Below are 72,089 nucleotides of genomic sequence, written 5' to 3' on the forward strand. Positions count from 1 at the left end.
GACTTGGTGATTTACTTCTTTTGGACGAGCTAGCCTCAGTCCCATAAGTCATCCTACGTTGCATTTCTTGGAATTCTTCTAAAAAAATTCTAGGAACCCTAGACAAATAATGCTCGTCTAGGAAACTACTATCACTACTCTCACTACTACTCTCGTAGCTGCCATTACTACCAGAGGACATGTCTTGATACTCGTCTATTGCTCTCTCTATACTACCACTAGACACAGACATATTTATAAAAATGTACAGAACTTCCTAAAGACAAAAACCTAAGGAAGAAGGGAAGGAAGTACCTAATGAAAGACTACAGACGAGGATGACTAGACGAAGCTCTTGGACAAGATGGCAGAAGGGAAAGTATCAGAAAAGTGAAAGGGTAGGAGAGAGAATGTACATATTTATAGGCCCTAGAGGTGGGTCAATGAACTGACATGGACCAATCAGGAGCTGACACGTGGCATATACATCGAAAAAGTGAATCGACGCAACAAGTCAACCAATAAGATTGTGACACATGGCATGATCTGAAGCGATAAAAATCTACCCACATAAGGACGACATGTGGCACACCAATTGACCATTAAAATATTAACACGTGTCAAACATAAGTGGTGAATCAAAGTTCTGCTACAGTGTTTAAGACGACCCTTGGACTAAGGGAGCAACTGATGGTGGACCAAAAATTTGACCATCTACTGTTCATCCAAGTCCAAAAGGGTAGTCCAAATCCGAGAAGGCCGTCCAAGAGTAAGAAGGTCGTCCAACATCAAAGCATCTGGACGACCTTCCAACACTTATAAATTCTCAGGATAAATTTATATCTAAAAGCTTATAATTTGGACCACGTTCCACTATTATGAAGTATGAGCAAAATCCTTATTCATTACTCTAACTTCCCACTAAATTTTTAACTTCTAATGGCAGTTGTAGAAGACAAGTTAAACCTTCTAACCTCTATAGCAGTTGTAGAAGATAAGACTGAACCTTCTAACTTCTATAGAAGTTGTAAAAATTAAGTTCGAACCTTCTAACTTTCATCCACGTTGGGGAAGTTACTAAGTAAGTAACTACTCCAAAGCTCACTATAAAATGACTCGTCCACATCAAGTGAAGGTAAGTTTCCATCACCCTTAAAGTTGAAATTCTTGAGTTCTAGAGAGAAAATCTAACTTAAACATCGAAGAGTTCTTGGCTGGCTCACTCCGATCACCTTTGATCTTGTGTTTATTTCTTTTCAAGCCTTTTAAGCAACCACTAGTCCATTGAAGCCCGGAACATTCAGCCTACTGATTTTCTGTGCATCATCAAAAATTATTTTTATAATTAATATGAGTTATATATGGGCGAAAGAATTAACAATGACAACAAATATATAAACTTAGCAAACTAAGATGACAAATGAACAAACGACACTGACAACCTCACTTCCTTCTCTTCTCAATCTTGTCACTTCCTTGTTCGTAACGTTGTCTCCCTTATCTATTGTTCCCCTCTTTTTCCCCTAACCCTTTGGAATTTTTTTCACAACCCAGTCTTTCTTTCCCCCACCTTCCTCTCTCGTCGATATGTCGTTGTCAGCTTTCTCTATCCCTTCTTCCGATCAGGACATACCCAATTATTTGTTACCTACCTATCTTCCAACCCATCATTTAATAGAAGCTCTATTTCCAAATTAAACCACCCAGACCACTACAACTTTCTACCCTATTTAATGGCCCTTGAATTGTCAGTTTGTCACTAAAAATTTCCAACTTGCCGGCCTTGTTATACACAACACAAATAAATTATACTTCTTATCATAGTCTTTGCATGGCGTGTTAATATATATATTAAAAAAAACTCTTGAAATAAGCAACAACTTAATTAAAAATCATATACTATATCTTAAAAGTTGGGTTCAGGAGTCCTGATTATGCCAAGTAGCTTCACCAAATTACAACAATATTTTGGATAAAAACAATTTCTTAGATAAAGACAACAAATTATTTATTCTTATCAAATTTTTTAGATAAAATAACAATAGGTGTTTTAAATAAACATGTAACATGCATCTAACTTTCAGTCAACAAGTGTTTTAACAAAACATGCAACATGCATTTTAGATAAAATAATAGTAAGTACTTTAACAAAGCATGCAACATACATCTAAGTTCCAATCAATAAGTGTTTTAACAAAACATGCAACATACATTTTAGATAAAATAACAATAAACGTTTTTATAAAACATACAACGTGTACTTAAGTTTCAATTGATAGAGACAACAATTTATTTGTTCTTATCAATTTTTTTAAATAAAGTAACAATAAATGTTTTAACAATTGCTCAAAAGAAAAAAAGTTTTAACAAAACATGCAGCAAGTATCTAAGTTGTAGTTTTTTATCCCAAAAAAAAGTTTTAGTCAATAGAGACAACTATTTATTTGTTCTTTTGTTTATACTATTTTCTAATAGTAAGTACTTTAACAAAGCATGCAACATACATCTAAGTTCCAGTCAATAAGTGTTTTAACAAAATATGCAACATACATTTTAGATAAAATAACAATAAATGTTTTAATAAAACATACAACGTGTACTTAAGTTTGAATTGATAGAGACAACAATTTATTTGTTCTTATCAATTTTTTAAAATAAAATAACAATAAATGTTTTAACAATTGCTAAAAAAAAAAAGTTTTAACAAAATATGCAACAAGTATCTAAGTTGTAGTTTTTTACCCCCAAAAAAAAGTTTTAGTTAATAGAGACAACTATTTATTTGTTCTTTTGTTTATACTATTTTCTAATATGTTTAAGTTGGCACGTGTGTTAAAAGTTTTTTTTTTATAGAAATAATTACAACATATTACTAACTTTATAGTTCGAATAATTTTTTCTTTAAATTTTTAAATACTTTGTACATGAGAAGATGTCAATTCAATTACAAGACTTTGTTAGGCGTGTGTTAAAAGTGAGAATACTTCAATTTTCTTTTTTTGGGTTGGCGTGTTTATCTACATGTCGAGGCCATAAAACTTTGAGCTTGAAACCGGGTCCAACGGGCCTTGAAACGACAATTCTGGACCCATTGTTTCCTTTTCGACAACAGTCTATCCCCCATGGCCCACAATCACAATCAGGTCTGAGTCACGCAGCCTTAAACATGCACAAACCCCTTCCCTTCAATAAGGGTCGGCAGCGCGCAAATGAGTACAAACCAAATATTTTACTAAGATTTGGGAAAAAGAAAGAAACAAACTTGAGGAAAACTGAGCCCATCAGAATTCCCATTCCAAATCCCACGTGAGACCAGTGGCTCTAGGCTCTAGGCTCTACCTACTGGTAATGTTAATAACTCTACTGATAGGAAATTCGTGGCCCAAACGTGTTTCACAAACACAGTTTTTCTCCATATGGAAAAAGTGAGCAGAGAAAGAAGAAAAGAATAGAAAAGGAAGTGAGAAACCAACAAAAGCGGGAAACTTCGAATCAGGAAAAAAAACTCCCACACCACACCACAAAGCCACAGCCGCCCACAGCAACATTGTATATAAGTACTTTCTTCTTCTTTTTTTCATTTTTAGGGTTCAAAACAAAAGTTTCTTCCAAACAGTGTGGTTCAGGTTCGCCATGGACGATGTTAGGGCAACCTCAGCTTGGGTCGCCACCCACTCCTCCCATGTCGTCGTCGACTCCGCAGGTTTTAGGCGCATGGCTAAAAAAATTTGGTTTTTGCTTTGTGTGTGTAAGTTCTGTAACAGTGATATTAACAATGCTGCATTTGGAGGCTAAGGAAATTTTGGTTATTTGTGCAGGGATTGAGAAAGTTGTGGACAGTATTGGGCCAATCCCGAAAGTGGAGTGGGATTTCGAAGGGATTCACTATTTTGATAATGGCCCTCTCACTGTTCAGTACCTGTTTGTTCTGGACGCTTTGAATTTCTGTTTTTGGCCTGGTATGTTTGATATTTTTTTTTCCTCGTCTTTCATGGTGATTTATTATTACAGCTTAATTTATGTTTTTATTTTTTGGGATAGGTTTATTTATGTTTGTTAATGGTACTATGAAAAGGTTGTTTATTTTTTGGTTAACTTTTTTATTATTATAAATCTATCCTGGGATTGATTTTTGAGTTGGGTCCCGTTTGGCAGTTTCCAATTTATTTCTTTTTTTCCATGGGAAAGAAAAGGCCAAGAAATTCTTGCAACGTGTTGCTTTTAATTGTTTACTTCCTTTGTTTTTGGCCCTTTTTTTTTTAATTACTACTTTTTCTCAAAGTGTTTTTGTTTTCCTTTAAAAATAAAATTTATAGATTTTGAAGTTTCATGAGACCTAAAACAAACTGGCCCTTGAGGTTTATTAGTAATCATGGTTTTCAAGCTTGATTTGCCTCCTTACTGTTGCAAATTGGCTTTTAATGACCATTTTGCAACAGCCTAACCCATTTATTTTATTGGCATATATTCTTTACCATTTTTATTATAAAAAAAATTTGGGGGACTTGGTCTTTTTTTTTCCAAACTACTATGAATAGTTAATTTGAAAAGTCTGGCTGCGGCATCTTTTTTGACTTCCCTATGTTTAGCCATCTTTGAATTGTTTTCTAAAGTTCAAAAGTTTTTGGCAACTGTCTTCCGTTTACCACATTTGTTGCAAAGGCCACCTTGACAAGATGTTAAAAATTCTTTTGAGTAAAATAATATCCCAATCCTCAATATTTGTTGGGCATTATTTTTTTTCGAAGGATATTGCAAGTTTCACAGAACTAAAGCACTGCTTTATGTTTGAGATGCTCAAAATTATGCAACATACATGGTTAGGAAGATGCTTACATATAGCTGGACTGACCTGCTTCTTGTTTTGCATTTAGTTTATTTGATTTTGTGAAAATTGGACACGTTAGTCTTCGTCCCTATTAATGGACTTCAACACTTGATGCGTGTCAATACTTGTTTGTTGGGCATAATGTAGACTCATATAAGTCAAGCAGAAATACCATGGTAATAGAGTAGAAATGCTATGTTAATAGATCATGGTGTATGCAGTGTAAGGAGCTGATTATTAATACCATTGAATGAATGAATTAATAACACTATTTGCAAGAGAATAGAAGTGATGAGAAATTAAAGAGCTAGACAGAAAGTGAGCCTGGGGTTGTTAATCAACAAGCTGGTATCCATAATTGATGATGTCCCCTGTCTTTGGATATATTCATTGGTGGTCAAATCTCTTAGGAAATGGTCTACTGATGCAACTTTTCTGAGCTAGAGCAGCTTGTAGTGGAAGCAGAGAACTTCTTCCTACCTTCTGATTGATTAACAAAATATAAAGCTAAAACAATGCAACCAGCAAAAGTAGCAAAAGTAACTTTTAACTATTCCATTCTTGTTTTGGTTAATTGATATCGGTAGCTTGCAACGTTCCAGTTAATGATTTTTTGTTTTCCTGCACTAGTCAGTTCATCCTAATGTCAAATTGGATCTCATGAACTCATCTTATATATTTCTGGTTATTGCTCATGCAAAGGTGTAGTTTACCATGCTAACATCTTTTGCCCTCTTGCTTATTGCTATAGACAAGGAGCTCAATTATGATCATTTGGCCTCGGGGCTAAAGGCTGCTCTACAAAATGACCAATCTGCATTTGATGCAGATCGCCTGCAAAAGTACACTGGTATTATTCTTGTTGAAACTTCTATCATTCTATGTCCGTGCTAACATGTACTGAATTACACATTCACAACACACAAACATACAAATATGTTGAGGGTGCCTTTTTCATTTAATTAATTGATATCTCAGTCATTAGAAGAAAGAACTGAAACAACTAGGATCAGGGACTTAAAAAGAAGAAAAAAGATTCACGCTGGCAATATTAGTCTAGCCTCAAAATAGTACACTTCACGTCATCAGAATTGACTGATATATCTTCAGTTAAAGAATATCAAATAAATATTGAAGATTGACCTGATTGTTGGTTGATGAAAATCTTATATAATATTGGAAGCTCAATCAAGAATTCAAATTAGAGTCTAATTGCATTTCAATTTTGAGCCAAGTGTCCTAATTGTACTTTAATTTGATGCCAAGTGTGTTTAGACTATGTTTCAGTCTTATGCCAAGTGTCATTCCGTCTCTAATTTTGTGTCAATTGTCTTTACATGTAAGTTCATGAATCTATACTTAAAAACATGTAAAGAATAAATTAGAATTTATTATACTTTTACGTAACACTTGATTCTTTAATACTTTTAATCTATGTAAAACTATTTTAAGTCCATCTAAAATTACTTCTAGCTCATTTTACTAAATCCATTTGAAACCATTTCTAATCCATTTATAACTAATCTGGATTTTCTTAGAAAAACTAATTATTATTTCAAATATAAAATTCAACGAAAATTTTATCATGTTCTAAAAATTGGTTGTTCATATTCAATTTATTTTCATAATAATTCAATTGTCATAGGTAAACCTATGAAGCACATATGCGTTTTCGGATTTGGGTGCGGGTGCGGGTGCAGGTATGGGTGCGGGACTCAGCAATTTTTGAAAAAGTATGGTATGGGTGCGGGGGGTGCGGCAATTAAAAAATTATTAAAAATATTTTTATTTATATTTTCTATATATTGTTAAGCATACCTTTTCACATTATATAAACATGTACCAAATTTAAAAGCAATATTAAATAATAACTAAAACATGATGTTCATAAATTTAAACCCAAGTCACAACTCACAACATTACAGGCAGCTTATATAAAAATTAAAAAATTAAAAAATTAAATCAAAATGAGTAATAGAGCATGTGAGAGTATAATGGAGGGTGAGAAACTGAGAATGAAAGCTTTGATACCTGAGTTGAGAGTTGGGTCAGTGAGCTTGAGAGTTGAAACTTGAAACCGAGTGATGGAGATGGTGGAGACAGAGAGCAGAGAGGCTGTGAGTGAGTGTGTGAGTGAGACTTTGAAATTGTCTTAGGCTCTTAGTATGGGTCTGTGAGAGAGAGGGGAGACAGAGAGCAGAGAGGGGAGGTGGAGAGCACAGAGCCGAGAGGGAGAGGAGAGCAAAGATCGAAAAACAAAAGGCTAGAGAGTTTAGAGTTTTCCGTTTAAAGCTTGGGTTGAAACGGTGTGTTTCGCACCTTTTTTTTTTTTAATGTTTAACTTGAATTTTGGTCTGAATCGGCTGTATCGGCGTCGGTACGGACTGAATTGACCTATTTTGGCAGTTTCGGCTGATACGACTCGATTTGGTCCAAATCGGCGCGAATTGTCCCGAGTTGGCGTGTATCGGGAAACGAAAAAAAAAAGTGACGCGGCACCGACGCGCAGGCAGAGGCGTCACCCACCACGTCAGACTCCAGTGCGGTGGCTCTATAGCCGTGTCGGTGCTTCATAGAAGTAAACAACAAATAAATTTGTTGCATCACAATAATAGAAATTAAGTTAACAAACTCTCTCTCCCCCCCATCCCCCAACCCGCGGGAAATAAAACAATCAAGAGTGAACAATTTGCATACTATACTAAATAATAACCTTACAAGGCCTTTTCAAGAGTTGACAAAAATATAAAACCATTGGTAGTATTCAACTTAGGTAGAAATTATAATATGCATGGGGCATGGGGTTACAAGTTAGTTTGTTACTCATATTTCATTACGGCGACAAGTAGATTACTTAATTCTTTTTTTAGTTGATATTTTCCTCAATTCAATGTCATTTGGATTAAATTGACCTTCCAACAACAAAAACTTTCGCTTTCTTAAAACAATATTCCTTCAAGATTTAAATTTGAATTTGTGGACTAGGAGTTCAATGCTTAATTTTTTACAATCGAAACTCCTTTTTTAGAGATACATTTCTCTATTGAGTTATATGTTTGACACTATGGAAATCTATATTCTTTCAGAGATGAAATGCTCTTTTGTTAGTTAGTAAAGTAAAGAGATCAATATATGTTTCCAGGGCCTCAACTACGTGAGCTATTGAAGTGGCCTAGACCACTTCCATTGGAGGACGAAAGAGTTCGTTTACTTCATGAGGTAAATTACATCATACCTATAATTTTTTTTTGAATTAATCATCATCATACTCACCTTTTTGTGTATTTCTCACCTTTCTTGAGAAAAAAGTCTTCAAGTTTCTTAAATTTTTAGTTCTTATTTGTCCGGATCTACTTCTTGTTATGAGCTATTCCCAAGCCTAACAGCAGATTAAGTTGTTTGATATCAGTTAGTTTGATGACCCAGGTTGGCTGTGAACTGGAAAGAAGTTTTGACGGCAAAGCATCCAATCTTGTCAAGTCCTGTGGAAAATCAGCCCTAAAACTTGTAGCTCTTGTTACACGTCACTTTCCTGGTATTCCCTGGTTGCTTTTGTTTTTTCTGTGTGTGTTTATTTGTCATAAATTTTCAATCTGTTGGGTACAGCTATGTCTTGAGATGGTTGTCTATTTTGTAAGTAAATTTGTATACTGAATTTCTGATTCCCAAAAATTAAACTATACTAGGCTTTCGAGACCACTCACTGTACAAGGGCCACCAGGTATTCTTGTACAAAAGAGCTCAAATATTTGTGGCAGATTTATGGGGTGCATTTAAGGGCCAAGCATATGGGCAATTTAATGACATTGGCTCAATCACTATAATGGCGGACTATATTGTTCCAGCAGTACTGCGGCAGCTTGGTGTGCTAAGATATAGTTCAACCCTTGCCAGCACTATTGAAGCCAATAGTGAAATAGGTCCAGGCAGTGAGGAAGAGGTTGAACTACGAGCTTGCTCTGTACATGCCGTGGAGAAAATGAGGGAGTTGATCAGTATGAAATCAGGAAAGCAGGTAATGCTATTTTGTCCTGTGCAATTTTTAGTGTCATCTTATGTACATGTATGGAGGGTATTTTTAATTTGCTTACTCAAATTTTAAAATGGTAAAGTCTTAGGGTCCGTTTGAGAGTTCATAAGGGAAGAGAATTGAATGAAATGGAATGGTCATATGGAAAGGAAAAGAATGGAATGGAATGTATTTAAGTAAGGGAAAAAAATGGAAAAGAATGGAATGGAATGGAATTAAGTAACCTTGATTGGATGTTTTAAAATAAATGAATGGAAATGAATGAAAATGAATGAAATATAGATAATCTTGTTTGGGAGTAACATGAAGGGAATGAAATAGAATCATTTTATGACAATATTACTATTAAACTCCTATTTTAAAATAAAGGGTTGAATATATAGGGGTATTTTGAGAGTTTTAGTAAAAAATTCATTAAATCTAATTTCATTCCCTCTCATTCCTCCCAATTTCGGGAGAATGAAAATTTGAGGTTTTAAGAAAATAGAGAGGAATGAGTGTTCCCTCCTACCCATTCTATTCCTTCCCACTTAAACTCCTAAACAAGAGAATGGACTTTCCATTCTCTCCATTAAAACTCCCAAACAGAGGAAGAAGGGAAAAATATTCTAAAATTATTATTTTCATTCATTTCCATTCCCTTCTCCCAAACTAGGCCTTATGGAAATGAGAAATTTGAGTTAATAAATAAAATTAAATCATTCTTAAAATATGTCGTAATTTCTAACAAATTGTGAAAAAATGAGTTGAACATTTAACAACCATTAGAACTTAGAAGTATTACTTATTTAAATAAAAAGAAAAAACACTAGAAGTATTAACAACTATATATATATATATAAATTTAAAGGTTTGATCTGCAAGTAGTTTAGTTAGTAATATTTTACTTGGCACAAAAGTATCATGTTTCTTTTTATTGTGTACAAATGTTTGATATGCAACAATGGCGGCTGTTTTATTTTATTTTTATCTTTTTTCATTGATAGAAAAAGGCTCTGACAGAGAGAGAGCCTTCAAGACATTACATCATATTTTCTGCAACTTATGAAACAATTCCTTAGAAATTATATCTCTTATTCTTCCTCAGCACTTCACCAGATTTCCTCTTTCATTCTTTATCATTCTATTTCTGGGACTTTTCTGTTCAGGTGCTGAGTGTGGAGTTAGACCTCTGGCTCTGGGCTTCTGGGGTTCAATGTTCATCTCTGCCACACCATCGAACTCTCTCAATATATTATTGAGCGTACGTTACACCATGGTAGCTTTCTTCTTATATATATTTTAGTGAGAATTATTAAGATCTTGGGTGAAGTTTTTGGACAAGTGTGACAAATGATTCATGACACCCTTTATTCTGATCCTTCTCATGGAGAGTCACAGCTTTGGAAATTTTAGAGGGTACATCTTTTAATATTACTGTTTAATTGATGCTAATGAATCAAAGGATTTTGAGAAAATGATTTGACGTTGAGTTGCTAGATGAAATATTTCATCAAGTGGCTACTTTTCCAATGGGCCCTGGAGCTATGTCTGCAGTTATTTTACTTTTTCATGCGCATTAAATTGTCTTTCATGAGAAGAAATTTGGTATCCATCTTTTAATTATAGTTTGTAATTCTCCATAGACCTTGGACCTCATGATTTCATCTGTTTATACTTTTAGCCGCTAAAGAGTAAAGTTTCTGTTTTGAGATGTGGTGCCAAGATATATATGTTTTTGAAGACTTATAAATATAACAATTTTGATAAAGCATATTATTTTGACTAAAAGATAATAATTATATGGTTTTGTAATAGCAAAATTGAAATAACTACCTGTTATTTTAGTTTATTAAAAAGGACTTCCCTTCGTATATGTAGGATTATGATATGACTGATAAGAAGAAAAACACTCTGAAAGCTTTACTAACATAAGATGCTTATTGATTTGTAAGAACACCAATAAGAACATACACAAAGTATAATAATATGGTGATAAACTTAACGAGGGTAGAACTGGTACACAATAAGACAGTGCTGATGAACAGTGTTTTTGAATAAAGGAGAACAAAACCTCCCTTTTTTCTTAATACAGGTAATAGATATGGATAAAAGCCTAGTTGGAATTGAAATTGTGACCCCCAGTGTCTCCTTGACTTGGCAGATCAAGGCTTGTAGAATTTATGTTGAGGTGCTAGGATTTTTTGTGATTGGCAAATTTCCATCGTAAGTGCATTTTAGGACATCTGGTTTCCTCATTAGCCGGGGCCCAACTGGAACCTTGTTGTTTTTGGGACGAATATCCTACACACAGACAACTATCATTCTTAAAGAAGCTGATGTACATATACTCAGTAACCAATATTTGATATTTCCAACTACCATCACTAGATTACTTTATGAAAGCTTGTTATTCTTGAAGCACATTTCAACACCCTAAATCTGTACATAGAAAGAGCCTGCTAATCTTTTGTGGCAAAAATGTTATTGAGGTTTTGGAACCATAGATAACTGTGATTCCTTTGCATCTAGACATGCTTATCTCCTGTAATTTGCTAGTCATTTAGGGACATTAAACATCATTACAGAGTGTTGAATGATAATGTGAAGAGGAGTTCTATCTTTTGAAGTTATGGCAATTTAATAGGTAGTCAATTAGCAATCTGATAAAGCTGAGTAATTTGAAGATGGAGAACTTTTAGTATGAAATTGTGATTTGTGAGTGTTGAAAAATTAGAGGGAAATTGCTACCTGGTCAAAGATAGCTGTTGGGATTGCTAGGGTAGCACAAGCATTGGGGGAATCAACTATTCCAGATATTCTTCCTTCACATGGGCAGCATGACAGCAGAAGATAGACCTGTTAGCCACCATATTGTCTTCTAGATCAATCACTTAATACAAACCAAATTTACCATATGTATGAATTTTGGTGCTTCTCTTTGTGCATGTGCTTGCGTGACTTAATGGAGACAGAGACATGAACCTGTTCTTTGGAGTACCCAAATTTGGAGAGGTAGTCGATGGCGTTGAGTACTGCTCGCTTATAAGCAACACTCGCATCAAGGTAGTGTTGCCTCCCACTCTCATCAACACTGATGCCCTCAAATACCAACCATTCTGAGAATCTAGGCTCAACAGGGCCTATCTCAAAGATTGGGTTTACATGAAGAGGAGTGGGACCCATTGGTGTAAGGTATTCTTTCATTCCACCCCTTATAATGTCACACCTGATAACACGATAACAAGTGATATAACCCTGGATAAGCTATGAACAGTTGATGGAATGATGTTGTTGTGAATCTTTTTATTATTATGAAGAATGGTTTATAATGGGCAAAAACATTCAAGTGGCATTAATGTTTGCATCATGGTTGACATCAAAATTGAGTATTTTAGGTCTTTGAAAGAGGTTTGTATGAGGATGCTTAGATGTAGATGGCTTAGTTCTTAAGAGTCCTAAGGCCCCATCTTGCATTGCATTTAGAGGCGGGGAAAAGACTTTAAAGGGCTTAAAGCTCTTAAGCAAAATTTGCCACTGTTCGGTAAGTTTGCTAAAAAGCGTATTTTGCCCCCCTAAATCTGAAATTCAAGCAATGTTCTAGGTTTTAAAAGAAATAATAAATTAACAAACATACCCATGCTGACTTATCAAAAAAAAAACAAACATACCCATGCTGATTTTTCAAAATAACACCCAATGCCATTTAGGAGGGAGAACAGAGTTATGTGAGTGGTTGCTTCTTTATCAAGAGAGCTGTTAGATGGATTGGTCTTGATTAATAGCATAACTTGTGTTTGATCTTCTCAGCTTTAAGTTCTTGCTTATTTTTCAAAGTAACACCCGCTGACGTTTAGGAGGGAGAACAGAGTTATGTGAGTGGTTGCTTCTTTATCAAGAGAGTTGTTAGATAGATTGGTCTTGATTAATAGCATAGCTTGTGTTTGATCTTCTCAGCTTTAAGTTCTTTGGGCTATTAGTAGCCATTTGTGTTCGTGTAATTATGGCTATAACAGCATACTTTCTAGTCTTTTTAAATATCCAAATTACCTCTAAAGCTTAGTATGTTTTTTCCTTGACACCTATTATGATAATTGCAGTTCATCCTCTTGTACTCACTATTGAAGTTATCCTCAATGTGACAAGAAATCAAATATTTTATGGAACTACAGAACTAGTTGTTTAAAATGTATAAGACCATACATAAGATAGGGGGGGTCAACTTGCAGGAAATTGCATTTTCAATTTGAATGCAAAGAAATCCATTGATTTATTGTAACAGTCTCCTATATTGAGTTTAGCAACTTACGTATGTGGCAGAAGTCCAGACCTCTTATTTATTTTTATTTTTTACACTATATTTCCTTAAAGAAAGGAATTTTAACATTATATGCTCCAGTAATTATGTCTGTTTCTCTTCTTGTGTATAAGTTTGTAGTAAACCATGAGAAGAACATGTTGTAACTTCATACCAATTAAAGTAGAACTTGAAATGTTACGGGAGATAGAATGTACTTGAGTTCTAGGAAACCACTCATCTCAATTGCCCCACAGAATGAGACTTCACCATCCCCCTGAGAGAAGTGCATGTCACCAGTACTGAAATTTGCTCCATCTACAAATACCGGAAGGTATATCTTTGAACCTCTACTAAGATTTTTGATGTCACAATTTCCACCATTTTCTCTTCCTGGAATTGTTCTCGCAGCCTCCCTGGCAATCTTTTCCCATTCTGGAGTGCCCTTTTCAATCTACACATGATCATGACACATTGAGTAACTACTTGCAGCTGATATGAGATTGTTTCAGTTTCAACTCTCATGGCTAACATCTATTACAATAAACAAAGGTTTTCTCATGTTTTCTTTGTTCAATGTATCATACCTTTCCAAGGACACAGCCTCTGGTTGTTGGTAGGTTTGCTAATGGTCGTGAGTGCAAAACCTCACATAGTTTGAGCGTTTGGAGCCCATTTTCTTCAAGCTCTCTTTCCCTCTCGTTCCATATGTTGAGCAGTTCCAATGATGGTGCAGTTCCAATGATTCCAGGGTGAGTTAAGCCCGGAAATCGTACTCCTGCTATGCATATATAATATGTGAGCAACGTGAATATGAAATGCATTCTATTCATTTTCTCATTACCTGGTATGTGAGGAGAGTAGGCATATATTCCTTCAAAGTACCAAATCGCTTTGGTTGCACAAGGAAAATGGTCAGTCAGAAAACCACCGCCATTTTCTCTGTCAAATGTTGCTGTATAACCCCATTCATCTCCAGGAAGAGGACCCAAGTTCAATATTTCAACTACTAGGAGATCACCCGGCTTGGCCGGTGTCCCATCCTCGTCCACAACCCTAATTGGCCCGCTGAGGTAATGTACCTGAGCCAGTTACCAAAGAGACCATAATCATTGCCCTACTCAAAACGATCTTTACTCAATAGGATAATGTTAGAGATAGCCCAATAGCACAAGCTCAAACTCAGTCCTTCTATGTAGATAAAAATACAAATTTTGTTTTACAATAAATCATATAAATCATAATATAAATATATATAGTAGGCTAAACCTTAAACTAATAAACTTTTAGCACAAGTTGGAGATATATGTCAGTGTCAATAAGTGGTATCTTCCTATCAAGTAGATGGCAACATTCACCTCCAGAGTTAGTAAGTTTCTCTTCAGTGGATAGGTTAAATCAAGTTCATATACTTACAGCTGAGAGGTCTATGGATTTTACATCAACTGCGGAATCATCATCTTTAATGGCACCTCCAGTCCAATCAGTCATCTCCACTCTAAAAAGCTCGCCAGCTTTGACCTCTGCAACATGGGGTAGTTGAGGATGCCAACGGTTGTGAAGAGGAAATTTTTGCTCCCATGGCTTCTTTGTCAAGTCTATGGGTACCACTAGTCTTGGAGTTGAAGGAGCCATGAATGAGTTAAAAGTGGAAGAGCAAGAGAAGATACTAATCTGGAATTTATTGTTTTTGACTTATGGGGCTAACTGGGTGTCATCAGTTGGTTGATTTCCATGCATAGGATCCATCGCCAGTACACGTAGTGATGACGTGTCAGGGAGCTCGTATGACTAGAATAATGCTGGGCACTAGCTTTGGCACAATTTTGTGTCATGCCTCGCTGCAATGGGTTGTGATTAAAATAAGAGTGGGTTTTCACCTAATTTATTGGCACATTTTTATTAATCACAACTCACTATGCGGTAAGTTGTGATCTAAAGTTGTGCCAAATTTAATATCCTAGTATTGCTCCGGATGACTAAGAAAGATCTTTTGCAAATATATTTCCCTTTTATTTTATTTTATTTTTTGGTTGAATATTTTCCTATTTATTTTAAATCAAAATAAATATTTTATCTATAATGTGACAATTTTTTTCCAAATGGTCCCTACTGCTTGTCAGGGCTTAATAGAAAGGACAAAAAAACACCAAGACTTTAGGGATTAACCTTCGCACCTCAAATTTTGTGGTAGTAGTGGTAGGAAGAAACCACGAAAGTGTGCTAGTCACTTTCACTTAACTAACCCCACAAATAATGTAAAGGGATAAACAATGGCAAGTAGGTTTTGAATAAATAAATTTTGCTAGAAAGATGCAGAGAAATTCTTTAGGTTGCCTTGTGCTTCTTGGACATTTAAAAAAATAATAATAATGTAAAAAATTTCTACCCATGTATTTTAGATTCAAACTCGTTTTTAATACATCAAAGATCTTGAATGTGGAGACTAATAGTTCATGTTGAAAAAAAAAAATTAGAGTTCAGAGAACAGTTAGATGTACAATTTTAATTTCTAGTTAATGTTGAATTAAAGAAACAATTAAGGAAATTATTAGGGACTTGGAAGAGGCAGATTCCAGGGATAGATCTTAAGGGGATAGGGCCACGACAATTTGGTAGATATTTCCTTAATCCTTCTTTATACCCAAAAAAAAAAAAAAAACCTTAATGGGAAAAAAAGAAAAGAAGAAGTCCGTACCTACCTGAGCATTTCCGAAAAATATTCATGTCGATTCACGCGTTTCATAGTTTAGTAAATTACACTCCTATCTTATTAAATATCTTTTAAAATTTTGATGTGAAGGGTAGTTATATTATATAATAAAAACACAGAAGTCCTCTTATCAAAAAAAAAAAAAAACAGAGAATTCCAAGTTATTTTTACAGTTTATACATAATAAAGGGTTAAGAGTATTTACTATTTAGTCGAGTATCCCACAAAAGATTTTTTTTTTTTTTTTTTTAAGTAGGAAGAGGTTAACTTTTTCTTTTTTTTCCAAAAAAAAGTAGTTGATTTTTCTGACAATTTTTTTTTATATTTATTATAAAGGTGATCTCTCATAATTAAAATAGACAAAAGGCCTCGTTACCAAGACCCAAAAATATATAGCATTTAGACACTGCCAAAATACACAAAAAAAAAAATCTAGAAGCTGATCTCTCATAATTTATACATACATAATTTCCAAAAAAATTTGTTAGCATACAAGCTTTTTATTGATTTTACACTGGCCCTTCAAACTCTTGAATTTACTCTACAATCGCCTTATGTATATATAAAATACTTTTACTGGCCCTGGGCTGAGATCATGCTTGGTTTTTTTAACATTAACCAAAAAAGTTGTCCCCACAATTTCAATCATCTGTTGTTTTTTCTGCAATTAGGAACTCTCAAATTTCAAACATAGACAGATAAAGGTAGCTACTTACAAAGGACATGTTGCATCAGTACTGTGCACGCAGTTTGATGAAACTAGCTAGAAATTGAAAACATTTCTAATATTTTTGTATCAAATTAAAACTTAAACAAGGAACTCACAATAGATTGTTCAGCATGCTTGATGTCCTCTGCAGTGTAGTCCTGTGTTATACCTCCTCCACTGAAATCCACCATCTCTACTCTAAAAGCCTCTCCTACTTTAACCTCAGCAACCGGAGGTATGTCTGGGTGCCACCGGTTGTGAAGAGGGAGTTTCTGTTCCCATGGCTTTTTCTTCACATCTATAGGCACAATTAGTCTCGAACCATATTGTGCCATGGCTGGCTCTATCTAAAATTTCAGGCTTTTGGTCTATAGCTATAGCTGAAGGAACAAAAGTTCAGTATCTTATTAAGAAGAGATTCTTCAAAAGAAGCTAGAGTCTCATAGCTATTCATTTTCATTTGGAAGTTGACACCCATGATAGGAACCACTAAATCAGATTTTTTTTGGTTTTCTCCTTTGTGAATGGACCACTGAAAACTGATTGAACTTTAGGCACAGCTTTTTTAAAAATTAAAAAAAAAAAAGGGAAAAAACTGTTTGTGTATATGGTGAAAGGATTACTAATGGTCATGTTGTCTAATCAGTGCAATGTGGTTCCATAAAGTTTTCTGATCATGTAATATAAGAAGAGTAAAGTTCAGCCACTCATGAAGGAATGATGCTTGCACCTACTGCTTGTACTTGTATCTATATAATCAAAGCTAATTTGGTTGGTGTCTGATTTCATCTAACGTTGTATCTTGTACTAGACAGTAGTAGAGATGCCCCAATTGATTAACATAACTTATTGTGGACTTAGGTACAATCATCATTTTGGAATAGAAATTGGGCTTCAAGCTAATCCCACTTGCCTCTCTGAAGGACCCCACATATCGGAATCTACTGGATATAGCCTGCACTTTCATGATGATTTGAGCTGTTGTTTGTTCTCATAGAGAGAAAATTTTTATATAAAAGTTCTTTTGCTTTATTCAGGGCTGGTCCCAGAAACCATTCATAGGTATTTGTACTACATTGAAAATTTACTTGATCTTAAATAAAAATGGTGGCATTTTTGGCTTTATTTTGCGTGAGAATCATTTATTTATATGATAGTGTTTTGCAGAGAGAGAGAGAGAGAGAGAGAGAGAGAGAGATGTTCTTAGTTTAACCAATTGGCACCTTTTATATATCCTAGAAAATCTTTTTCTTTAGCTGAATAACAAAGGAAGATCCTGTTTGAGCTTGATAATAAGATCATCTACTCCTTGATTAGGAATTAATGTTTGACTCCACAATGTTTGAGTTTAGATAAAGTATAGGAAATGGATATGTGGATATCCGTAGAAAACCTAAAAAAAATTATGATATATATAAAGGACAAGAATAAATTTTTAATATTGTAATACTACCTTAAAGAAATACGTAAATTATTTAGAAAAACCTAACTTATCCACAAATAACCTAACTTATCTGTGGATTATAAATAAAATAAAATAAAACAAACGGTGCCAATGTTTTGTTGTAACATGCCCACAAAAGTCAAAAACACCGTTGCATTCCTAAGGCAAAACTGTGGGAATAGGGGGTACAACCACTTCACTTTAATAATACATTATTATTACTCGCATGCACAGGTATATCACGAAATAACAGCTTGGTAACTTCCTGGATGGATCCACAGCCACAATAAATGGCTCGCGAAATAATAATGTTGTTGGGCCACCACCAATGTGGTAGAAAGAATGCTTTTCATTCATTAAAAAAGAAGAAGAAGAATAATAATGAATGCTTTTCTCAATTAGTGAATTATAGAAAGAGACTTTAAATAAAGCAATTTAATTGCTTTGTAATTTTGTTTTACATCCGTGTTATAAACACAGGAACCCAAAAAGTCACATCGAATTGGAACTTCGCCCAAAAAAAAGAAAAGAAAAAATCAATGGAGCTTACGTGTTGCTTCTTGGGATTACCCATTTCATTTGCCACGGGAGAGTCACATTTCGTTGCAAAGCATTGTTCATGCAAAAAGAATTTAAAAAAAAAAAAACCATTTTATTTCACCAAAAAAACCACTTTAATAATTTATTTTACATTTTTACATAACTATTTTTACAATACACTTTACATCATTTTTTTTATTTATATTTTATACTACATCAAAGTAAATTATTATTACTTTAATGTTAAAGTAAGAAAAAATAAAAAGATAGAAAGTGACACAAAAGAAGAGTGAAAAAAATAGAAAAGGAATAAAATCATTTTGCATGTTGCTAGAATGCTTAAGCCATGCAGTTTCTTTTGGTATTTTAACTCACCGGGGTTTTTTGTGCAATTTTAATGAATAGTATTATTTATTTTACATTTTAATGAATTATGCATAAAACTCAATGAGAATGCTCTAATAATAATGTCTGAGTCAATTGGCTAATCTTCTTTTCAAAGATCACATCTATTACATTACTGCACACAATAAAATAACACAAACAATCAAACAAGTTAAAATTTAGCCCATAAAACACTCTCTCATGTTGTTTTCACGGGGCCATGGGTAACCTGCAAGTGGGAACAACGGTGACATAGTTTGAGCGTAGAGATAAGGATGCCACCTCCTCGCTGATTAGGACTTCTCATAATCTTTCACGCGCCGCATAAATAATTCAATGTCTACTGCACATGGAAAATCTTAAAATATTTTAATATAATCTTCCACGCATATACTATACACTATAACATGCCTGCACTACGTTGTGTTACACATACGAAACATGTGTTATGTTGTTGAATTTTGGCTTTAGAAAGTAGAGATAGAGTAGCCGAAGTAAAAAAATTGGTCTCTTCCTTCCAAGCAATTTCTTGTTGCTGAGTTTTTCGCTATTCATAAGGTAGGTATGATCATAATATGAAGATTCTCTGCAAATTTGGGGCCCATGCATGCTTATCATAATCTTGGATGACCGATTCTCAAACACTATTCTTATCCACAAAAATTAATCTCAATCACTATTATTTCTTGTTACATTTATGCTTTTACTGCACATATATATGGAATCTACAAGTTAAAAATCGTTCCAAGTAACTTAAAAGTGATAAATTATTGTATTAATAATAACTAGTAGTTATAATAACTTATAATTATTGGTTATAATAGAGGCTTTAATACTTTTACTACATTAAGAAAATTTGTTACAATAACTTATAGTGAAGAATTTGTTGCAATACTTTGATATTTTTGCAATCTATTAGAACGGAAATTTCAAAATGATATTTTATAACAATGAATATATTATTGCAATAATTTTATATCAATTATTTTATAACTTATTACAAGATAAATTTAAAATAATTATTAATTACAACATGCTACTAACCCCACAGCTCGAATCATTTCCCCCTTAGACATGGACGGAGCTATTATTGGACTAGGGGGGCAATGGCCCCCCTAATTTTTTTTATAAAAATATTATTATATTAATAGGTACTAAGTTTAACAATTTTGTTCAATAAAATTACACTTTGCCCCCCTTAATAATGCCATTAATTCTTTTGAGAGTAATCTTATAACTAAAAACGTTTTTACAATGTTTATACAAACTATTAAGGTAGCAAATTCTTATTAGTTCGTACACTTGCATAACTTTTTATATATCAATAACCACTTATCACATTAGCAATTTGTAAAAATTTTGTAGTTTTAGCATTTTTCACCTTTTAAAGGACATAAAAAATTAATAGATTAAATCTAAAACAAAATATAAAAACTCAAAAAAATTAGCTCAACAACAAAAATTACCAATATAATAAAACTAAAAAAATTAAGTCCAATCAATATATTTTACCCAGAACAAACTACTTGGCCATTTAAAAAAATTTTAACAAAAATCCTTAGTAGTAAAAAAATAGACTCAAGGGTCGGATCCACCGCACACAGCTAGCAGCAAAGTCGCCCCCCCTAACTCCAAGTCCTGGCTCCGTCCCTGCCTCTAGACCCTCAAGCACTTTATGCATGGAGATGTACCAATTCAAGTACGAGGTCTTTTGAATGCCAACATTGTAACAATATTTATTTATTTCTTTTTTACTTCTTTTCACCAAATTTATTTTGTTTGCAATTAATTAAAAGAAGTTGTGCACTAATTTAAATATTTTTAATTTAAGTCTAAACTACAAATTTTCCATGTAGCAAGAGTAATTATTTTCATAAAAAAGTGAATCCCAAATAAATTCACAATAGATATTTCTCATTTTTCTATATTTAAGTAAGAAAAAAGTTAATGAATGCTTTAAAGACATTAGTTTAAGGAATAATTTTATAATTTTTTTTATGGAATATTAATAAATTATTATAAAAAAAAAACTTTTTTTTCACGGCTTTTAATATATTCCATTCCATGAAAACGGTATAAACATTTTTCTGAAAGAATCCATTAACAAGTGTCTTAGAGAGTAGAGAAATGCACACATCGACCCATTTAGTAAGAAATAGCCCGAATATGAATTCGGATAATAAAAGAAAATAAAAAAGTTACTATCCATTAATAATTTAACAGAGTTTTTCCCCCTCTACATTGTGATAGCCATTACCCTCACATAAAAGTGAGTTTCACATATTATATTCTCTCTCTCATGCCATTAGTTATTATGAGCATTTTGAAATTCTCAAATCTAATCTAGTTCAGCTTTGACTACTTGAGCTTTTTCTTTTTTGGTCGTACATTCTTAGGTACAAAAACATATGTAATTAAAAAGTAATAATAATAATAGCACTAAGCATCCACTGATTAATGAAAAACATGTCATTAAAAACTAATAATAATAATAATATAAATGATATTGAACAATAAAATATTGACTATAAAAAATGATTTTAAACAATAAAATAGATAGCAGAAAAAAATCAATAATTAAAAGTCACTTTAAATTAAGTGGTGAAATATTGTGAAAATCCTATATTTCCCCCCAAAAGAAAGAGTTATAATAAATTATGAAATAATTTAAATAAAACATAAAAACAATTTTGGATTTATTAAAAAAATATTTTTTGGAACTTTTGTGACTGAGTTTCACTAAGAGAAAACTATCTTAAAATATTAAGCAAAAACAAAAATGATTCTTACATTGAGCTTTGTGGCATAACCAAGACGTGTAAGATCCAAAATTTACTATTGCAACGAAAAATTATGGAAGTTGATTAATATAATGTAAAATGCACGGTGAAAAATCTTTTAAATTTTTATAAACTTTTGATAATAGATTTGCAGTCTGATTACTATTTGAAATTTCTTATAATTTTAAGAAAAGCTGAGGGTAATAAACTTTTAAGGAGAGTAGTATATTAAAATTTTTTGAAACTTTGGCAATAGATTTCTGCATATAAAAAATTGTGTTTATAATTTAAATTCATAGATATAACTTCTAGAGTGGAGTTAACGATGCAGAAATCAGTTTGCAAAGTCTTTTAAGCACATTTATAACTTTTTTACCCATTTTTTGTTAGTTTGAGTTTCTTGTTTTTTTTTTTTTTTTTTTTTTCCTATAAAAAATTTAATAAAAGAGTTTCTTGCTATTTATCTCTCTTGATAGTTTTTCCCCTTTTTTTTTTTAATAATTTAGTTGGCTTAAGCTTCCATATTAAAAGTACCTTACTTATATATGTTTATGTTTATATAATGTATTGTAGGCCCTTATTCAATTGATATATATTTTTTTTGTGTTATTAACTGTAGGGTCAATGGGCCCAGGAACACGTATTGGGTTGGCCCAAGAGTATTTTTTAAGCTAAAAGCCAAATTCAAAGACACTGAATGGTCCGAGGATATGAGAATATCAACTCACAAAGCAATACTAATAGGTAAAGAAGTAATATCCGATCAAGGATATCCAAGAATGTGGTCCGAGGAAGAATATGTCATCGGCTATGTAAAGCCGAGATAAGAGAAGGGCTGGTTAACGTCCACAAACAATATTCTAGAAGATCCTATATGTAAGGATAAGCATGGTACATGTGGAAGATAAGAAAAGGGGCGGTGGAGTATTTAAGATAAAGTTGTTACCAACGCCCCCCGCATTGAATGCTCTGCAACTGCTTCATGGGTGGGAAATGATATAAAAGGAAGAGGAAGATGCTCAGATGGAGGGAGGAGAAAAACAAAGAGAAAACATTGTATATATCACCATCCTTAATTGTAATCTATCTTTGAAAGAGTTAATACAAATCATCATCGGCTTGTGTCCGAGAATAAAATTCTTTCACATAAACAGTTCCTTGTGTGTAATGTTGTGATCGAGATCATCATCTTAGTTATCTAACATTACTAAAACTTATATTTCAAGTTCACTCTCTATAAATTTCATTGTATTGGGCTTTTTAGGCCTATCCCTTTCTCACTGTGGGTTTGGGTGCAAATTGTGACCTTACATTAACCATTGCGATATTGAACATGCCAAAATTGATCACTCCATATAATTCCTTTCAATTATTAAAAACAAAAAATTTGGATAACGTTAACGAAAAAATTGTTTTAAATTTTCTTAAAATAAAAAATTATTAAAATTAAAAGTGTGTGTGTAAGAGAGAGAGAGAGAGAGACGTGTTTGATTGGCCGGTGATGGAGGGGTAATCAAAGACTGCCACGGAGTTTGGGTTAAGGGGTTCTCGAGATCAATTGGATACACTACTAGTGTGATGGCTGAGTGGTGAGCATTGCGGGATGGTCTGTTTTTCGCCATTCAACTAGGAATAAATCAGCTAGAGGTGGAGCTTGACGCTATGGTGATTGTGGAGATGCTTAATGGTGCTGATTGTCTTAACAAAATCTACTCTCCTCTATTGTATGATTGCAGGTCTCTCATAGCCAAGCTCATGTAGGTTCAGGTGGGGAATGTGTTTTGTTGTTTTTGACACCTCCCTTCTGTTGATTTGAATGTTTTGCTTGATTCAAGTGAAAATGGGTTGTATTATTATAGGCGTGTTGCCACTACTTTGGCCTCTGTGGTTATGTAACTGTTGTTTTGTTGCTTGTTTATATATCCAATTGTTTAACCAGGAAATAAAATAAAATAAAATTTCATAGCAAGCCATCACACCGAATAAATTAATCAAATTTTTCTTTCAAACTTTCTCATCAACCAAACAGCTTAGAGCCACCAAAAAGGCAAAAACAAACTAATATTTTCTAAATAACACTTTATCACCAACCAAACAGATAAAACAAAAAATTCTGAATTATTTTTAATAAATAAAAAAATTTTAATTAAAAAATAAAAGACAATAAACTTGTGTTCATGTTTAGGAGCCCTATTACCTAACCTTGAGCGAATAATGCCTTTGTTCATAGTCATGCCACCACTTGATCCATAAAACTACAAGCCACTAGAAAGACCAATTGTGGTGTTCATGAGCCTTGGTGCGTATTTATTCGGTTGGTCTTGACCAATTGGTGCTAGTATTTTTGGGTCGTGGGTGAAGCCAATTATGGCATGGATAGTAGGTCGTGGGTGATGCCATTTATGCCATGGGTAGGGTTCGATTGATGTGGTAAATAATTTCTTTGTGCATGTATGAGTGCGCGTACACACACAAACAAACTTAAGGTTAATTTGTAAGGTTTTTGTCGAATTTTTTACTTTTAAGTTCTTTTTTATGAAAATTTTATTTAACATGATAATATTAAAATTAAAAAAATATATTAAAAGTTTAAGGGTCAATAACACAAATTTAATAATAGAGACTAGAGTAGAGTGTGTCTTTAATTTTCACAATTGACCCAAATCCTAGGGGTCTTTTTACAATTTTTATTTTTATTTTTTTAAGTGTTATTTCAATGGCTACAGGGCAACTTTGAGACTGAATCAATTGGCCTTCAAGTGTGACCTTTTTTTTTTTTTTTTTTTTTTTCCATTTATAGCTTTTTAGAGTTCAAAATTGTTCTGCTTTTACTGAAAGGTAAGGTGAAAATTTCTGTTTTTATTCTCTCTTGGATCATACTGGGTTTCGTATCACCCTTTCAGGTTTCAACTTTGTACCACTTGCTTCAAAACATGAGTAGAAATCCCATTGAATAAATTCTGGCAAGAATTGATGGTAATATTGGTTTTTAGAAACTTTCTTAATGGTGCTAATTAATCTATTTATCTATCTATCTACTATTTATTTATATATAGGAAATAACTTGTAAGTGATTTCTGCTATTAAATAATTTAAATGATGCACTGTATCAAAAAAATAGTTTAAATGATGCACGAAATACGTTGATGACAAAAGAGTCTTTTTTCTTTTCTTTTCTTTTTTTTCGGTTCTCAAAAGAGTCTTTTCTAGTTGCTGATATGCTAGCTCTTTATCCTTTGTGCGATGGTTGCAACTCCATCCTTCCGAAGATTATTCTTGGTAGGTTGTCTTCAATTTCGTAATTTTTTATAAGGAATCTTGTAATTTTGTAAATTTTTATCTATTAAGCTAGGTCTATTATTGTATATATCGGAAAATTTCTCTCGCATCAATGCAAGGGTTTTTTTTATTTATTATTTATTATTTTTAGTTTCAGCATATATGTGTAAAGGAGTCATAGCTTTCGTGTAGTTTTTTCTATTTTCAATTTTTGGGTAGAATTCATGTAGTTTCCACGTTGAAGAAACTCTCTTTGTAATCCGCGTGATGCATGAGTTGATGAAGAATTTCATTTACCTTCGGAACCTTTTAAATTGGACATGTTCTTTTGTTTTAAATATACAATGACAAGTGGTAGTGAATTTTAATCCCACATTTTATTTAGTTAATGAATGATGTGATATTTTCTATAAAAAAAATCATTTAAAAAAAAGTATTAGAAATAAACCAATCCCGTTCATAAAAACATATTTCAACCATGATACCCATGCGTCCAGTAAAGAGCAGATACACTTGATGGCGCCATCATCATCATTATTATCTGTATATATTAAGAAGATTCAGAAAGTTAGTTATTGCTTTTTTTCTTGTCAAAAATACCCCTAAATTAATTAACCAACAAATTAAAAAATTGGGTTAAAATAGTAAATTGGCAAAAGAAAGTTAGTTATTATTTTTGTTATTGTCAAAAATACCCCTACCTAAAACTTAAAAAATGGGGTTAAAATAGTAAATTGACAAAAATAATAAATTTCTACTTCTACGTTGAAATTTCTTCATGCTTTTTACGTTGATTTAAATTCCTACATCTACTCATTAACTTCCTACAAAATAGGACTACTTTTTTGTTAGTTTTAAAACTCCTTCAATCTACAAAACTCATCCTACGTATTCATCACACCCTTAGATTTTTTTATTTTATTATTATTATTATTATTTTTTGTGATTGAAAAAAGTAGGAACCTCAAATTATAATAATTACAAAATTTTGTTATTGTCAAAAATACCCATACCTAAAACTTAAAAATGGGGTTAAAATAGTAAATTGACAAAAATAATAAATTCCTACTTCTACGTTGAAATTCCTTCCTTTTTTATGTTGATTTAAATTCCTACATCTACTCACTAACTCCTTACAAAATAGGACTACTCTTTTGTTAGTTTTAAAACTCTTCCAATCTACAAAACTCATCCCACGTATTCATCACACCCTTAGATTTTTTTTTTTGTGATTGAAAAAAGTAGGAACCTCAAATTATAATAATTGCAAAATGATTAATCTTTACTCAAAAAATAGAAAAACGTCTGCTAGTTGTTATTATTATTATTATTTTTTTTTGAGAAACATGACGATGCCATTAGGTATTGGCTGTAACTTTTATTGTATAGTATTTGGGGTTACATAGAACTCATGATTAAATTAGAATATATATGCATTCAGCAAAAAAAAATTTAGAATATATATACAAAATAATTTTTCTGGTCCATTTACCAAAAAAAAGAAAAGAAACAAAAATCTGATGGTCCATACCGAATAAAGTAAATTATATATAATTGTGAAAGTCCCAATCCTTTCCAGCTTCAGTTACTATTATTAGGGACTTGGGTTTCTTTGTATCAGGTTAGGTAATCTTGTGGTGGATATACTCATATTATATAGTATATGAATTTAATTAGGGTAAAAACTAAAAAAAATAAATCAGTTACTTTTAATTTCAAATCTGAGCTCATCTAAGCAAAAAACATTGATCTTTTTTACTATTAGGAACTTGGGTTGTTCTCCATCGGGTTAGGTAACCCTTTGGTGGATATACTCAGATTATATATATTTGGTCTTTTTTTTACTATTAGGGACTTGGGTTGTTCTGTATCAAGTTAGGTAACCTTGTGGTGGATATACTCAGATTATATATATTTGAATTTAATTAGGGTAAAAATTGAATAAAAAAACAGTAAATTTTTTTTATACAAAATAAAAATTCTACATTAGCCTAATTAAAGTGTATTTGTGTGAAATTCTCTCTTAGAGACTTGAACTCTGGTCCTTACCTCCCACACTCCATAAACACTTATACTTATAAAGTGACTATTACACTAAGAATGTGTGGTGGTAATTACTTTTATTATTTTTTCATAAAAAATTTTTACAAATATTTTTTAAATTAATGCTTTTAAGGCATCTTTTAACTTTTTCGGTTTAATTATATGTAATTCAATATAAGAGTTATAAACATTATAGGAAATAAAGTACTAGAATTAAGAATAAGAAGTATCACAACAATTATAACTCAATTAAAACTTTATTATAAGTCCACGTCAAAAATTTTAATATTTAAAAAAAAAAAAACAAAAGTACTTACGTCAATGTAATGGAAGGTAGATGCGGTGGCTAGTTAAGCATGTAGATGACAGCTAACTAGGTGGTAAAAATTTTATATTAATTAACAGTGCCATACCAAAGTTAATTTTCAAGAGTCTATAGAAAATTAGAACAACAAATTAGCTTCGAATTATTATACAACTGTCAAATTGTCATTGAATGTTAATAATCTATTGTTAGTTCCAGCGGTAACCATGGTTGTGTTTCCTGATCTCGCACAAAACCCTCAATGATTAGTCCCTTAAAATATCATATCTTTTTCCCCACTAGCAAATATAATATATAACCTCCCCAAAAACACACAAAATAGCCAGTAAATTTACGTACATGTGCACACCCCCCTACGGTAAAACCAAGAGGAAAAAAAAAAAAAAACCCCTTTTCGTAATTCTACAAGAAAATTTTTTCTGACGCCAGGAACTTGGACAACTCCAACTTTGAATATGAAGAAAGTGGAAGAAGAAAAAAATAGAGAGAAATGATGAAAGGGAAATCCCATCAATTATCTAATCCACAAACAAAAAGCAAAAGAATCCAACGGTGGAGAAACATCCATCCGCGGAAACACGGAGCCGCTCGCGCCCAAGACCTTGGAGTCCCCACACCTCAGAGTAAAAAAAAAAAAAAAAGAAAAAAACCTATTAACATTACTTCCGCTCCGCAAAACAAAACAAAACAAAAGACAGAGCCCACAAAGCCACAGCACAGCACATCACAAACACACACACACACACTTCTCTCAAGTTTCACCCCCATCACCACCACCACCTCCTTCCACTACGAAAAAACTAACTCAACCCTAGTTAATCATTCCCTACCTTCTAAACCCCACTTCCTTTTGTTTATATATCACCCTCTCCCCTCTCGCCCCAAACCTTCATTCTATTCCTTTTCTTTCTCTCTTTCCTTCTTTCTTGTGCTCAAAGAAATATTGCATTCTCATAATCTAGGCTGTTCATGTAAAAGAGACTGAGAGTCCTGAGTCTTGAAACCTTTTGAAACTTTGAAACACAGATTATAATAAGAGAAAGATAAGAAAAATGAGTTGCAACGGTTGCCGAGTTCTCCGAAAGGGTTGCAGCGAATCGTGTATTCTACGGCCTTGCTTGCAGTGGATCGAAACCCCCGAAGCCCAAGGCCACGCCACTGTCTTTGTCGCCAAGTTCTTTGGTCGAGCTGGCCTCATGTCTTTCATTTCCAACGTCTCTGAATCTCAACGACCTGGTACATATATATTGTACATATCAAATACTATGTAATTTTTTTTTTTTAGTTGTGTTATAGTCTTTGTTCTGATTTTTTTTTTTTGTCTTTTGGTTATGTTTTTTCAGCTTTGTTTCAATCTTTGTTGTTTGAGGCGTGTGGAAGGACCGTCAACCCAGTAAACGGCGCCGTTGGACTTTTATGGACTGGTAACTGGCACGTGTGCCAGGCGGCGGTTGAGACTGTCCTACACGGCGGTACTTTGCGTCCGATGCCGGAGCTTCTCACAGCCGGTGCACCGATTCCAGCCTCCGATGAGGTCTCCGAGGCCGAAGTGACCTGTACCAACATGTGGAATCTCGGGGATCCGAGTCCGAATTCCCGAGCCAAGGTCTCGCCAAAACGCCGGCGATCTGGCGAGCAGAACAAACCGTACCAGACCGATCTTGATCTCCGCCTGACTCCGGCGAAAGTATCGGTGTACAACCCGGAGATCCGGCGCCCGGGAACTCCGTCGATGAATTCCGAGGAGTCGGTGACGACCTTCGAGAGTGGTTTTGCAGATCAGTATGGAGAAAGAAAGCTTCTCAACTTGTTCAATTGAAGTAGCTTAGCTCTCCCTCTGTTTTTTTTTAAAAAAAAACTTTTTTGGGGGTGAATTTGAAGTTCACACGTGCGAGTAGAGTACGATTAATATCCCTGTTTTTTAGGGGAGGGCGTTTATGATATCCGGTATTGAAATTCCGGCGAGATTTTGTGAATCACCGGCACAGGATTTCTTTATTTCTCTGTGTTTAGAGAGAATAGAGGAAGATGAAAGTTTGTCGGTGATGTTTTTATTTTGTATCTACCTATGACTATGAGAGATGATGAATAATGATTCTTGCTAATCTTCTTCTTCTTCTTCTTCGTTGTTGTTGTTTTTTTTTTTTTTTTGGATTTTTTTTTATAAAGCATTAATTAATTAATGGATGCATTGGATTTTAATCATTTTATGATGAATGGTAAAAATGTTTAACAATTTGACGGGGGTGGGTCCGGGTGGGTCTGCAACTAGTTGCTACATATCCGTAACCACGGCATGATCCACTTGTGAAACATGCCACGAATAAGACTGAGTTATATAATTTATCTAATTAAAAAAAAAATTATATAATTTATAAACCTTAAAAGCGAAACCAAATATATATGTAGAGACTAGAGAGAGAACCAAATTAAGAGAGTACAATTCACATGCAATTTGATAGTGCTAATTGTTCTTTACACTTTGTAAAGAGTGTGTGAGGATCAATGCTCATTTGGTCGGTCATTAAATGTATCAATAAATATTTTTGCCAACAAGAAGTAACTTGTGAAACACACACACAAATAATTTTAGTGGTAGGTAACAAATTTTTTTCCTTGCATGTGTTTGAATTTTCTTCTCTCTGTTTTCCGCATATTAGTTATTTCCTCTATTAAAAAAAGATCTATGATAATGTTAATGACATAATAAAATTTTATAATTATTAAATTTTTTAAAGATTATAAATTATGATTAGTATAACATCACATGGGCTGCCTATAATTTTTTATTATACTAAAATTATAACTTTTCAATTTCAGAGGTTAGAAGAAAAAATATTTGTTATATTTAAATAGACTTATTGATCTAGAAAAAGAGATTTTGAAGTTTTACTAATATGCGGAAATGATAAATTTCAAGTAGTGACCGATTCAAATTTTATCCCTATGGGTGAAGAAAATTTCTGTTTTCCTGGGACTAACACCAATGCAGTTTTCAGTATTTTAAAGAAAAAATGGATTTGCTGGCTCCGTACAGATTCCTAATCTTGACTCTGAATCCTGAATTAGTTAATGTGTGAATGTGATATGTGCAATAAAATATAATACTCGAACCAATCCCAAATTATATTAACAAATAAGAAGTAAGAACAGCTAAACTAATGCAAAAATATGAGGCCAATTTATAGGTTTCCCAGGGTCTAAAGGAAGGTGTGTATCTAGGTAAGGTTTACTTCAAATTTTGACCTGCCCCAGATAGTGCTGTATACTTTTTTTACAAAATTATATATTTACGTGGCGAAGAAGCTATGCATATCCAATGATTCCATTCCACTCATTTGGCTAGTGGCGCTATTCTAGGAAAAATCGTGATTAAATTAATAAAAAAATGATATATTTATAATATTTTCATAAATTCTATGTGACATGTTGTTAATGATTGTTACTCGCGTGTAAGGACGGAGTTATAACTTTGAGTTAAAAGAGCGGCTTTACTATTAGCTATGTGTAGTGCTTTCAATTTTTGATTTTATTACTACTTAGCTGCTGAGATTTTTTATTTTTTTTATTTTTTGTGTGCGGGTAAGAACAAAATTATTTTTGTTTAGAATTTTTTAAAGGGCATGGTTGTTTATTTTGGATAAAATTGGTTAATTAATCTTTTTTCTTTTTTTTTTAGTTTTATTATTGGTAATTTTTGTTGTTGAGCTATTTTTTTTAGGCTTGTATAATTTGTTTTACATTTTAGATTTATAATTTTTTTATGGTCACTAAAATGAGGAAAATGTTAGTGCTACAGGTTTTTTTTTTTTAATTTTATAAATTACTAATATGATAAGTGGTTATTGATAAGTAAAAAAATGATATAAGTGGTGGGCTCATTATACGAACCAATAAGTATTTGTTATCAAAACTGTAAGTGCACAATTGCACCTGGACCCAAGAACAGTTATGGGCTCAGGCCTAATGAGCCTTAAACAATATGAATTTGTAGAGTGTGGGCTTGAAACCCAGGTTAGAAGTGTATGAGGATGAAATGACAAACTAAAGATTGCAAAGATTGGAAACAAAAGGAGTAATGTAAATAGGCTTCTCGGACGTAAGCAGAAGTTCTTATATTATATCTCTCTCTTTTTCCTTTTTCTTTTTAGGTTACAAAAAGTTTCATCCCGTTTCTGTTCTAGGTCCCTCCTTAAATACTCCTCTTTTTAATACTTTATCCACGTGTTGCCCCCAATTCATCACTTATCCTAGATATTTCTTTTATTAGTTCCTTTGAACTGTAACTAGAAGTTTCCCTTCCACTTGTTTAAGTGTCACTTCCTCATTAATGCGGCGGGGTGGTAGGTGCAGGGTCTTTAATGTGGAGGTAGCAGCCTTTACCTTTGATATTCTTCCAACATCGGCGCTTCTAGGACATTCAAGGGTTCTCTCCCTTTAACCATTGGTCTTGACCGTGTCATTCCCTAACCTTTACCATGAAGTCTCAGGTTCTTTGATGTCAGTCCGAGGGGAAAACCATCCTCGGCTGGATCCTCGGATCCTCGGCGTATAGGCCGACCCATAGCACCAACAATCTCTAACCCCAGGGTCAGGTCGGCCTTCCTTAACAAGGCCCAAAAGGCCCACGTTCCCACCAGGATCCTTTTGCTCCACACAAAAACATTTTGTAAAAATTTTGTAAAAATTTTTGAGTATAGTATTACACTTAAAAGAATCAATGATATTATTTAAGGGAAACAAAATGTAATTTTATATAACAATATTACTAAAATTAGTACACATATATAATAAATATTTAAAAAAAAATTGGGGCGCCATTGGCCCCTAGTCCAATGATAGTTCTGTCCCTGCTAGTGTGGGAAAAAAAATAGTGATAAGTAACAAATTATCAAGCCAAAATGGTCAAATACCACATTTTTGCAAAATATTTTGCAATCTATTACTGTTTCAAAATTATATGGTAATCTATCACTATTTAGGAATTCGAGTTTGAGAAACTCGAGTAGCCTACGGAACTCAACTTCCTCAAATTCAAGTACTTAAATAGTGATAGATTACTATATATTTCTGAAACAGTGGTAAATCTCCATATATTTTGCAAAAATGTGTTATTGTGTCATTTTGGCCCAAATTATCATATAAGATTTGTTATGTAAATATTATGGAGAAAAAAAAAATTCAGTGGTAGGTAACAACTTATTATATATGATTTGTTATAAAAAAATATTATAAATTGTAGTAATTTTTTTTAATACATAAATTTTCTCATTTATAGCAAGTTGATAAACATGGGTTTGGTGTTTCAACCCAAAAAAAGAAAAAGAAATGATATGTTCATAATATTTTCACAATATTTTTACAACAATTCTCACAAGACAGGTTATTATTAGTTGTGAATTTAAATTAGAATAAATAATAACTTATTACCTATGTAGGGGTGAAGGGCCCATATAAGGATATTGGGCCGTGGACGCGGGACGCGGGTCGCGGGCCGCGCATGAGGACATCAGATAGCTTGAGCACAGATAAGTGTTAACGAAGGCAGGTAGGTTATTAATCCAAAGAAGAGGTCAAGTCATAATAAACAAATGATGTTGTTCGAGGAGCTCCTCCTCCTCCTCGGACGGTAGATTAGAGGCCTAAAGTCCAACCACCCATCAAGCCCTAGGTAGTTGGCAACCATGATTGGGAGGATAAATTTCAATGAGAGGTGAATCACTAGAGAGATGAGAAAGATTTGGGCATAAAGCTGTTATTGCCGCATTGAATATTCTGCATCTAACCTCCTGGCCGCATTAATGTGGAAGTGATACCTAAACAGTAGTTTCCAACCTTGCAGCTACCCACAGAGACTTCCAGAAGGTGCTGATGAGACAAGTATCAAGAGGATTAGTACTAATCTCTACATGTGGAAGGCTGGGATGAAAGAAGAAAATGAGATATAAAAGGGAAGAACCACATGACAGAAGGGGGCATCTGAGATTGAGAAAGCGAGAAAAACACTATGTAATTAAGAACTTGAACATTTGTATAAGTCCAAGAAAAACATATATATAAGAACAGACCTTCCTCGGACTTGCCTGAAGAGCATCATTCTTTGTTCAAACTGCTTGTCTTGCTTGTTCTAACAATAACTAGCCCATCATCTAACTTATTGAACATTCATTATCAGGCTCACTCTCTAATAAATTCATTGTTTTGGGCTCTTTAGGCCATTGTCAATGTCATTTGGGCCGTGGTGCAAATCGTGTCCTTACAACTTATAATTTATTGTGATGGTGTTATAAAAATATTATGTTCCTAAATGAGAAACATAAACATGGGTTTGGAGGACAATTAGGGATGGCAAAATCTGATACGATTCGCGAACTCAACACGATTAACCCGTTTATAAATAGGTCATGAGTTGAGGTTAAACGGGTTCGAGTCATATTCGGATTGACATGGCTAACTCGTTTAATAAACGGGTCATGTTCATGTTCAATATGCGAACCCGTTTAACCCATTTGACCTGTTTAGCTTATAAAATTATTAGTTATTTTGATATTATTGCTTAATTAATTGTTGTTTTTATATGTTTATTACTACATTTATAGTTGTAATTGTATTTTAATTTTAGATATATGGAAATTGATAAAAATTATATAGGTTTTGTATGACCTATTAATCAAATAGATTATTAAATGAGTCAATTGTATTGACATTTATATGACTTATTAATTAAACAAATTAAATGTATCGGGTTGAGTCAACCTGTTTAATAAATAGGTTGTGTTTGGGTTGAGGATTCCTAACACGTTTACTAAACATGTCGAATTCGGGTTAACTCATGTAACCGAATACTCATAGTTTGATATGACACGAACCCAACTCGTGAACATGAATCGACGCTCCTAACGATCTTCCCTTATGAACAGTGATTGCAACGGACTGGGTACTGCTAGTTCCCACTCCGTCAAATATGGATCTGAAGCCAATTATTCCAGATGTGATTAGAGCGTGCTCACCACACACCTAAAGGGCGCGTGGTCCATACACTTTCACGTATAAGAAGAAAACTTGCACCCGTTTGCCATTCTTTTCTGTATTCCCTTTTGTTGGGGGAAAACAAAACATGCCGTCTAATTTTGATCTTCGCAGTTCATGCTTATCCGGTAATAAAAAACAAATATTTTAAGATTTGATTTGAACCACAGCTGGTCTTTCTGGGTTTCGCTCGTTTTAATGCTGCTCAGACCTATCATTGTACCAAAAATACTTGTACCAGTACCACACACTTTAACATTATTTAGAGATGCAGTGATTATAATTGTATATTACTTTTCACTAATATATTTAATAGTTGGCTAATAATAGTTCCATGTATTGGTATGTGTTATTAATGCTATTTTTTATATGTAGCGTGAAGTTAATGAGTTTTTTTTTTTTAAATTTTTGAGGGTGAGGTTGATGAGTTCATGCTAAAGATTTTATCTATTGTTTGAAGAAAAAAAAATAGTTGGTGCCCATTGTAATCTAATTATATAATGACAAATAATGAGTTATTTTAAGTTGTGTAATAAATGTCAACAAATGAACTGTTCGTAGCAGAGAGAGAGAGACGGCTTTTGGAGAAGGAAAAGAGTCGTCTGGAATTAGAGAAGGTATCAAAAGGAGTTGGGTTTGTGGGGTTGAGAAAAGAGGGCCTACAAAGTTGCTGTTTCTGCGTCCCTATCAGCCAATAGGAACGCAAGAATACCGAGTACCAGGGCATTTGTCAGCGTCGATTTTGGCTATTGGGGAGGTTTGCCTTTGCCTTTTGTTTGTTTAATAATATATGAATACATCATACAGTCCTTTTCTTTGTCTTGCAGTCTAACTTTGATTACTCTCTATATATTAATTAATTATCCTCCACTTAAAGTTAAGGGAATCCCTCTCCTCCTATCTTGGGAAGGAGTGGGTGGAGTACACATCACTCGTCATAACCTACTATAACACCATTTTTACTATATTTATTTATTACTAAATTTTTTAATTATTTTTGGGAACCAAACCCATAAGACCATATATATATATATATTTTTTTTTTTTTTTTTTGAAAAGAAAAGCGATAATGAATGGTGCGAGTGGTTTGTGGGAGAATATTGGGTTGATTGCTTGGCTTTCTGGTTTCTGCAAATGCTGCGTCTCGCCGCATTTTCCATGGGCCCCACGGTACCTTCTCCCAGTTCTCCCAGTGCCAACAATTTTGGTTCCCATCACCACCCTCAGCATCCACCCACTTCTTGTTGATCTCTCTTAATCTCACCACATGTAGCAAAAGTACTTGTATGCTACTTTGCTCTTATATATATATATATAAGAGTTTTTTTTTTGTTGAGATAAATATATAAAAGAGTTGGGTTCAGGAAAAAAAGAAAAAAAGAGTTGGGCTCAATTATACCATCTAATAAATTGTTAAGGAATTTATATTTTGAAAATTTAATAATTGGATCACTTGTCCTATATATTTTAAACATGTATAGGGGGAAAAGGTTCGAACTGCGGGGTTAGCAACATGTTGTAATTATTTCTTAAATTTTTTTTATACCAATTAAATGTTATACCATCTAATAACTTGTTAATGAATTTATATTTTAAAAATTCCACCATTGGATCACATTTCCTATATATTCTAAACATGTATACCAATTTTTATACCAATTAGATGTTATTTATTATTCAATTTATAAGCTCATATTTTATGCATTATTTTAAACTACAAAAAATTGAATTTGTACAATTGACAGATGGCATGATTATTGATCGTTGATCACCTTGAAATTTGCAAGTATGGAAAATATACAAAGATAGTGTAATCCAACGATCAATTTGTCAAAATTCACATTTAATTAAAAAATATTGATTGGTGTAATATTACTTAAGAGTTATACTTGGTGTAACCCTAAGCAATGTTATACCACTCAATAACTTATTATTGAATTCATATTTTGAAAATTCAATTATTGAATTACATGTTTTATATATTTTTAACATGCATGCCAAGTTTCATGCCGATTGAATTGAATGTAATTTACCATTCAATCCATAAACTAATTTTTTATTCATTATTTCAAACTAAAAAAACTTGAATTTAAATAATTGATTGATGACGTGTGTGGGGGGTTAAAAGATCCTGATGGGAATGTGGGCCTTTTGGGCCGTGTTAAGGAAGGCCGACCTGCTCCTGGGTTTAGAATCTGTTAGTACTATGGGTCGGCCCATACGCCAAGGATCCGAGGATCCAGCCGAGGGTGAGCTTATCCTCGGATGAACATCGAAGAACTCGGGATTTCATGGTAAAGATTAAGGGATGACACGGTTAAGGCCAATGGTTAAGAGGGGTGAGCCCTAGAACGCCCCAGAAGCACCGGTGTTGAAGAAATGTCAAAGATAAAGGTTGTTGCCTCCACATTAAAGACCCTGCACCTACCACCCTGGCCGCATTTATGGGGAAGTGACACCTGAACAGTGGAAGGGAAACTTCTAGTTACTGTTCAAAGGCACTAAGAAAAGAAATATCTAGGCTAAGGGAGGAGTTGGGGCAACACGTGTACAAAGTATTAAAAAGAGGAGTATTTAAGGGGGAACCTGGAAGAGAAATGGGGACAGACTTTTTGTAACCTAAAAAGAAAAAAGGCTAAGAGAAAGATATAATATAAGAACAGCTTTCGGCTTACATCCGAGGAGGCCTATCTACAATATTCCTTGTTGTTTCCAAATATTTGCAATCTTTAGTTTGTCATTTAATCCCCACACACTTCTAACCTGGGTTTCAAGCCCACACTCTACAAATTCATATTGTTTAAGGCTCATTGGGCCTGAGCCCATAACTGTTCTTGGGACCAGGTGTAATTGTGCACTTACAACGTGGTTATTGATTTTTGATCACCTTGAAATTTTGCAAGCATGAAGAATATACAAAGATAATGTAATTTAATAGTGGATTTGTCAAAATTTGTATCAAATTAAAAATTATTGGTTGGTGTAATATTGCTTAAAGTTACACTATATATAACTTGAACCTAACCTTATACATATATATATATATATATATATATATATATTAAATTTTCTTTTTGGCATCCTAAAACAATATGGAGAAGGTGAGTACAGTAATAAATTATTATAAATCTACCATTACCGTGATTTCAGATTCCAAAAAATGTCACAAATGCTAAATATATGTAAATATACCGTTCACTAGTATGTTATTTGCATCATGTTTATCAAAAAATAATATAAATCTTTTGTCTTACTTTATACTACATCAATTATGATATAATGTTTGGTAATTTTTATGTTAAATGTATGTCAACAAATTAAAATTTTATTTTATTTTTAAATTTACAAAAAAACACTAATAAAACAGAACTCGAGCTAATGGGTCACCCATTGGCCATTACATATATACTGTTGTGCTTCACCTTGAACCAAAAAAAGAGGTGTAATAAGTGAAAAAGAAAGCATCCATTAACAACATTAAGAACATTTAGATTAGTTGAAAAATAATAGAAAATCATTAGAGCTTGTCATGTAGAGATTTATAGTAGTGACAAGTTAGATCTACATGTAAGTCAATTATATTATAAAAAAAAAAGTGAAGAAACCCTTGGATTTGCTTCTAGCGGTACTACCAAACAAGCATAACTGACTACCACATATATTGTACTAATTGAGCTGTAGCACTAACCAAAAAAATATAATTTAGGGGAAGAAAGATTGAGCTGTGACTGTGAGTTTAGAGCATCCACACTTGGATTGTGACATGATTTTTCATTCCCTTAAGCATGTACCCAAGCATAAATTGTCATGTAACATGCTTGCCATTTCCGAAAAGTTGTCCCACAACATTCCAAACCACCATACCCTATTATGTGTGAGATATGTGGTCTTGCACCACAATAGGATTTAGGTACTATATGAGCTATTTCAAGTAGCCAATGCATGATTTCCGAGAGATTAAGAGGGTGTTTGGGAGAGTAGTTTGAATTATGTTGTTTGGATATTTTTAATATACGTGTGGTTAAAAAAGTGCGTGTAATGTTGTTTAAAATGTGTAGAAATGTGTTAGAACTAACTTGCCAAACACCCCCTAATAAGTCATTCTTTAAAGTGAAGTTTCAACAATTTTCAAGCATTTTTTTTGTGAGTCCAATAGACCCTTTTTGGAGCTTCTATTCGTTATTAGTGTTTTTTTTTGTTGAGAAAATGCTCCAGCAGTTTTAATGAAGAAGATGATACAAAATTATTTGACTATAAACATATTATGTTGCCTGGTAATTAACCAAGGGCAAAACAGTCTAAGAGGGAAGATACATAGAAAAGAAAAACAGAGAAGACACGTGGAGAGTGGAGACGACTGGAATATATATATATATATAATTTTTTTGAGAACGACAGGAATATAGATTGGGTGGCCAGCAAAATTATTCAAAGCAAGACAAGGATAAGCTGTGACGCGGATTTCACCACCGCTCTCTTTCATTGAATCTGGGCAACCACGACAAATTCCAAGCTTCTTGGTGCATATCAACCCCATTTAAATATGAAAGATATATATATATGATGGTAAAACTGCATATCTTAGCCGGTAGGTCCAAACACTTAATAGTTTTTTTTTTATAAATAATTTTTTTTATCTTATAATAATTAAAGATAAAGAGGAGCAATACCAAAAGCTGAGTCGTTTATTCGAGCGTTTTCGATTTTGTTCCCGTTTTAAGGTTTTCTTGCGGAAGAAAAAAAATTAAAAATTGTGCAACTTGACCAAGTCATTGGATATTAAATAATGATTTAATTAGACTGAGTGATTCTGTCAAGTTGCTTTTGTAAAGACTTGGCACCGATTTTGTCGAGGCTCCCATTTATGTTTTGCCAAAAAAAAAAAGGGTTTGGGATAATAAAGAAAAATTGGAAGAGCACCAAATCTTGCGACCCAAGCCTACTTAGAATAGTAAAATTGGTATTATCTGACTAAGCTCAGACTAATAGATATTTGTAAAGAAAATAGGATGAAACAAGTTAGGTTTCGGCCGAGAATACAAATAAAAAAGGAATAAAGAAAGTCAAAGACTAATTATATTAATAGTTATTCATAAGCTTGCCTGAGGACAATTTTCTTGTGCAAATGTATATACTGTTCTCTTTTTTTTTTTTTTTTTTTCTTAGTCACTGTTCTAGCTCTAATTTTTTTTTCTCTTGATTTTCTCACTCTGGAAGTTCTTTTCGTTTATATAGTCTTACGCCTCTTGCATCCTAACCCTCCACCTGCAATCCTCTAAACTCCCATTAGGATACTTGTCCCATTAGACTTCTAGTGAAGGTGATAGAAGGAGTTGTTTAGTTGTGGATCTACTGTTCAAGTTATTTCCCCATCAATGCAACTGATAAAGCTGTTGTCAGTTACTTAATACGGAGGTGGTAGGTGAAACTTTACAGGGGACTTCCTAGAAATATCTTGTTTCTCCCCTGAAATGCCACTCTCACCTCTTATACCTCCAGAAGACGTTCTGTCTCTTCCTATCTTTTTCTCAGGCAACTTTATTCCTCGGGTTATAAATGTTTCTATATGAGGAATGACTGAAGGATATAGTTGTGCTATTCTTCCTTGGTCCTTGGGAACCCACAAAAATTATTAAGTATTTTTGAAAAAAAAAATTAAATATTTTTTTTTGAGAATTGGCATTTTTGAAATTGAGTGACATGACGTTTATTCCTCTTATATTTAGAAAAAGACAAAAAAATATTAATGTAATATTGTAGGCTTAATATTACATTAATTTTTTTTAAAAAAAAATTACCCTAATATTTATAGTAAATCTCATCATGAATTTAATTAATGATATTTGACATAAATGTAAGGAAAAAAAGCATCAAATCATCTTATTCTTTTTTTTATTTTTTATTTTAATACAAGATAGTATTCTACTATAGTCTAATCTAAGTGTATATGTGTGTGAAACTCCCTCCTAGAGACTTGAACCCTGATCCTTGCCCCCCACATCCAATAAACACTTATATTTATGGAGTGATCATCGTACTAAGGGTGTACGGTGGTAATCATCTTATTCTCAAAGTAGTCGATAATTACTCACTAAAAACTATTCGCAATCAGAAGCAAAATAGCATATACTCTAGTTAATGCCAAATCTATCCCCCCATATCATGATGAAGACAATTTTCATACCTAAATTCTACACGCGTGATTGTCATTAAACACTCTGTTTCGTTTTTATTATCATGAATTTTTTAGAATAGAATTTGAATTTTGAACCCAAAAGATCTGCTTAGCTCATTCTCATATTGCATATATACGTTAAATTACACTGAGGAAAGATATCTATGTTATTCTTAGAGCTCCACTTATTTAGCGCAGTCGCATTCTTTAGAACTTAGCTTAACTGCTGTACCTATCAACTACCCACACGATCGCCTTTTAACCCTGAAGCTGCAAGTGAGTTTAGCATTGCTTGAGAATGACAAATTTGACTTTAGCATTGATTGGAGGCTGCATTCACTTTAGGTCAATCCTCAGACTTTTTAGAACCTCTGTTCAGGTTGATTGGACTGAGTCACTATCTAGCGGCCAACCCAATCTAAATAAACATGGGACTATTGGGGAGGTACTCTATCTGATAGGGAGGATACATGTACTAGATGCATGATGCATTTTTTCTTCAAGTAGGTACTCTCCGGTAAACACCTCTCCGGTCAATGTGATTGTCTAAAGCAATGATCGTGTTTTTATGAGTTAGGATTGTTAACTCAAAACTCTACAATTTCCATAACAGCTAAAAAAAAAAAAAAAAAAGAGGAAACCGAGCTGAGAGAAAAAGTCTGGGTGAAACTAGGAAGTACAAAATAGCATTGCTTGATTAATTAAGATAGCCCTATTATTAGTAGCTAGGTCACTTACAAGTTAGAAATACATCATTTTCACTCAAGACTGAATTGTAGTTGACACTTGACAGCCTAGCCAACAGCGTGGATGGGACTTGTTAGCTTAAATATATGTAATGTAATGAATGAATTGTTAATGCAAGTTGGCATCATTGTTCTACCTGAAAGTGATTAAATGGCGCTGACGTTGCTAATTTGCTATCCATGTTGGCCCATGAGATTCGGGATGCTGGGTATGCTTGGCTTCACAAAAGCTTATTTGTTTATAACAAATATTCTTTACTCTTCGTGATCATGAATGGGTATCTATAACTATAAATAACCTTCATTGGAGGGTTACTCTTGCTTTCAGAGCAGACATCTGGCCCTTGGAGTGATTCTGAAGCCACCCAATTACTAAGTGGGAGTGGGAGTGGGACTAATCCTTGACGTGGGTGGTGCGTGAATAGGTTTTGATAGTGTAGATTATTTGGATGGAAAATTATTAGATTCTTTCTGAGTATGGTGATGTGGTACTCTAAAAGTCACCTATATTATGTAGCGGGTTTTTTTATTTATAATCTTTTTTTTTAATGTATTTTTACTTATCTATTTTAAATTTCTCCTTTCAACTATACACATTTTATGAATATATTGATTCTTAGAAGGCCAATATTTGATACCATTGAGCATAGCTAGTTGTATAACAATGCTATAAAATTTTATTTTTAATTTGATAGATAGTCTACTATTTTACAATAATTCTGATCCACTTTTTCCATCCTACTCTTGCCCTATGATTCACATCACTTTTAATTTTTCAATTTTTATGAATTATTGATCCAAGATACGAAAACTCTCACTCTTTAGTATCTTTTAACTATCAAGTCTAACCACTCTATCATCTATGTTTTTACTTTTACTAAACTTACATTTCATGTACTCTATTTTTTGTCATTTTGAATGGAAAACCTTAAATTATAGAGCGTTTTTCCAAATTTTTAACTTGGTATTAACTCTTCTTCTAGTTTTATCTACTAAAATTTTTATCACTCTACTAAAAACATACACCAAAGAACTTCATTTTGAACTGATTTAGTGAGCTCTTCCATCAATTGTACAAAGAGATATAAACTTAATGTTGATAGTGATACGAAACTCACTATGTATTTTATTTAAAACAACGAATGCCTGATTAGGATATGATCCTTTAATAATCTCCTATATCTTAAAAAAATGACGACACTAGTGAAGGCTGGCCCACTTGATCAGGAGGGCTTGAGTACTTAACACTTTCCAAGTCCATACCTTAACTTCAAACTCAAAGTTGGTTTACTAGACCCATACATAGAGGTTCAAAGTGATTTTTAGACCTAAACTAGGTGATGAATCTCATTCTCTGCCCTTTTAGTTAGCGGTGTTCTCCTGGGCCTATATTTAGGATGGCTCACATGGAGTTATCGATCACACATCATGTCACTCACAATGGTAATGAGAGTACTTGGAGAGAGAAATATGTATATATATATATATATTTTTTTTTGAGTTGATAATAAGGTATTTATATATAAAAAAGTTAAATCATATAGAAAAATAATTTTAATTATTTATCAAGACAGGGTTGGTTAGGCGAATGTCCTTCGTCAGAAAATTTTTCATTCCTAATTATCATGATATAGTTGTCCATTTCTTATAAATATAGTCAAAATTATTTCTCATTTTGGACATCTCAATATAGTTGTCTATTCTCAAAATCAAATATATCCTTTGCGTTTTTTATTACTATCTTTTATTTTTGTATTAGTATATAAGTAATATTCTCAAAAACAAATATAATCTTTGCGTTTTTCTATTACTAAATATATTTTATTTTTGCATTAGTTAGTAATAGTATAAGGTTTTTTTTTTTTTTTGATGGGAAGAATAGTATAAGGTACTTGTTTAAAAAAAAAAAAAGTAATATCTATACGGTACTTTTATACTTTCAGATAAATAAAATAAAAGAACAAAGTTGCAAGTGGGAATAAAGAATTTATTATTGTTGTTTTTTAAACTTCTTTGTTTTTAAGAAGAAAAATATATCATGAATTTGTTTTTAAAACTAGACAACTTGTGCTTTTGTCAAATAAATTATTTTTACGGGACATAATGAAGAGAATATATAATAAACATATCCAATATATTTCGGAATGTGATATGGGAGGATGATGATATGACAAGATATTATTGGTCTGTCAACATATCTGGGACGGAGACTATATGATCATGTTCCAAGGGATAAGTATAAGTATAGTAGTTTATTTTATTTTATTTTTATTTTGTTAAAAAAAGGGTATAATAGTTATTTCCGAACACATGCACTTTCGTGGTGAGTTCAACGGGCATAAGCGAAACCATCAATTTTGTTGGGGAGATCAAATTTTAATCTCAATATACATATTCTAAACTTATTATATGCGCTTTGCGAGTGCAATAATACTCTTTTATTTATTTAATATTATAATGCTTAAAAGTGATATATAAATAACCATGTGTATTAATTTTTTTTTTTAAAAGGTAAGATAACGTAAAATAATGTTTAAAAATGAGACAGAGAACCGTAAGAAGTTGAAATTAATGGGACATTTGAATTTATTGATTACGATAAAAATTATGATATGTAAAAAAAATTTGAGATTTGAACAAACAAAAGATGATATACGTTAGTGTGGATGGATGGGGATTTGTGATAATTGTATATAAGTTGGATAATAGAAATTTTGGAATGTTTTAAAGAATTTTTTTTTTTTAAAAAATCATAGAAATTTCGGGATAAGACTAAGTAGTTTTTATGTAAAGTAGTGTTTTTTTTTTTTTGAAGTCATTTTGTTTTTGTTTTCTTTGATAAAGATTGTGGGTATAAAAATTTAATAAAGTAATAGTGTCACGTGTCATACCTAGGGCCGAGAAGCTCAATACAATGCTGAGGAGCCCATACTCTCGGAAGGTGAAGCCAGAGAGGCAAGCCATTGCCATGCCGATGATACATTATCAGAGGAGGACTACACTGTAGAGGAAAAGCTTCAGAGAGGGGAAAAACCCTGACGTAATTGGAGGAATGGTAGCTACCACCACATTTATTGTACCTTACCAAATCCTCTGGCTGCATTTATGTGGAGAAAATCCTTGAACAGTGCTGTCTTAGTTGCTGCAATTCATAGAAGACTGGGGAGGGCGTTTGATGGGACAACCACTCAAGTGGTGGCCTGCATAACCAACAAATGGAGGACCGAGATCAGTGGAAAGAAATTATATAACGTGGGGAATCCCCTAGTATGGGGAGATCAGAAAATCTGTGGAAAAAACATTGTGGCAACAAGAATTGAAATTGTATCCAAATCTAAAGAATTATATTCAAGAACCACTCTCCTCGGACTTCGCCGAAGAAGGATTTCTTTGCACGAGCTTGTCTTTCTTTGCTTTCTTATTATCTTTAATCCATTGTGCGTGTTGCTTGATCTATTGAAGCCTAATTTTTAAGCTCACTCTCTACAAATTCATTGTGTTGGGCTCTTTGGGTTTGAATCCTTCTACCTCTTGGGCTCACGAATCAAAACGTTGCTCATACAAAGATAATTAAAGTATTTGAATTTAAATAAAAAACAAATACAAATAGTTAGACATTTGAATACAAATGGGTAGTGAGAATAATGATTTTTTTTTTCCTTCTGAACATGAGATAGTATTACTGTTTTAACCTTTTTTGCTTTTTTGTAGGAAAAAAAAATTAAACTAAGGGGTATGTTATTTTAGAATTCGTATGATGGTATTTTGGTACACCATCAATTGAAGACGAACTAGGGGAATCCTCTTATTAATAGTATAGATAAACATAGTTAAATGTATATATATGTATTTGCTTAAAGAGTTTTCTATTGAAAATATCACACTTTATGAGAAGTAAGTAAATTAACACCATATGAAAATTATTGATTTAATTTTTCTTTGAAACTTCTTATTGTAATATTCTTTTCATGGTAAATAAATTCTTTAACATTATGATGTTTAATGAGATATCGCACCTTCATATAATATAAGAATGTATATATCTCAAAATAAATTTTTCATGCAAAATTGAGAATTTAAAAGATGTAATTTTTATACTAATATATGAATGAAAATTAGATATTTGTATTGTCTTTATAATATAATTATAGTATTATTCTTATTTATGAAATAAATTTTACTTCATTGCATCCTTTAAATTTGATTGAAATTAATTTCACTTCTCTAACTTTACATTCACTCAATTGGTTTATCTAAGTTTTAAATTTATTCAATTTAGACATATATTAACATAAATGAATCTCAATAATAATTACATTTTTCAAAATTTTGAAGGCTCACACTTACACACCATTAATTCCTTTTGTTAATGAACTTCAATGTCATACAAGAAATTCAAAAATTTAGAACATATTTGGTACATGTGTTTAAATACATATTTTCAGTTTTTAAACAACATTATATAGATTTGGCAAAAATGCAAAACTGACCCTCTAACTTTCACTGTTTTTAATTTCAGTCCTCTAACTTTCATTTTTTTCAATTCAGTCCTCTAACTTTCAATTTTTTGTCAATTCAAGACTCCGTTACTGTTCTGTCAATGCTGCGGTCGGACACACAAAAACGATGCCTTTTTGGTTGTGATTTTTTTTTTTTTAATAATTTGGAATTAAAATAAGAAAAAAAAAATAAAAAAAAATAAGGGGAATGATTGTTCCCCTTCCCTTGAAAAATTAAAAGATCTAACCCATGTACCCAAATCCCTAACCCGTGAGAAAACCTTAAGAAAGAGAGAGAGTGAGCCAATTTGAGAGAGAGAGAGAGAGAGAGAGAGAGAGAGAGAGAGAGAGAGAGAGACTGAGTTCACTGTCATACAAATTCATAAGTACACCACAGTTGCATAGAATTTTTCCATCACAGAATTCATGAGTACAAAAAATATGCACACAATGGAATCTTTTGATTGTTTTCTTTCAGTCTTTTGATAGTCTCAAGTTACAACATAACCCATATGGTTCTCAACCTAAAGAATAAAAACCATATATCATAACAGTATTCAACAAAAGAGAAATCATAAGTTTTTCAAACCAAATTCCAATCATCAAAGAAACAGATACGGAGAAATTAAAAAAGAAAGAAAAAAGAAAAAGAAAAAGAGAGGCGCACAAAGGCTATCAAAATGATGAACAAAATCATCGTTCTGCTACACTGAAAAAATGATGTAAGAAGAACTAGGAACAACGGGTAGCTCAGGTTCATCCACGTCAGCAAGAAAGGGATGATCCAAAAGCATCTTAGCTGTGACCGTGAACCTGAACATGGGTTTCCTCTCAGCCGTGACCGTGACCGTGAATCCAAAAACACACCCATCACTGATTTAGTCAAGGCAGAGTAGCGAGGGTGGTGGTGGTTTACAAGACGAATTTTACGGTGGGTGGTGGCGGTGAATTCAGTCTCTCTCTCTCTCTCAAATCGGCTCACTCTCTCTCTTCTGATTTTTCTTATTTTAATCCGAATTAAAAATAAAAACACAACCAAAACGGCGTCATTTTAGTGTGTCTGATGGCAACATTGACAGAACAGTAATGGAACCTTGAATTGATAAAAAATTGAAAATTAGGAGACAGAATTGACAAAAATGGACTGAAATGAAAAACGGTGAAAGTTAGAGAGTCAATTTTGTATTTTTACTTATATATTTTTACATACTTTTTTACCCACATATTTTTAAAAAATACAAATAATATTACAAAAACAATATTACCAAACGACGGTGTACGAGTTTTTCAAAAATATCTCATAAAAAAAGGTGGGGGAGTCTTGTCACAAAGAGGACAAATACGTGCCGACATGGAATCGGGTAGGACATGGGCGTTCACGTGACGTTAGCCCCAAAGAGAGGAAAGGAACAAAGTTTAATTTGTATCGGATTTGGGCCCATCCACGCGCCGAGATCGTTGACCCAACCTCCTCGGATGCCCAGCATCAATTCAATACAAAGGCCATGCATGTGTGTGTCTAAGTATATATATTCGGTTAATGTGTTTCTGGCACGTTAAGTTATTTATTTTTAAAAATATTTTATAAAAAATTAAAAAAGTTATAATTTTTTTTCAATTCTCGATAAAATTATTTTAAAAAATGGTTCAGAAAATAGTGTGTTATTCCGTGCTTTTAAAAAATGGTTCAGAAAATAGTATGCTATTCCGTGCTTTTAAAGAACACATTAGTAAAATTTATATATATATATATATGTTAACGTCAGAGAATGTTTTTATGCACGTGATTATGGCTAACCCTGTCCCTGAAGGACCATACTCCTCGACCCTTTCACTCTTCAGTATAGTTCAGTTCATGAATCATCAATCATGATCAATTCATCATAGCTTAAAGCCAAAGGAGATTCATAAAAAAAATATTGAAGTTGTCCGTGCGAGACAAATTGTCCAATATATTGACTGCTGACATATGCGCTATTGTCATTGAAATCGTTTGTGGTTTAGTATTAAAGCTTCTATTGCAACCGAGGATGTAGGAAAGAGAGAACAAGAAGACACTGTGTTTATTATACTTTTAGCCAAGAAAAAAATAAAGTTTATACTTTTTTAGGTCTCATTAGACATATCCAATGAAAAGATTAAAAAAAAAAAGGGTGGTCCTTGAACACTAGTGGGTAACTTTTGTTTAAAGTTTTAATTCTTCTTTGGATTAACAATTGAACTAAGAACAAGTAAAAGAAATCAAGTATTGTTTTTGGAATCTTTTAAGCAGCACCACTCCAATGCAATGGTGCATCCAGCACTGCAGATAATAAGGAAGGTGAAATCACCTTAAGATTTGCCACCAACAAAGTTTTTTTTGTCGTTGTTGTATCTTTTTAATGATTTGAATTGAAGAACACCTACCACTTTTTATAATATAATGTTTAAAGTACTCTAGAAGTAAATTTTTTTTTTTTATAATTATCTTAAAAGTGGTTAATGGAAACCGTGCTTATAGAAAAGTATAGGTGCTTTATCACTTAAGTGATTCTCACTTAGTATTAAATTGTGTTTTAAATTATGCTTCTGCAATTTGTAAGTGCACAATTGCACCTGGACCCAAAGAAGATTATGAGCTCAGGTCCAATGAGCCTTAAACAATCAAATTTGTAGAGTGTGAGCTTGAAATCTAGGTTAAAGGTACTGAGAACTTGACAACAGCCTGAGAGTTACAAACGCTTGTGAATAATAATTGTTAATTGCAAATAGGCCTCCTCGGATGTAAGCCGATCTCTTTCTTTCTTACAAGTTACAATCCTTAATTTCTTTAGAGAGAGAGAGTGAGCGAGAGAGAGAGACCCCCCCCTCTTTTGCATTCCTCCCCCTTAAATACCCATTTTTCAGATGCCTTTTGGGACTCTAACTAGAAGTTTATGCCCTACTGTTCAGGGGTCACTTCCCCATTAATGCGGCCAGGGAGGTAGGTGCAGAGTCTTTAATGCGGAGGTGGCAGCCTTTGCTCTAGATATTTTCCTTAACACTGGTGTATCGAGAAGGTTCAAGGTTTCCCCCTTTAACCATTAGTCTTTCTAGAGTGGTGCTTTGACCTTCATAATGAAACTTTGAATTCTCTTGGGCTTGTCCGAGGAGAAGCTCGTCCTCGGCTGCACCCTTGGACCCTCGGCGTATTGGCCAATTCGTAGAGTTCAATTCTGGAGCAAGTCGGCCCTCCATGCTACAGTCCAAAGGCCCATATGCCCATTTGGGTCCTTTTACTCCCCACACAATTTATATCCATTTCGTGAGTAGAATCAAAAGCCGTGTTCGATACAACAATTTTTTTAAAAGAAGATAAGAAATTAAAGGTTTTTGTAAAAAAAAAAAAAAAAAAAACGCACTACTTGAAAAGTCCTACTTCAATTGTGCTCATATTAGATAGGACCACCACTACAATGCCTTAGGCTCTTCCTTATTGTGTTAAAAACTTGTTTGTAGCTTGATTTGAGAATGTATATGTTTAATATCTAGTACTGTTTCTAAACAGAAGACAACAATGAATAGAATAGTTCATGGTAAATACAGAAATAAATAAATAAACTCTCATCACTGAACCAAAAATAAATCAATGTTAGTGGTGTATTAAGCTGGCCTCATTGAATCATTCAGTAATGTTTCAAGTATAATCCATTCATCTCAAATCAAATAGCACTTCTTGAGTATGGAAGTGATAGTAAGATAGTATCAAACTCTCAATCCCTTCCCCAGTATCACATTTTGAAGGAATGATAATAAGGCTAATTAAGAGAATTTTAAGTGATAGTATAATGATAATAATACCCTTTATGGATTTCCAAAGAAATAGACTAATGATCGTAGTTGAATTTTGTAAAGTACACTAATCATAGAACGAACTTAGATTGAATTCCTAATACACCCAAAAGAATTTATTTGATGTCTTGGTCAAATTGTAAAGAATAATAATCATAGAACAAATACCATTAATTTCAAATATTTTGCATATATTTATATATAAAATAAAGACTAAAATACAAATTACACTCTCTAATTAAATTGAATTGAAATTCATTCCAATACGTTAACTTTACTTTTGTTCAAATAAGTCTTTTAAATTTTAAATTGAATTAATTCAATTTTTTTGGGTCCAATTTTGTTAAAAGAAATGTAATAAAAAAAAATATTTTTCTCACATAAAAAATTCTATAAAATTAATAAAAATATTTTATAGATTTTTTTACGTGAGAATTTTTTTTTTCAAATATTTTTTTTCATTACTTAATTGCATACTTAATAACAAATTTTTAATGAAATTATATAAAAGACTTGAATTGAATAAATTAGAAATTTAGAGAACTTAATTGAATAAAAATAAAATTTGAGATTTCAAATGAATTTTAGTCATATTTAGAAGGTGCCATTTTCATTTTAGCGTGAAATAAATAAGTCCAATTGATCAAAATGCATAACATGTATTTAATTTTTATCTTCTATTTTAGTAAAAGATTTCAATTAAGTCAATACCTCGTATTTAATTATTCTAGGGCACTCCTTGGGCTCAAAACTCAACTTATCCCCTTCCGCGGCATCTGCGTGCATGTTCGTGCGGTATGTTTTTCCGTGTAAAAGCTCATCTAAAAGCACTACTTCTAGGCAATAGATCAGGCATTCATGGGCCTTCATCATTGTCCATCAAGTTTAGAAGTGTGAGTTTCTTTCTTGATCTTCTAGTTTCGGGGCCAAGTGCATGCAAAGCCCATCCCAGCCTCTAGCTACTAGGCATACGGGCCCAATTTCGTTTTTTTTTTCCCCTTCCTTTTGGTAAAATTTAGATATAATTTTTAGGTGTTGTATGTTAGGTTATTCAACTAAATTCAATCACTTGATTGGAGAAATGGTAACTATATATAAGGATGTGCATTGGCTAATAATGAGTTATTCTACGTGCACAACAAATAGATAAATATATCAATGTGTTGAACATGCTTTAAGCTAGTAACTTACGATTTCTGAATCACTAATCGGCATTATGCATGGCCTCTATCTTTAAAAACAAACCATCAAGAGTATTGCGCACACCTACTTTTCATGGAAACAAACTCAAATGAAAAGCTAGGCAATCTTTGAGTGACGTAGCATTAAGGGGAAGTGTTCAAATTGAATGCTTGTCGTATTTTCCTTTGTATTTTAGACTTTTATTTTGTGTAGATGGTCATCTGCTTGCACTTTATTTAGTTGGATGTATTCTGTACAAGTGTAAGGGTTGTCATTTTACTCATTTATGTTTGAGGATATATTCTTGTATATTTAAAATGGTAAATGTTAGAGCATCTACACTAGTTCATTCATTTTACACATCAATTTTTAAATTAAAAACCTACTTTTTCTATTTTCTACATCTATTTTTACAAAACACTCACATCAGTTCATCTATTCTACCACCTCTTTTAATTAAATAATCAATTCCCTCACATTTTTTATTATTTTCCTTAACTACCCGCATATAATACGCGTGCTCTCTCTCTCTACCAATTTCTCATTTCTGATTTGTTGCTCTCTCTCCTCTAGACCTATCTCTCCCTCTCGATCAACTCTTCCTCTCTGATCCACCATCTCAGATCAACCCTCCCTCTCCGATCCACGAGCTTAGATCAATTCTCCCTCTCCGATCCACGATCCACGATCCACGGCTCCAATCCATTATCCGCGAGCTTCGATCCACGATTTGCGAGCTCCGATCCACAATCCGCGAGCTTCGATCTACAGGCCAGACCCACGAGCTCCGATCCAGTCAAGCACCGATCGTTCCGATCAAGCACCGATCGTTCCGATCAAGCACCGATCTGTGTTTTTGTATCTCTGTTTTTTTTTTTTTTTTTTTGAGCAAGTGTATTTCTGTGTTGATTTTCTGTGTGGATGTGTTTGTGTGTAGGTGTGTTTGTGTGCATCTGAGGAAAAAGAAGAAGATGACGAGTTAAGTTTTAACTGGTTTTGTTGAGCACGGAAAAGAGAGAGAAAAAAAAAGAGCGAACGGGAAATTATAAAATAATGGGATAAACGAGCTACAGTAACCATGTAAATATACACGGTTACTGTAGCTCGTGGATGGATTTGCACAATTTTAGACATTTTTACACCCACTGATGTGGGTGTTTTTTTGCTCAAAATATGTAAAATTGGTAGTTATTTCTATTTTAGAAGCTTTTACATAAACTGGTGTGGATGCTCTTAGTGCACACCAATTGTTGCACACAACAGTGATTTCAGGTTACAATTTTAATGCAAAAAGTATATTTAGGATTGCGTACAACAATTAGTATGAAATAAATACTAATAAAATTTTGACCCACTACTATTGTCATAAATTTCAAGGGAAACTTATCAATTTGCATCCAATTCTTTGTCGCATTCATCTTGATTTTCGATGGTTGTATATCAACCTAAAAATGTTGCATCACAAGCAGTAGTTGATCAAAGCTCTATGGAGCATTAGTTTTAGTGATGACTATTCACTATCTCCTTTTCACTGGACTCGTCGACAAATAGAAACAATTTGTCGCTGGCTTCCAAACCCTTGGCGGTTGGCAAGCATCCATATATACTTCATCGTGCCTATCATGGCTTCTGCATTATATTTCTTAACATGGAGTAGCTTCGCCAACAGACATATATGTCTTCTCCCACTTCCTCATTTCTTCGATATTGCTTTCATCTACAGCCAAACTAACGACTTTTTCCTCTTCAAATTAAAGCTCTTGTTCCATAGGTCTTCTAGACTATCTATCATCCTCTCTCTTTATGTTCAATAAACCTTAGGATCATTCACATCCTGTATCCTAAAACCCATTGAAATACAAAATAAAAACGTTTTTTTACAAAATTATACAAAAAATCCCACATACATCCCATCCTTAATTACTGTTCAAATTTTGCAAAATTATACTGTACGTTCTCCTTTAAATTTGAAGGAGGATTTCTATGGTTGGGTGATTTGGATTACATTGATCTTCTTTGTAAGAAATTAAGAGAAAAATATATTATTTAATACAATCTATTACAAAATAAAGAATGAAAGGAATGGTGTATTGTTAAAGTGATTATTTAAAATAAAAAAGTAATATTTTTTAATGTGCTAAAATAGAAAATTAATACTTTTTTTAGAAAAAAGAAAAAAGAAAAAAAGAAAACTTATACCTAAGCGGATGTGAATTTTCTTATATCATCAAATAGCCCACAGTTAAGGACGGATAGCTTGCACGTGGTCAAGGTACAATGCTCCCACAGATGCTTGAAGGAGACAATCTAAGATGGCTTTTGTTATAAACTTAAAAAAGAAAAAGAAAAAAGAAACAGAGGTAGCAATGGCAGCTAGCTATTGTATTTTCCAAGTATTTTTTATTTTATTTTATATATATACTATATGAATATGAAAAAAGATACTGCACATTTTAACACATTCTGCATTTAGTTTAGTACGGTGCTTGTTTGGTGATAACTTTTATTATTATTATTATTATTATTTTATTGTTATTCGTTTATTTATATTTTTTAAAATACCACTTTTTTTTTTAAGTACAACTGTATTTTAATCAATTTTGACAAATAAATTTCCAGTAGAAAGTTACATTCAAATACAGTAATTCAGTCTAATTTAAGTTCTCTAGCATTTGAATTTGAATTCTCTGCATTTCCCAAAGATTTTACTTTTATATGACTTATTTCATGATTAAAAAAGATGCTTTATTTCTTTTTTATAAAACATGAAAGGCTTGATTGACATTGAAAAAGTATCAAAGTGAAAAAAAATCTTTTTATGAAAAATTATTGTATACTTTTAAAGTAGTGCTTCAAACTCTCACAATGGAGGGTGGGCCACACACATGGGACTCACTCCCATTGTGACTGCATAATAATTACCCCTTAAGTCATTGCAAAATGAGAATTCACCATAATTAGTTACAATTTTTGTGATTCCCTTGTGAATAATTATTTACAAAATGCTCCAATATATATACTTATACTGTGATAGATGTCAAGTTCTCTTGCAAACCCTCTACAGTAATTAGAGATTAGAGAGATGACAGTTGGCTTAGATAAATTTATATAAGCTTATTAGATGCCAACAATTATGAAAAATGAATATCAAGCTCTTGTAATGATTGAATTGATTTTTTTTGTTGTAGTACTACATAAATTGGTCCGAACTCAGTCTAAAAATTGCAATTGCATGAGAGATGGATTGTCCTTTTCCTGAAGCTCAACATTCGAAGCTGTTGTCTGTATACACTTGCTTCCATATGTTTTGGGCAAGTTCCTCTTTAAACTAATCCTATGTTAGTGTGCTTAGAATACAAATCTCAAAGCAAAATACAAATGCTTATCTATTTTGCTATCTAAAGCACATGGTTACATTCCTTACTTTCATGCTTAAACCTTTGTTTTTTGTGTTGTCTTAAGGAAGGAAAACCAAAGACCATGGATGCCAGAAAAATTAAATTCCCTTCTCAGAAATTCCAAAACCCGATTGTAATATTTGCTTTTGCTCGTATGTCCTCTAGTCCTTGTATCTCAAGTTTAGGAATCCTCCTCAAAATTCTCATGCAGAATTATTATATTCACTCCTTTAACTTATATGATTTTCCTTATATGCTTCCGCGGATTCTTCCTTATAATCTTCCTTAATGCACCTGCATGATTTTTGAATTTTGAAAAGCCTCGCAAAGATGATAGAGAATTGTTTGTTATACTGAATAGGGAAAAGAATGGAAAAAGTGAGTCAGCTTTTGCTCGTAGTAGTCTTATTTTTTATTTTATTTTCTACTCGAACAGTGAAAATGTGGTAACATGGAAACTATCAACTATGTTAGGAAAACAACTGAAGTGTATGGGATAGCTGACAGATGTATATGAGCATGATTATAGTCAAATGAACGCAGTAAAATGTAGAATATCTAAGTAGACACGGAATTAGTTGAGAATTTGAGATGAGAAAGACAAAAGAAAAATAAAACACCAGATAAGGACCATGTCCATGTGTATTCCGCAAATAAAGGACCTAGCTATATGTGTATGTTCCCAGACAAGGGGATAATTACTATTAATTTACAGTGTAAATGCCAATAAGAGGAAATGTAGGTGAATTGTATTTTATGGAATCATCAGCACAATCTTAATTACGTGTGGCATGGTTGAGTTGTCTATTTAAAGTGGGGTTGCGGTTGGGAGGCAAACCAGTCCTTGAATAAGGGAACAAAACAGTGTATTTCACTTGTGGTGTGTATAGGAAGCCGAGGAGTAATTAAGATATATGGACCAGTTCCGAAGGGGTGTGCTATTCATCACAAGGTATTACACACTAAATTTCTCTTACATGCATGGCAAATTAAAATTCCTAGTGGATATCCAAAAGAATCAAAACTGGTCCTGTATTTCATTTTTGGTATTGATCGGGGATAAGATCTTATAAATTTAGAGAGAGAAGCAATTCCTATTCCTACATCCTAATTGGCTTTGAAAATGACCATTCTTGTCTCATCGATGCATGCAAAATTTTTTGGCTGCCATGACTCACTTAAGGGACCCCTGCCTCGATTCCTCTCTTTTTCAAGAATATAAGGTGGCCAATCAGTACCACCCATGATAATACATGTCCTTTTAGTTCAACCCCACCTAGATGGAGAAATGAGAAATGAGAAATTAGAAATAAGTAATATAAGCAAAGAAATAAAAGAAAGAAGGTATATATTAAGAGCTGAAACACGTGAAAACAATCAAAAAACAAAAAGCAAAACAGAATGAGAAAGAGAAGAAAGAGAAACTGCATAAAAATGATTTGTTCATGATACGATGGCCCGTGAGTAAGTAAGCCAAAGCTTAACTGCCTTAAATCCTTACCTCACCATTACATGACAAAACCTCAACTCCCACATAAGGACAACTCTCTGGCCGGCTATTTCACATGCTTCCAAATATTCACCAGAAGCAAACCCCACACTCCACCTCGTCTTCTTTTATATCACACCTCACACTCTCTCTCTCTCTCTCTCTCCCTTACCTGATCAACAAAATCAGAAAAAAGGGATACGAAGAGGGATTAGACCCTTTTGTAGCCATGAAAAAAGTATGTTCAATCACAGTTTCTCTTACTCTAGCCTTATTGCACCCTGTATAGCAACTGGAAAAAGCCTGTCAATTGCCAAAGAAGGGTCTATTTTGCCTAATTTGACTTGAACTACGTTTTCTTGGGAGTAGAGTTTCTCATTCTGATCAGTCCCTTTTTCCCCCTTAGGTAGAGCAATGAAATCCTCACAGAAAAAGCTGAACTGTCAATTTTCTTTGATTCATTTGCAGAATTCTTCCAAACTGTACCCGTAATTTTTACCACTATTGGATCGTTTCCCAATGGCAAAGGTACCCACTACTAGTCAGGTCTCTTTCTCTCTTTCTGCTCAATTCTGATTTCTGTATTCCAATTTTTTATTTTTATTTTGTCTTTCTTTTTATTCTTTCTGCTCTTTTCTATTATATTCTTGTACTCTTATCTTTCAATGATGCAATTTACTGAGGCTCCACCACAACCCTTTCACCAAATGACTTCATTTTCCAATCCCACCATGAACAAAAACCATATTCATAGGACTCGGCCGTGGCCTGGCTTTCCTACCTCAAAGTCCTTAGCAAGTTTTGGTGATGCCACTTGCATGGAGCAACTACTGGTCCATTGTGCCAACGCAATTGAAAGCAACGATGCCACTCTAGCCCAACAAATCCTATGGGTCTTAAACAACATTGCACCCCCAGACGGCGACTCAAATCAACGACTTACTTGCGGGTTCCTCCGAGCTCTTATAGCACGCGCAGCCAACAGTGGAAGTTGCAAAATGCTAGCAGCTATGGCAAATGCTCATAGCAATCTTGCTATGGACGTATACAAATTCTCAATTATTGAGCTTGCTAGCTTTGTGGACTTAACTCCTTGGCATCGGTTTGGATTCACAGCAGCCAATGCAGCAATTCTAGATGCTGTTGAAGGGTACACAGCCATTCACATTGTTGATTTAAGCATGACACATTGCATGCAGATTCCTACACTTGTTGATGCTATAGCTAATCGTCACGAGGTCCCTCCTCTACTCAAGCTCACCGTAGTCACTTCCTTAGAAGACGTCCCGCCCATCCTTGACCTTTCCTACGACGAATTGGGTTCAAAGTTGGTTAATTTCGCTAGGTCTAAGAATGTTATGATGGAATTTAGAGTGATCCCTTCAAGTTATAAAGATGGGTTCGCCAACTTAATCGAACAACTTCGGGTGCAAAATTATGTATATGCAGAAAGCAATGAGGCACTAGTTATTAATTGCCACATGATGCTTCATTACATTCCAGAAGAAACCCTCGTAGCAATTCCTACTTCAAATTCAAGCCTTTATGCTTTTGAATTTTCACCAAGTTCCTCTCTTCGAACCATGTTTCTCAAAGCTCTTCGGAGTTTAGACCCCACCATTGTTGTTGTAGTAGATGAAGATGCAGATTTTACATCAAATAATTTGGTGTGTAGGTTAAGGTCAGCATTTAATTATCTATGGATACCTTATGATACAATGGACTCATTTCTACCACGGGGGAGTATGCAGAGGCAGTGGTATGAAGCCGATATTTGCTGGAAAATTGAGAATGTGATAGCACATGAGGGCCTTCAGAGGGTAGAGAGGCTTGAGCCTAAAAGCCGGTGGGTGCAACGAATGAGAAATGCCAATTTTCGCGGCATTGCCTTTGGTGAGGATGCGGTCTCGGAGGTAAAGACCATGCTAGATGAGCATGCAGCTGGGTGGGGATTGAAGAAGGAAGAAGAAGATCTTGTGCTCACATGGAAAGGACATAATGTTTTGTTTGCCACAGCTTGGGTGCCTGCTTGAACATGTTCTTTCGACTTAATTAGTTTGTAATATTTGGTCTTTAGTTGGTCTCTAATTCTTCTTCTACTAGTTTTAAGCATCGACGAGAGCTTATTGTTATGAAGGCTTTTGTCAGGTTGCCAATAATTTGGTACATTTTCATCTAGATATGATAACGAGTAACCTAAAAAACCTCTGCTTCTCTTTTGTTCCCTGTGAATTGTGATTATGCGACATTCATTTCTGAGCGTTTCTAATCTAAGAGAAGATAACGTGCATTTGTACGGTTGCAAAATTATAAATATTTCGGAGTATAATAAAATGAGATGAATAGTAGGTCATGTAACGACAATATGTCCTATAATAAATTTAATTATTTGGACTCACTATTATATAAGAAAATGAAATATGATCTATCATTATGAGCTATGGTCAAACGCTATAGTAAATTTTACTCTTTCATAAGTTAGGTACTAAGCAAATATTTGTTGTACATGCCAATTTTACTTATCATGCATGATTTGTGTTGAAGACTTAAAAGATATATTTATATTGGGTTTATGAGGTATATATCTTATGTTTATTGGTCCAAGATGTCCAATTATATTGTAAAGCTCATGTATACCTAATTCTAGTTCCTAATCTTTATATATTACCTTGCTAGGGTTCACAGTAAACATCAAATTGAGTGTACAATAAGAATGTAGCCGTTAGGCTTTATCTCATAGACGTAGACCGTCAAGCCAAGCCACAAAATTCTTTATATTCTCTCTCTCTCTCTCTCCAATTTTCTCTTTAATTTTAACATGGTATTAAAGCCACTTTTTTTGTGGCCTACAATTGTTTCTGTCCCTTAAGAATCTTTGTCTTTTTACTCCACCAAAACCCATCACAATTTCTATCAATCTGCCAAATTAGCAGATCCTCACGCCAAAAACACCACCATAAATATTCCACCCAATAACCCAATATTACAAAATCACATATCCACCATGGCCACCACTATCTTTGCCAAAAACCCATCTTTGTGGATGCTATTTAAGACTCCCAAGTTTTAATTATAGCTTGAATACTTTTAAGCTAATCACAATTAGTGCATAATTTCGGTAATTAAAAAAATTAATCACCCGAAACTATAAGATAAAGCATGGATAAGCATAATTGAAAAAAACAATTAAATTAAGGGCAATATGTAAGGGGATGCAAACCAAAGATAATACCAGATGTATTATTGAAGTGGAAAATAGGAGAACCTGGTGGAAAAACCTGCCTGTCAAACTAAATCAATCCACTATAAGAATAAATTGGAATACAAAGGATGAACAAATAATCTACCCATTGTACTTAAGCTCTCCAAGCTCTTGCTACCAACGGACTACGCCAAGTCATTTTTTCTCAAGCTTTCTAGATATTGCAACACCAACGGATTGCACCACCAAGATTTGGCAAAAAAATAAATGCTTCTTAATGATCCAAATCACACTCAACACTCAGATTGTGTATGGGTTGTGTTTGGGTTTAGCTCCTCTCATGGTATGGAAATTGGAGACATAAGAGAGTAGAGAAAATCTAAGAGATTTGTGTGGTAAATTATAGGCTCACAATTACTAACTCTCCAATAGTGTTTCTAGGGTTTTCTCTGAGAAACTTTTCTTATAATTTCGTAAGTAATGTGGATATATATAATGTGGGTGACAGTGAGTAAGAGAGAACACAAAAATAACTAGCAGAGTGTCTTGCGACTTACTCGCAGGTTGGTCTACCTGTGAGACAACTGGTTGTAATCAACTTCTGAATCTCAGCATGTATGTGCTACTCACATGATCTCTTGGGGATGCTGCAGTCCTGAGCTACTTGTGAGGCAGTCTTGAAATCCATTTTTTTGAACAAGTATTCACCAAATGTAGTCAAAACTCATGTACAAGAAATCCCACAAAATATGAGGAAGTAGTTGAAAGAATTAAAAGAAAATTGACACAGAATAAAACCAAAAAAAACCAACATAGAAAAATAACAAATTAACACCCCATCTTTCTTGTCATGCAATCGTGCACCATTGGTAGATCTCATCATGCATTCTTAACACGATCATAACTCCAGTCACATGTTGTAACACGCGATTCATGCCTCGCGTGCTGGTACATAATCGATGACACGTATCACCCTTCGGTCTTGCCTCTTCAGCCTTAACACGTACCTACCATGTTAGTGATATGTCATATGCCACCTCGATAACATCCTTTTTTCAATTTGACTCAAACTTGACCTAGGTCTTGACCTATATCCAGTACAACTAAACTATTGACTAATCGTCAAATAGTTGATTGTTGAATTTGACTTTGACCAGAGTTGACCTTATCCAACTAGGCCTATCTTGCTCCTTTTTTTTTAATTATTTTTTTTATAACTTGTGTAGACTTCAATTTTGGAATCTGTTTCCTCATATAAGGCTAATAAATCACTCAAATTGGTCCATTTGCATCCTGTGAAAGACCTCGAAAGTGCCTCTCAAAAAAGAGAGATTTTTGGAGTGCTTTTTAGGGAACCTCTCTTTTTGGGTACATGGTGTGGAGTTGCTACTTATTTTTTATACAAAAAAATAAGAAAAATAAAACACAAAATACATGATTGAATTGTTCCTCTATCATTGATTGAATAAAAAAGGTACACATTTGATAAATTAAAGATTACATCGCTTTGGGTCCTAGTTACAAACTACCCAAAATAAATGAATAAAGACAAGACATAGATCTACCTATCCAAAAGAACTAGATTCGGAGGCTAAATTACGGAATGAGAAGGTGTTAAACACCCATTCCGCCCATACAGAGTTTGGTTTTCTAAACTCTTGTGATCAATGTACTCTTAATGTATGATATGAATGATGTGTTGAACATTCATGAAAAAAACTATATTACACAAGTCTATTTATGAATACCCTCTTCTTTTGAGAAAAATTTAGATCTGTGTTATGGTAAAAATTGATTTGGTTTAGAAAGAATCAGATCAGTTTTTGTGCATTTGAAAAACTAGTTTTTGGTGAAAGAAATATCAGATCTGTTTTTTGGGAACAAGAGAAATTGGTTTTTGGGTTTGTAAAAATCAGATTTGTTTTTGCAATAAAAGAATGGTTTTTTTTTTTTTTTGTAGAGGATTAGAAAAAATCAAATCTATTTTTTATGTGGAAAAAGGATTTAAGAAGATGATTATATTCATAAAATCAACCTATGCATCATGCATCAAACAAAACAAACTAGACTAGTCATGACTCTTTTTTAATTATCAAAATCTGCTTTGTTAAAAAAAAAAAAATTAGATCTACATTTAAAGAAAATATAGATCAGTTTTTTACTAAAGAAAAATTCAGATCTGTATCTAAGGAAGATACAAATTAGTTTTTTAATTTAAAAAGAATTAAATCGACATCTAATGAAGATGTAAATCAGTTTTTGAGTAAGAAAAATTTAGATTTACATCTAATGAAGATGTAGATCAGTATTTGGATTAAGAAAAATTCAAGTCTACATCTAATGAAGATGTAGACTAGTTTTTGAATTAGATCAGTTTTTGAATTAAGAAAAATTCAGATTTACATCTAATGAAGATGTAGATCAGTTTTTGAATTAAGAAAAATTTAGATCTACATCTAATGAAGATGTAGATCAGTTTTTGATTAAAGAAAAATTTAGATCTACATCTAATGAAGATATAGATCAATTTTTGATTAAAAAAAAAATAGAGAACAAGTAGATTTTTGAAATAAAGAAGTAGATCTCAACAATAACAACATCATGAACACATTCTAATAAAAATATTTTGACAACATATGAGATGAGAATTGTAAAATCGATACTAACACAAATGTTCATTCATGCATCACAAAACTAAAAAGAAAGAAGAAGAAAAAGTAAAGAAAAGACTACCTCTTGCATGGACGTATTCTTTTTCTCTATAGAATATTTTAGGGTTTAAAGAAATTTATGCAATTATCTTTGAAACCTAAAAATCGTAGTATAAGATCATATATCAAAAAAGGGGGGGGGGGTAAGAAATTTGAAAGTGTGAGAAAGTGTCTCTTGAGAGCGTAAACGAGTGTGCTGAATTTTGAGATCTAGTCCTTATTCATAGAGGCTGGAATGCTTAAAATGCGAATCAAGATGCGTCCTTTTACGAAAAAGTCACAAAAGATGTGTTTGATCGTCACCTAAACTTTGTTGGACCAAAAACCTAAAGTGTGCCATTCGCAGGGTGGTCGATACTGTACCAGTACTGGCCGTACCGGCCAGTGCAACGGTATCGGTACACTTCTATTTTGTACTGAAAAAAATATCGGCCGTACTGGCCGCGTACCGGCCAATTTCGGGCAATACCGGCTGGTACAGAAAAAAAGCTTTTTTTTTTTTCCTTTTCCTTTTAATTGATATTAAAGTTTACAGCTATGAATAATTTGTTCTGAATTGAGGTAATGTCTTATGATAAACTTTTATATTTACTATAATATAAGTGAAATATTATATGCTTATAAACATGGTTCTAGAGATTTTGGTGTGTGTATAATATATATATAATAGCGGTAAATCCAAAATGGTACACTAGTATTGACCGGTATTGAAAATATATCGTACCGGTGGCCAAACCGGTACAGCCTCCGGTACGGTATTGACTTCCTTGGCCATTCGACACTTTGAAAGTGCCGATTGGCACTCCAAAAGTGCCGAATGGAACTCTTGAATTCCAATCATGCTTTTGAGATCGGGTGCCTTTTGGACTCCTTTTTTAGGGCTTTCCCGCTTCGGGACATACACTTAGACGTGTTCTCAATCCTTATTCTAATTTTTGAACAATTTTCTGGATAATTCAGGTTTTTTCAGCAACAATTATCTTGTAGATAAATACTCTAAAATAAATCTTGATAAAGTTTAGATTATTTACAATTTTATTGTTATTTAATTATCCCCTTTTAATCCCATGCAAGCAATCCTATTTTTGACATTAATTAGCAACCAATCACAAAATTATTTAATTAATTTTAATTGTTTAACCAATCAGAATTAATTTAAATTAATCATGCGTGGTTGACTCTACCCAGACGCAATGCATGCTGACCGTGCAAACTTAATCATGTGATATCTTTTGATCTGATGGTTTGATTTAGAAATTAGACATACCGTCGCTACCATTAGAATCTCAAGATCATTTTTATGATATGCAATGAACAAATTAATGCATGTAATGCAATGATGATTTTTGGGGTACAAGGATGGTCATTCCAGTCATCTTCCTTGATTAAATCATTAGTGCAAAATCGAGTGTCTACAAAATGCCTCTCATTGATAGAGTTTGGAAAGCGAATGTCAATGTAAAACAAAGACACTGATTTTAGTGGCCATGATTTAATTAAGGTTAAATTTTCAAAGATTACCTAGCCCTCGAACCTAAAACTTTGGAGCATAGAACTAGTGCTTTACCTTTTTGACAAAAAATGAGAATTGTGAGCACTTGACTTATTTGATAGCTGATGAGTCTGGAAATGATTCTTGACAATTGATGTGACCAAGAGGCTTTCAATCTTGATCTTGATAATGGAGTTATCTGTGACCAAAGGGCTTTTCAACCTCGATCTTGATGAAGGAACTATCTGCGACCACGGGGCTTTTGAACCTCGATCTTAACGAAAGAAATGTCTGCGACCTCGATCTTGACGATGAAATTGTTTGCGACCTTGATCTTGATGAAGGAAATGTCTGCAACCAAGTTCTTGACGAAGGAATTATCTGCAATCTCAATCTTGATGAAAGGAATGTCTGCAACCTCGATCTTGACGAAGGAACTGTTTGAGATTTTGATCTTGATGAATGAAATGTATGCGACCAAAGGACTTGACCTTGACGAAGGAAATGTCTACGACCTTGATCTTGACGAAGGAACTATTTGTGATCTTGATCTTGACGAATGAAATGTCTGTGACCTTGATCTTGACAAAGGAATTGTCTGCGATCTTGATCTTGACGAATGAAATGTCTACGACCAAAGGACTTGATCTTAACGAAGGAAATGTCTGCGACCTTGATCTTGACGAAGGAATTGTCTGCAATCTTGATCTTGAAGAATGAAATGTCTGCGACCTCAATCTTGACGAAGGAAATGTGTGTGACCTCGATCTTGACGAATGAAATGTCTGCGACCAAAGGACTTGATCTTGATGAAAGAAATGTTTGCGACCAAAGGACTTTGATCTTTATGAAGGAAATGTCTGGGACCAAGGGACTTTGATATTGACGAAGGAAATGTTTGTGATCTCGATCTTGATAAAAGGAACTGTCTGCGATCTCGATCTTGACAAAGGAACTATTTGCGACCAAGGGTCCTTGATCTTGACGAAGGAAATCAGGGGGCTTCTCAACCTTAAAACCGAGTTGCTACTTGCAAAAGTCAAAATTTGGAGTTAGTATTTAACTGATGAGTGTTTTGTTGTTCCTTTGTTCTTTGAAATGTGACCTCCATTTGTTCCTTCTTGATTTGAATTTTTTCATTTGATTTTTGAAATTCTTTGAAAAAGATTTGATTTTTGTAATTTGTAACTTGAGATTTTGAAAGATTGAAATTTGAAAATTTGAAAGTTTGGAACTTGAACTTTTGAAACTTTGAAAGATTTGGAATTTGAAATTTTGACATTTGAGATTTTGAGAGATTTGAAACTTGAAATTTTGACACTTGAGATTTTGAAAATTTGTAACTTGAGAGTTTGAAACTTGGAATTTGAAGCTTGAGATTTTGAAATTTTGCAACTTGGGATTTTGAAAGATTTGAAACTTGAAATTTTGAGATTTGAAAGTTGAGATTTTGAAAATTTGAGAATTTGGAATTGAAAATTTGGGATTTTTGGAATCTGAAAATTTTGAATTTAAAATTTTGGGGTTTAGAAACTTGGAGTTTGAAAATTTGGAATTGGAAATTTGGGATTTGAGAATTTGAGATTTGGAATTGAAAATTTGATGTTGAGACATTTTCATTTGTTGTGTGATCTTGTTGGAATTTGGGGCTTAGTATGATTGATCATGTTGTATTCTTGGCTTTTGAGCATTTTTGAATTGTTGTGTTTTTTTTGGACATGGTGTAACTTGGACAATGTTGGTGAGTCATGGAATTTTGGCAATATTGGTAATTTTTGATGTTGTTAGATGAATTTTGGCTTGGATTTTGGAGGGCATTGACATTGTGAAAAATTGGTGTTGTAAGCTTGGATGAATTTATTCATGATGTATGTGGGAAATTTTGTTGGCACGTGTAAATTTTATTTCGTGAACATGTCAAAATTTTTGTGGATATGAGTATGTAAAATTTGTGGGTAAGAGAAATTTTGTGGATGTGGAAAAATTTTATGGTCATCGGATTTTGGCTATGGAAACATTTGTGTTGGATATGTGATGTTAGATCATGGAAAATATTGCGATTATAATTTTGGACATGTGGGAATTTTTGTGTGCATGGTCATGTAAGAATTTTCTGATGGTTACTTTGGGCATGAAGAAATTTTTGATTGTGTGTGGTTATGGGAAAAATTTGGTAGTTGTGTATGGACATGCGAAAAAAAATTTGATTGCGGTAAAATTTTGGTTAGGTATTGATTTTTTGGTCATGAGAATTTTTTTTAGACGTGGTTTTGGTCATGAGAATTTTTTTTGGACATGTGGTTTTGATCATGAGAATTTTTTTTGACATTTGGCTTTGGTCATGAGAATTTTTTGACATGTGGTTTTGGTCATGGGAATTTTTTGGACATGTGATTTTGGGCATGAGAATTTCTTGGTTGTGGTTTTGGTCATGGGAATTTTTTTTTGTTGGTATGGAAATTTTTTGGACATGTGATTTTGGTCATGGGATTTTTTTGGACATGTGGAAACTTTAAATGAGATAAGTTTAGAATTCACCTGATGAGGTCTTGTAGTGCAAATTTAAACTTATCTTGATCAATTTTGATGGAGTTTGAACTCATGAGGTAGAGCCGAATGCCCCTAGTTTAGAAATAAATGCATGAATGAGGCAAGGCCGAATGCTCCTAGTTTAGAAATAAATGCATGAATGAGGCAAGGAGTTTGAACTCTTGGAATCTTAGTTTTTTATGAAAAGATGATGATGATGGTGGTCCGCCCTCTTTTTTTTTTTTTTTTTTGAAAATGAATGTGGCAAGGCCGAATGCCCTCAGTTTGCAGATTGATGCATGACTTTTTGAAAACCTTGATATTTGAGGAAAAGATGATTTTTTTTAAATGGATGAGGCATGGCCGAATGCCCCTAGTTTAGAAATGGATGCATGATTTTTTGAAATCTTGATATTTGAGGAAAAGATGATTTTTTTTTCTTCAAAATGGATGAGGCATGGCCGAATGCCCCTAGTTCAACAATCAATGTGAATTTTTATAAATCTTATTGTGTAGGGACCTCAATAAAGAAAAGTTTGAGTAAAATAAGATGAAAATCACAAAATTGGGCAAAAACTGCTTGGATGATGGGCCAATGGGCTCTGTTGGACTGCCAATTGGCACATCTAAATTGAAGATTGATGGTGATTGTTGAGTAGACGAAAGACCCATGTCCACCTCATGCAAAAGAATCTTTTCATGAGCTTGTTAGTAATCAGTTATTATAAAAATGTTTTAAGCCAATGCCCCTAATTTAGACATGCTTGCACAGAAAATTGATGATATGCTTAATACAAAACAGATGCTTAGCCTAAATTCACACAAAGAAATGTCTTGATTTTGAGTCTTTAAAAAAATGTTTTTTGAGTGATTGTGATCAGGCCTTTAGAAAGGCTCCCTATGTACCTCTCTCGTAGAGGATCAGGTCAAGATGTAGTACGAGAAAAAAAGTTTTGAAAAATGAAAATTTGAAAAATCTTTTTTTTTTAAATGAAGTTTCTTTTTGAGTGATCGTGACTGGGCCTTTGAAAAAGTTGCTTATGTACCTCTTTTATAGAGGATCAGGTTTAAACGTAGTTCGAAAAAAAAGTTTTGAAAAATGAAGTTTTGAAATTTCTTTTGAAAAATGATTTTTTTTTTGAAATGGGTCTCTCTCTTTTTTTTTCTTTTTTTTTCTTTTTTGAAAAAAAGCAATTTAATTAGAATGAGATTTTTTGAAATTTTATTTTTTCCAAAGGAACAAAGGGTGATCCTTTGAATAACCCTTTGACCAATCATAATGCTCAATTGTTAACTCAATCTCATTGGCTTTTGAAATCATTAAAAAAATGTAATCAAATTTGCTTTTTCATTTTGAAAATTTTTTGATTAAGTCTTCAATGACAATCAAAAAAATGAAAGGCTTGGGGGTCACATATGTTGGGAACAAGCAAGAGGGAAAATCCTAAGTTTGAAGATTTGAAAATCTTTGAGAATTTTGGAAAATTTTCTCTTGAGAGTTATTTTCTATTCGAAGCAAACAAAGTGGGTGTTTTGGGCTTAGAAAAAATTTTGGTCACTTGAGAATTTGTGAAAATTTTCTTTTAAAGGTATCAGCCAGTGGGGCTTAATAATCTTGGGCAGTCTACTTCTAAATCCAAGAGAAAAGATCATCAGAGCTAAATGTGTGCTTTCAATCAGCAGAACTTCTAGTAGGGCTGTATTTAAAGGGTTGTAATGTAGGCCAGGTTCAGGTTATTGAAAGAAACGATATAAAAGGCTCAAAACCCTTACGATATTTCCCCAAGTATGCAATACTTTAAATTCAAGTATTGGAAGATTTTTCCACATCTTCTGTCATTGACTCTTGTACTAAAATCCTTGTCGTGTTCATCATCTTCTCATCGCTCTTCATCGATTCCTTTCATTTGATCTTGATTTTTATAACTTGACAACTTCCTCTTTTTAGTCTTCTTAGCATCCTATCTTGTGGTCAAATCAGTCACTCTCATTTTTGTTTTTCTAATTTTTTTGAAAGTTTTTTTTTGGAAGTTTTTTTTTTGCTCTAATTTTCGCCTAGACCGCCCTTTCGGGTTTTTAAACCTAGAAGGCTTTTCTCTCTTTTTTATTTTTTCTCTTTTTTATTTTTGCTCTAATTTTTGCCTAGACCACCCTTTCGGATTTTCAGTCTAGTGAGCTTTTTTTGGTTTTTGTTTTGTTTTGTTTTTAGTTTTTTTTTTGGAACTTTATTGGCTTTCACCCAACTGCATTTTTTTTCTTTTAATTTGACAAACTTTCATCTTTCTTGGATGATTTTGCATTTCTCCATGATACCCTTTTATCCTTTCTAATGCATTTTCACTTTCATCTTTCTTGGATGATTTTGCATTTCTCCATGATACCCTTTTATCCTTTCTAATGCATTTTCGTTTTTCTTGACTTAATTGAACACACTTTTTTTTTTTGATGAAATGTGTCTTATGTTTTTTCTTTTTCCTCATCTTCCTCAATTTGATTAGATTTCGCTCTTGATGAGTCTTCATTTTTGCTCATCCTTCTCAACTTGAATAATCTTTCATAGAATCTCATGTCTCTTGTGTCTTTTGATGAATTAGTATTCTCTCACAACTTGATGAAAATTCGTGCATTCACTTGAAGTCTTTTCTAACTTGATGGCCTTCTCTTTTTTCTCACAGTTTGATGCTTTCTCAAAATCTTATCTCCCCTTGATGGATTTTTTCTCTTCCTAGCTTTGATAAACTCTTTTTTTTGAACTTGATGAATCTTCCTCTTTTGAACTTGTCATATTGTCTTCATCGAGGACCTTACAAAATGGTGCTGGATCTATAAGGTTAACACTTCCTCATCTTGAGATTTAAGCATACATACTTAATTTCCCCACCCAAGGTTTAAGTTTTTAGTGGGTTCATTGAAAAACAGGCTAAATGTTTAAAGGCTCAAGTTGGCTAGTAATGGATAATTATTGTAATAGGAGTCAAGGAATAATGTGGGTTATCGAAGGTGGCCTCCTATCCCTAGTGATGCTTTCTTGTAAGCACAGCGACTTAAAATCTTTTAATAAATTATTCTTGGAATAAAAGTATAAATATTCCAATGATGTGACAAAATTCGGTAGAGATTGGGATTGAGTGTATGTGGCTTGAGAATTTTGGATGAATGGATGTATTTCTTTGATTACCTTTTTGGAACTTTTCTTATCATATTTTGAATTTTTAGCAAAAGTCCTTACATGGATTGAATGAAGTTAAATCCCTCTTTGGAACAAATTGATTGGTAGAGCAATTAATCATCATGATTTGGAAGAAGCTTTGTCAAATGGATCTTCTTGTATTCTCTTGGAACAAAAAAAAGGTTTTCAGAAAAAAGGTTACTAAGAAGGCCCAATGCCCCTAGTGCAAAATCTTTTTTTTTTGTTTTGAAAATAAATTGAAATGACTCGAGGGCCCAATGCCCCTAGTCCAAAAAGTTTTTTTTTTAATGCATATATGAACAACATGATGAATAAAGTGCATCAAACACAACATGGACTTTATTGAGCAGATAACCAACTAGAAAGCAAATCCTAAATAAACAATAAAACCAAAGAACCAAAATGAAATTCAAACAAAGTCGGGATGACTGGTTGATGATGGTGGAGTAATGACTTGCTGCTCAATGAGATTCTGAATGTCATGCCTCAAGTTATAACATTTATCAGTTGTATGGCCTTTCCCCTGATGATATCTGCAATGAGCATTAGAATTGTATCTTCTAGGCGTGGGATCCAATGGCTTCAGTAATTCCTTAGCTTATAGTTTCTCCAAGGCTTCACTCAAAATCATGTGTAGTTCTGAAAAAATTTCTTTGACGCCTACAATTGCCAGTTGATGGTTTGACTGCACCGTTACTGATGTGGTAAGGCACTTCCTCCTTGGGGATTGAGTCCATTGACATGTTCTTGTTGATTGGAGAGGATAGTTGGAAAGACAACTTGTTGAAATCCCTGGCTCTTTTCTTTAGAAATTGGAAGTGTGGGATCTCTTCGGGTTCTGGTGAATTATCCTTGCACAAGGTAGAGAGCATATATTGATTGGTTAAGCTGACTTGTAATGCAAAGTTGGCTATCCAAGAGATTTGGGCTAGCTCTTCATTTATCTTCTCTTGACCTTCCAGTATGAAGTTGAGAACATCTTCAATTCCTCTTGACTCATTAGGGTTGAACCTTCCTTGGGCTTGATGGGCTTGATTTTTGATGAACTTGTGATCCAAAGGGTTGAAATCTCAGTGGACTTTGGTTTTGGGTTGCCTGTCTCCAAATGTGGGGGTCTGAAGTGTCTCCTCCTCTTTGTAATGTGAGAAATTTTTTTTGAGTCATTAGGATTGGTATCTTGGGGTTTGAAGTGTCTCCCCCCATTTGTGGATGTTGGGTTACTTGACTGGGGTTTGAAGTGTCTCCCCCCGTTTATGGATGTTAGGTGATTGGTTGGGGTTTGAAGTATCTTGTAGGTCGGATATGAGATTGTGATGTTGCAACAGCGGAGTGTTCTCTATGCTTACGGGCTTCAGTATCATGATGGGAGTGATGAGCTTGGAACTGGAGTTATTGGCTTGAGTGTTAGTCTTAGGTCCTCTTTGCAGCCTTCCTTCGAATCTTGACTGAATTCTTCCCTCTCTCTCTCTAGCACAGGCTTTCTTGGGTCAATCAAAGCTAGGTCACCATTTGCATCAACCAACCAAGCAAAACAAACATACACAACATGCAATGAAATTTTAACATGGATCGGCCTAAGGGTAGGTTCTAAGTCATTACGTTGTAGGGTGGGTTTGTTGTTTCATTGTTTCCTATAGCTAGGACGTTACACCTCCCAACTTATAATGTAATGAACATTGCGTTGGTCCAAGTGGCATGGTCTGTCCTTTACATTCAATAAGAAATGATCCAATGACTTTAGGCTATGAGTTGGTGAGTTTGCCATTGGGTACTCGAATTTAATGAAAACCGGTGATCTATGGTTACTACCATCACATATTGTTGAAAGGGGTGCATACATATTTATTTTGATGGCACACACTATGACAGTTAGGGAAAACTTTTAACAGACAATACAAACAACAAAATACCACACAACATCTTAACAAACATAAATAAACAAACAAACAACAATATCATGCAAGACCATGCAAAAACAAGGATACATATTTGGTCACTTAAGTCTAATACGAAGCTTAGCTGTTAACATCCCCAGTGGAGTTGCCACTGTGAGAGACCTCGAAAGTGCCTCTAAAAAAAGAGAGATTTTTGGAGTGCTTTTTAGGGCATCTCTCTTTTTGGTTGAGTGGTGTGGAGTCGCCACTTATTTTTATACAAAAAAAAAAAGATAAAATACAAAATACATGATTGAATTGTTCCTCTATCATTGATTAAATAAAGAAGGTACACATTTGATAAATTGAAGATTACATGGTTTTGGGTCCTAGTTACAAACTACCCAAAATAAAAGAATAAAGACAAGGCATAGATCTACCTATCCAAAAGAACTAGATACGGAGGCCAGGTTACAGAATGTGAAGGTGTTAGATACCTATTCCGCCCAGACAAAGTCTAGTCTTCTAAACTCTTGTGACCAATGTACTCTTAATGCATGATATCAACGATATGTTGAACATACATGAAAAAAACTATATTTCACAAGTCTATTTATGAATACCCTCCTTTTGAGAAAAATTTAGATCAGTGTTATGGTAAAAATTGATTTGGTTTAGAAAGAATCAGATCTGTTTTTGTGCATTTAAAGAATAGTTTTTGGTGAAAGAAAGATCAGATTTGTTTTTGAAGTAAAGTAAAACAAAATCTTTTGGTAAAAAATATCAGATTTGTTTTTTGTGAACAAGAAAAATTGGTTTTTGGGTTTGTAAAAATCAGATCTGCTTTTGCAATAAAAGAATGGTTTATTTGTAGAGGATTAGAAAAAATCAGATCTATTTTTTATGTGGAAAAAGAATTTTAAAAGAGGATTATATTCATAAAATCAACCTATGTAACATGCATCAAACAAAACAAACTAGACTAGTCATGACTCTTTTTTATTTCAAAATCTGCTTTGTTAAAAAAAATTAGATCTACATTTAAAGAAAATATAGATCAGTTTTTGACTAAAGAAAAATTCAGATCTGTATCTAAGGAAGATACAAATAAAATTTTTAATTTAAAAAGAATTAGATTGACATTTAATGAAGATGTAAATCATTTTTTAAGTAAGAAAAATTCAGATCTACATCTAATGAAGATGTACATCAGTTTTCGACTAAGGAAAAGTGAGAACAAGCAGATTTTTGAAATAAAGAAGTAGATCTCAACAATAACAACATCATGAACACATTCTAATAAAAATATATTGACAACATATGAGATGAGAATTGTAAAATCAATACGAACACAAATATTCATTCATGCATCACAAAACTAAAAAGAAAGAAGAAGAAAAAGTAAAGAAAAGACTACCTCTTGCATGGACGTA

General features: G+C 33.4%; 4 protein-coding genes across 8 annotated transcripts; 3 read left to right on the top strand and 1 right to left on the bottom strand.

Annotated features, from left to right (window-relative positions):
- Positions 1-3,235: 3,235 nt before the first annotated feature.
- Positions 3,236-17,660, top strand: LOC142626284 (uncharacterized). Of its 4 annotated transcripts, none has more exons than XM_075800092.1 (8): positions 3,239-3,727; positions 3,798-3,938; positions 5,559-5,657; positions 7,950-8,026; positions 8,234-8,342; positions 8,494-8,822; positions 9,986-10,080; positions 17,397-17,660. In XM_075800092.1, the coding sequence occupies exons 1-7, from the start codon at positions 3,613-3,615 to the stop codon at positions 10,076-10,078; spliced, it is 963 nt and encodes a 320-aa protein (XP_075656207.1). In that variant the 5' UTR covers positions 3,239-3,612; the 3' UTR covers positions 10,079-10,080; positions 17,397-17,660. The 4 variants fall into 4 exon arrangements, with proteins under 4 accessions (XP_075656209.1, XP_075656207.1, XP_075656206.1 ...); XM_075800091.1 differs by having other exon boundaries at positions 3,241-3,727; positions 9,986-10,095; XM_075800094.1 differs by lacking the exon at positions 9,986-10,080 and having other exon boundaries at positions 3,236-3,727.
- Positions 10,739-17,292, bottom strand: LOC142626283 (uncharacterized). Of its 2 annotated transcripts, none has more exons than XM_075800090.1 (7): positions 16,652-17,292; positions 13,958-14,195; positions 13,701-13,891; positions 13,332-13,567; positions 11,802-12,045; positions 11,568-11,675; positions 10,739-11,120 (listed from the first exon to the last, which is right to left on the bottom strand). In XM_075800090.1, exons 1-7 carry the CDS (start codon positions 16,868-16,870, stop codon positions 10,998-11,000), a joined length of 1,359 nt encoding a protein of 452 aa, XP_075656205.1. In that variant the 5' UTR covers positions 16,871-17,292; the 3' UTR covers positions 10,739-10,997. The 2 variants fall into 2 exon arrangements, with proteins under 2 accessions (XP_075656205.1, XP_075656204.1); XM_075800089.1 differs by lacking the exon at positions 16,652-17,292 and adding an exon at positions 14,530-14,912.
- Positions 17,661-28,050: 10,390 nt separating the features above from the next.
- On the top strand, positions 28,051-29,435 carry LOC142624487 (LOB domain-containing protein 37-like). The gene is made up of 2 exons (XM_075798062.1): positions 28,051-28,566; positions 28,674-29,435. Exons 1-2 carry the CDS (start codon positions 28,383-28,385, stop codon positions 29,147-29,149), a joined length of 660 nt encoding a protein of 219 aa, XP_075654177.1. The 5' UTR covers positions 28,051-28,382; the 3' UTR covers positions 29,150-29,435.
- Positions 29,436-55,838: 26,403 nt separating this feature from the next.
- LOC142624084 (scarecrow-like protein 32) lies at positions 55,839-57,940 on the top strand. Its single transcript, XM_075797587.1, has 2 exons — positions 55,839-56,204; positions 56,413-57,940. The coding sequence occupies exon 2, from the start codon at positions 56,477-56,479 to the stop codon at positions 57,689-57,691; it is 1,215 nt and encodes a 404-aa protein (XP_075653702.1). The 5' UTR covers positions 55,839-56,204; positions 56,413-56,476; the 3' UTR covers positions 57,692-57,940.
- Positions 57,941-72,089: the final 14,149 nt, after the last annotated feature.

Source organism: Castanea sativa, chromosome 2 (genome assembly GCF_040712315.1).
Source record: "Castanea sativa cultivar Marrone di Chiusa Pesio chromosome 2, ASM4071231v1".
Classification (NCBI taxonomy): domain Eukaryota; kingdom Viridiplantae; phylum Streptophyta; class Magnoliopsida; order Fagales; family Fagaceae; genus Castanea; species Castanea sativa.

Excerpts from the sequence above, each read along its gene's own strand:
- LOC142626284 (XM_075800092.1), top strand. The coding sequence starts at position 3,613 with ATGGACGATGTTAGGGCAACCTCAGCTTGGGTCGCCACCCACTCCTCC. Across the intron at positions 8,343-8,493 it reads TGTTACACGTCACTTTCCTG|GCTTTCGAGACCACTCACTG; the intron begins GTATTCCCTGGT and ends AAACTATACTAG. Across the intron at positions 8,823-9,985 it reads GTATGAAATCAGGAAAGCAG|GTGCTGAGTGTGGAGTTAGA; the intron begins GTAATGCTATTT and ends TTTTCTGTTCAG.
- LOC142626283 (XM_075800090.1), bottom strand. The coding sequence starts at position 16,870 with ATGGCACAATATGGTTCGAGACTAATTGTGCCTATAGATGTGAAGAAA. Across the intron at positions 11,676-11,801 it reads TTGGGTACTCCAAAGAACAG|GTCTATCTTCTGCTGTCATG; the intron begins GTTCATGTCTCT and ends GGTGGCTAACAG. Across the intron at positions 11,121-11,567 it reads CAACAGCTATCTTTGACCAG|GATATTCGTCCCAAAAACAA; the intron begins GTAGCAATTTCC and ends GTCTGTGTGTAG.
- LOC142624487 (XM_075798062.1), top strand. The coding sequence starts at position 28,383 with ATGAGTTGCAACGGTTGCCGAGTTCTCCGAAAGGGTTGCAGCGAATCG. Across the intron at positions 28,567-28,673 it reads CTCTGAATCTCAACGACCTG|CTTTGTTTCAATCTTTGTTG; the intron begins GTACATATATAT and ends ATGTTTTTTCAG.
- LOC142624084 (XM_075797587.1), top strand. The coding sequence starts at position 56,477 with ATGGAGCAACTACTGGTCCATTGTGCCAACGCAATTGAAAGCAACGAT.